Source organism: Pecten maximus, chromosome 17 (genome assembly GCF_902652985.1).
Source record: "Pecten maximus chromosome 17, xPecMax1.1, whole genome shotgun sequence".
Taxonomy (NCBI): Eukaryota; Metazoa; Mollusca; class Bivalvia; order Pectinida; family Pectinidae; genus Pecten; species Pecten maximus.
In genome coordinates, this window is record NC_047031.1 from 25782548 (window position 1) to 25843495 (window position 60948).

The 60948-nt window shown below is 38.4% G+C and overlaps 3 protein-coding genes across 4 annotated transcripts; 1 reads left to right on the top strand and 2 right to left on the bottom strand.

The window, feature by feature from the left end:
- Window positions 1-2513: 2513 nt before the first annotated feature.
- LOC117315351 lies at window positions 2514-23897 on the bottom strand. Of its 2 annotated transcripts, XM_033869502.1 has the most exons (11): window positions 23729-23897; window positions 23444-23524; window positions 19300-19515; window positions 18716-18857; window positions 17820-17864; window positions 11468-11547; window positions 9419-9599; window positions 8918-9000; window positions 8296-8500; window positions 7693-7772; window positions 2514-5816 (listed from the first exon to the last, which is right to left on the bottom strand). In XM_033869502.1, the coding sequence occupies exons 2-11, from the start codon at window positions 23508-23510 to the stop codon at window positions 5536-5538; spliced, it is 1380 nt and encodes a 459-aa protein (XP_033725393.1). In that variant the 5' UTR covers window positions 23511-23524; window positions 23729-23897; the 3' UTR covers window positions 2514-5535. The 2 variants fall into 2 exon arrangements, with proteins under 2 accessions (XP_033725393.1, XP_033725394.1); XM_033869503.1 differs by lacking the exon at window positions 23729-23897 and having other exon boundaries at window positions 23444-23622.
- Window positions 23898-28139: 4242 nt separating this feature from the next.
- Window positions 28140-45494, top strand: LOC117315352. Its single transcript, XM_033869505.1, has 7 exons — window positions 28140-28739; window positions 39624-39801; window positions 41951-42148; window positions 43167-43305; window positions 43727-43981; window positions 44200-44280; window positions 44696-45494. Exons 2-7 carry the CDS (start codon window positions 39780-39782, stop codon window positions 44757-44759), a joined length of 759 nt encoding a protein of 252 aa, XP_033725396.1. The 5' UTR covers window positions 28140-28739; window positions 39624-39779; the 3' UTR covers window positions 44760-45494.
- Window positions 45495-47242: 1748 nt separating this feature from the next.
- LOC117315065 lies at window positions 47243-59186 on the bottom strand. The gene is made up of 7 exons (XM_033869205.1): window positions 59106-59186; window positions 55289-55536; window positions 54546-54781; window positions 53554-53800; window positions 51766-51899; window positions 50240-50576; window positions 47243-49806 (listed from the first exon to the last, which is right to left on the bottom strand). Exons 2-7 carry the CDS (start codon window positions 55512-55514, stop codon window positions 49493-49495), a joined length of 1494 nt encoding a protein of 497 aa, XP_033725096.1. The 5' UTR covers window positions 55515-55536; window positions 59106-59186; the 3' UTR covers window positions 47243-49492.
- Between the last annotated feature and the right edge of the window lie 1762 nt (window positions 59187-60948).

The following is a 60948-nucleotide window of genomic DNA, read 5'->3' on the forward strand; positions in this document are numbered from 1 at the left end:
ACCCCCAACGTCACATTATACTGAAAACGGACAAACCAGTCGTCCCACTCCCAACATGCTGAGTGTTAAGCATTAGTAGTAACGACCAGTTTGAGCTCGAATGCGCCAAAGGGCCGGTGAGCTTATGACATATCGCAGCTTCCGTCGTCGTCAACACTTCCTTTGAATCCCTACTAGTCCTAAACTCCTGAACGGAATTTGATGAATTTACCAAGGAGCATATTTTGGCAAAGAAAATCCAACGGACCCTGTACGGGTGAGGTAAATCCTCTAAGTACATACTAGCCTTGAACACCTGAAAGGAACTTGATGAAATTCGTCTGCAGTATTATTGGGCAAAGGAGGCGGGGCATAATAGGGGAAATTGTGGTAAAACATTTAAATTGCTACTAGTCCTGAACGACAGATTTTTGGATTTAAATGATATTTGGTTTTGAGCATCATTTGGCAAATGAGATCTGATGTTGTGTCAACGAAGGATGTGGCGCTTTTGGGGCGGGAGAAAAGAGGCACAATAGGGTAAATATAACAATAAAAGATTTAAAACCCAATGTAGTTACAACCATTTATAGGAGGGACAGTTCAAAAGCCGAAAGATATTTGAAACATAATTCAAATGAGAGCATTTTCACATAATCACTGAAATATCTAGATGAGCGATGCAAACCTCCTGGGCCTCTTGTTATACATTCTGGGATGTCCCGGCCAGGATGACGTACCCAAAGCCTTCCTCACAGTGGCAAACACTCAACAGAATGCAAAAGCTGAATCAGTGTCAATGGAGACATTAGGGAAAAGAAAGTTGTGAAGAACGAGGAGAAAAGATAAAGATCTCACATTCAGTTGCATTTAAGATCATTGCAGGTATTGATTTCAACAGTTTCTTGACGCCAACAGACTGGCATTTAAACAATATCTCATTCAGTACGAGTTCTGGCCTGTAGACATTCAGTACGAGTTCTGGCCTGTAGACATTCAGTACGAGTTCTGGCCTGTAGACATTCAGTACGAGTTCTGGCCTGTAGACATTCAGTACGAGTTCTGGCCTGTAGACATTCAGTACGAGTTCTGGCCTGTAGACATTCAGTACGAGTTCTGGCCTGTAGACATTCAGTACGAGTTCTGGCCTGTAGACATTCAGTACGAGTTCTGGCCTGTAGACATTCAGGTCGAGTTCTGGACTGTAGACATTCAGTACGAGTTCTGGCCTGTAGACATTCAGTACGAGTTCTGGCCTGTAGACATTCAGTACGAGTTTCTGGCCTGTAGACATTCAGTACGAGTTCTGGCCTGTAGACATTCAGGTCGAGTTCTGGCCTGTAGACATTCAGTACGAGTTCTGGCCTGTAGACATTCAGTACGAGTTCTGGCCTGTAGACATTCAGTACGAGTTCTGGCCTGTAGACATTCAGTACGAGTTCTGGCCTGTAGACATTCAGGTCGAGTTCTGGCCTGTAGACATTCAGTACGAGTTCTGGCCTGTAGACATTCAGTACGAGTTCTGCATGGCCTGTAGACATTCAGTACGAGTTCTGGCCTGTAGACATTCAGTACGAGTTCTGGCCTGTAGACATTCAGTACGAGTTCTGGCCTGTAGACATTCAGTACGAGTTCTGGCCTGTAGACATTCAGTACGAGTTCTACTTTCAAAAGTTGTCTATAAAGCATCTGCTGGTTTTATCAAAATTGGCAATCGGGTTTTCATAGTATGATATTGTCTTTAATTATTGAGAATCGACTCGATACAGAAGTGTATTGCTAGTGATGTTAACGGCGGATTCAATTCGCAAATTATATTGCACAAATATGGGTTATAAGGAGACAATTAATAAAAATGTCTATATCATATACGATTTAGACAACTGAGCACAATAAAAAGAATGTTTTCGAGACAAATAGTTATACAGTGAAGTTTGGGGCTATTTTCAGAAATCTGAATTTACCTCAAAATGTGGTTGAACTATTTTTCTGAAAACTTACTTTATTTACGTATTACAGATTTTATCATAATGCATAATAAGAGCATTTTTGCGAGTTTGATGATTCAAATGCCTCTTTATGTGCCATATTTGTTTTGTATTACAGCCACCATCTGCATTTGAAGGTCAAAAGAGGATCGATATTTATGCTTTTATCAAGTCAAATCCGGTTTAACAAATGCTGGTACTAGCTGCTATATACACTTAAATGTATATACACGCATATATTAATATGTATAGGTAGCTTAAAGGTTTTAAATAATGCAGATCATTACATGTATCTAACCCGTCACTAGGCATTTGTGCAATTGCTTCCAATTATTTTCATATATTATAGTCTAAATTCATGATTCTCATGAACAAGGACTCTTATCAGCAAAGAGATGTATTGTATATTCAAGAAATATGTTTACAGAGTAGCTACTCTTTGGGGATAAATCCCACAAACACAGTCTGCTGTTACAGCCAGCTTCTGTACCGACCAGTCTGTCAAAAATGAAAATGTGCAAACTATCAACCGATCAACAATTCGTATAAAGTAATGACTTTTTTATTGACACACAACAAAATCAAGCATGTTAGTAAGTTAAACGTAAATAATATATAAGTATATATACAATGCAGATAGCGATCCTGTAGATGACGGTATAGGAGATAAATCCGACATCGTACGACATGATAACAAATGACGATAGCATTACTTCCTGGAAGTGTATCTACTGGCCTATCCTACCCACACCTATCCTAACGAAGGTGTGCCGATATCAACATATGATTCAGCTACTGGGGTCGAGTGCTACACACGTTTCTATGCCCCGGAAAGAAATATTTAACCTGAGAGCTCCCTAGACCTTGGAGGAATTTCGTTATCCTGGCCATGGTAACGGGTTTAGTCCTTGGCAACGCTATTGGTGTCTAGATAGAGAGGGTTTTCTCATTTGGCGTACATCACTCGCCTTGCCGTTCTGGACTTAATGTATGCAGTTGTGTTTTGATATTTAAATTCTCAATGACGTTCTCTATCGCTGATTAACACTGAATGATATATGGTCATCGTTATCAGTAAATAATAATCTTAAGTTTTCGGTTAAATTTCTTACAGACCCATAGGAGCGGGTCTAGTCCTTGTGGTAGCAACACTATCGGTGTTTATTTACTGAGGGCTTCCTCTCATGGCGTACATCACTCGCCTTGACGTTCTAGACCTTATTAAACACTGAAGGAAGTATTCATTATCAGGGATTATTACACTTAAACCTTCGGTTTAGTTACTAACCAAATATTGACAAATAAAACCAGACTGTCTTTGATATCTCACCGCACATCAGTGGGTTGGATAATGTATGGTAGGTGTTGGATTATGTATGTTAGGTGTTGGCTTATGTATGGTAGGTGTTGGATTATGTATGGTGGGTGTTGGATTATGTATGGTAGGTGTTGGATTATGTATGGTAGCTGTTGGATTATGTATGGTGGGTGTTGGATTATGTATGGTGGGTGTTGGATTATGTATGGTAGGTGTTGGATTATGTATGGTAGCTGTTGGATTATGTATGGTGGGTGTTGGATTATGTATGTTAGGTGTTGGATTATGTATGGTACGGTAGGTGTTGGATTATGTATGGTGGGTGTTGGATTATGTATGGTGGGTGTTGGATTATGTATGGTAGGTGTTGGATTATGTATGGTAGCTGTTGGATTATGTATGGTGGGTGTTGGATTATGTATGTTAGGTGTTGGATTATGTATGGTACGGTAGGTGTTGGATTATGTATGGTAGGTGTTGGATTATGTATGGTAGGTATTGGATTATGTATGCTAGGTATTGGATTATGTATGGTAGGTGTTGGATTATGTATGTTAGGTGTTGGATTATGTATGGTAGGTGTTGGATTATGCATGGTAGGTGTTGGATTATGTATGGTGGGTGTTGGATTATGTATGTTAGGTGTTGGATTATGTATGGTAGGTGTTGGATTATGTATGGTAGGTGTTGGATTATGTATGGTAGGTGTCGGATTATGTATGTTAGGTGTTGGATTATGAATGGTGGATGTTGGATTATGTATGGTACGGTAGGTGTTGGATTATGTATGGTAGGTGTTGGATTATGTATGGTGGGTGTTGGATTATGTATGTTAGGTGTTGGATTATGTATGGTGGGTGTTGGATTATGTATGGTGGGTGTTGGATTATGTATGGTGGGTGTTGGATTATGTATGGTGGGTGCTGGATTATGTATGGTGGGTGCTGGATTACATATGGTGGGTGTTGGATTACGTATGGTGGGTGTTGGATTATGTATGGTAGGTGTTGGATTATGTATGGTGGGTGTTGGATTATGTATAGTCGATGTTGGATTATGTATGGTGGGTGCTGGATTACGTATGTTAGGTGTTGGATTACGTATGGTGGGTGTTGGATTATGTATGTTAGGTGTTGGATTATGTATGGTACGGTAGGTGTTGGATTATGTATGGTACGGTAGGTGTTTAGATTATGTATGGTACGGTAGGTGTTGGATTATGTATGGTACGGTAGGTGTTGGATTATGTATGGTAGGTGTTGGATTATGTATGATAGGTGTTGGATTATGCATGGTAAGTGTTAGAGTAATTTTTGGTATGCGAACGATAAATGCATGACGTGTACCCATTCCAGTGCATGTTAATGGTAGAATGTGACTAAAGGTAGAGGTCTATGATGAATCGGGGATTTCCTTTGGTGTCTTCTATTATTGGACATTGAGGAGATTAAAATATAACTTCTGTCCTCACTACAACACTTGCGATCTTAAGTTTCTTTTTTCTGACTGCTCTATTTTTCTGAGCTTTGTTTGTCTCTGTAGGTGTCTCCGTGACATCATTCCTCATCAGACCCTGGCTGTTGCGAGGATTTTTAATATATAAAATTAATCAATTATCTAAAATTTCCTTTCAAAACTGTCTGTACCACAACATATGACTGACCTTTGTCACATTCAACATTTTCTGCCCCTCCCCCTTTTTTTTTTTTTTTTTTTGTTAATGTTCAGTTTTCTGGTATTTAAGCTTTAACACTTTTACCAAATCTAGCTATACTTTTTTGCGAAAAAAATCTATTCGCTGTCCAAAATGTTTCTATCAGAATAACACATCACTAAATTTTGACTGTTTAGCGCCCCCTGTCACAACCATCGGCTTCTGCGAATATTCAAAATGGCTGCGACTCGAACGAGGGTATTCCGAGATATTGTCGTGTATTGGTACAGTCTTTAAATTAGTCATCTCGTAAAAGTTATGTTTCCTTTTTGATTCATCGGACATATCACGGAGGTATCCGAAATTGTTTATTGATGTTGATCGCGGATCCTGTTCGATAAATGGACTATTTTGGCCTCGTTCATTTGCTTGTTTAGCCGGCCACATGGCGTATGCAGGGTTTTCAGTCATTCTGTTTGGAACCTGCGAGTCTTCAGGTGTCGTTAAGCCACTAGTAAATGGAATTTCTATACTTCGTCGTACGCCGTACGGGTTAATGCTGGACGACACACTTTGTTGTGAGCTATTTACTCCACTCACTTGACGTTCTCTATTGGGTCGGATCTTCTGTACCTCAGCGTAGTCATCACTCCGATCCTTTCCTGTTGGGAAATCAACCTGAAGTGAACGCACCTCCTGGACACGCCCTCAGCCATGTCATCAATGTATACATAATTGTTGTCGACAGTTTTCTTCAAAGACTTTATTATCAGAACATCATTGGCTAGAGATGTGAGCTGTGTATCTGATGTCACCACTTTACCAGTGGAAAGCTCTGAAATCTCCACAGGATTCGGAACTCCGTGAGATTTGGCAGCTGAAATACAGAATAGAGATGTTTATTCAGCGAAAGACAATACTGACTTTGTGTATACACTGTAGATATGACATACAGGTAAATATATGAAATAGACAATGCTTTGAAGAATTCGACATAATGCTGATACATTTAATTAAGTATGGTCATATAAACAAGTACGGTTATACTTAAGCATTGAACTGTTACCAAATAGTAGTATACAGTCGATATGAATACAATTTGGGTGACAGATAAATAGAATGTCGCCCGTTAGGGCGACATGAAATATTTATCTGTCACCCAAATTGTATTCATATCGAGTGTATACTACCATTTGGTAACAGTTCAATGCTTATATTTACATTCATATTTTTTTTTATTTACTGTAGCTTAAGACGCGTTGGAATTTGCCGCTTCCCTATCACTGACGTCATCACGTTCAAATACCGGAACAGCCGAAATTTCCAGAAGGATTAATATAGTCCCTCATGTCGTTATCAATACCAAACACATACAATGGTTTTGCACAAATTTGGCTTTATTTTCTATTTCATATACGTTTGTAGATATCGCCAAATCATTCACAATTGCATAATTTCTGATTGTTTAAAATCCAAGCCGTTTTTTCGGCGCAATGCTATAGGTTAACATTTAGAAGTGATGCGGCTTTGAACAGGTATTGCACAGGACAGACTCGATTCCTAGGAAATACTTCAGATTCTGTCGAATGGGTTTACATTATTTTCAGAAGAATATCAGTTCTTAAATTCTAATTGAAACTCGTCTTGACAGTAGGTGAAAACGATTCCAACGATATTTCGTTCGAAACAGATTCAAATCTAACCAGTTGCATCTTAGCAGACGATTTTCAACTTCACACGGGCTCGATTTTGTAAGGTAGGCCTTTAACATCAGTGAATAACCACAAAACTAAAATCCAATATACATACACAACCGGAAACCATGTCGATTCTCCCGATTTTTCACAAGATTTTGATTTTATTATTTTTTATAAATACTGGACTTTTGATGTCGTGTCTTACATTTCTGAAAAATTCGGAAACGAGCCCCTGTGAGTGTGACGACATTGACAATTTGATAATTCTTAGATCAAGAACGGCGCTTATAGTTATTTTGTGTTGACTACATTTTGTTTTAATTATAAAATATTACTCTCATAACTTGTGAAGTTGCTTCATTTTTTGTGTTGTGGATAATAATTGCAAGCATTCGAAATCTCTCCAGGCCGAAAATAACTGGCGGCCATTGTTTTGACCAGCAACACCTGGGGCTGTATTCCTACTCTTACCGAATCACTGTAAATTGTAATATACAGTCTCATGAATACAATTTGGTTTACTAACGATATATAGGCAAATGCAACACAGAATGTAAATATATACATATATACTGGTACGGTCATGCATACAGGTACGGTCATACATACAGGTACGGTCATACATACAGGTACGGTCATAAATACAGGTACGGTCATAAACACATATATACAGGTACAGTCATACATACAGGTACGGCCATACATACAGGTATGGTCATACATACAAGTAAGGTCATACATACAGGTACAATATAGTCATACATACAGGTACGGTCATACATACATATATACAGGTACGGACATACAGGTACGGGATACTAATGACAGATTATAATATATATATAACAATGATATTCAAGCACTATACTATAATCACACCAGGAGGCTAAATTGAGACTGTGTAAAAATTGATGAATAAATACTGTTTGCAGATTTTCACGATCGACGATTATTTTCAGATTTAATTTACAGTTAAGATCACTTCCTGCATGCACTTTAATTAGTGGGTAGTTCCGTTATGTTGACATTTCATTCGGGCAGAATAACAGCGCTTACCTTTGATATGAATGTCGGCAAGATTCTTCGCAAATACTACCAACTTCACCGAATGATCATGTGACCATACCTTGAACATCCTGCAGGTTTTAAGTTTGGTTAGTATTGTTCAACAACAGCTACTTCATGGGAAAGAGTTGCATTGTAGTATGGATGTCTCAAGACCTTACAGATTACATTAATTTTGTTTTAATTATTGGTAAAACCCTTAGATTTTGAGATATTGACATAAAATATTTATTACATCTCTTATTGATTTACAAATTAGCTTTAGCTTAATTGAAATGAATGCTTTAATTAATCAGATTTATTTTGTACTCGTTTTTCAGAAAAAGTAAGTTTAAGAGTGAAAATGGAATTTTTTGAGAATTCTTGTTTTTGCGAAATTTAATATTTGTTTTGCAATGCATCAATATTTACACATGTCTAAAATGTATACAGGAAGCTTCCATACTATGAGTTGTTTGGTAGTTTTGATACTGATATTTTAGTGAATTTTCGATTTTGCTTAAAACTTTATATACTGCCAAAGCGAGGTAGGCGAGGCACACGTGTAATGTCTGTTTTCCTGAAACCAGGTGACGTGAAAATGTAACCACTTACATGCCGTTAGTGACACTGTTGGGTGACCTTCTCCTGTCTACATCCGGTAAGGTATAGACGGAAGTGGTGACGGGAGACCACGCACCTCCTCGATCTAGAAGCATTATTGTACTTCCGGCAAAGGCAAACAGCACGTCGTGACCAATCATTGTTCCATCTGATTCTAGACAGGCACTCAAGGGGAGGTAACCGAATACCAGCTGCCCTACAAACAGGAATATACCGGATCAGATGTAAATTAGTATTATGATTTGTCTTGAATATAGGATATTGCATGGGTATTCATCTCTTAAAAGATATTATGAAACAAGTTTTAGAATTTAATCTTATTTCATGATAACCTCGGCAAAAAGATATAACAAAAGATATAACATGGGCGAATTCACTTGACACGTATGATAATTTTTTGTTGTAGTCGTGGAACATATTTGCAAACGTATATGTGTTAGCATTGGACAAAAATAAACCTCCAAACCCACTATTTTCAATTATAAACGATGTTTAAAAGCATAAAATGTATCCTACTTAATTTCCGGAAGATTTACTGTTATCAGCCATATACATCACGCTCAATAAAACGTTTGTTGTTGTCAAAACATTCACAAAATCCACACGAGGTTACCTTGCCTACAAAGGTCACGTAGGTCTGCACCAAGAACTAGTTTTCTCTTTGTTCTATCCTGGTTACAAATATCAAACGTCAGTCTGTCAGTGGTAAAAGAAAAAACAAATATCAAATTCGAAGTAATGGTGACTTTCACAATTCAAGTAACTATTGTTGTGTTGATCACATAACTGGTGCGTACTACCATGATATATAACCATGTCATAAATATCGTTAACACGTGGGTAATAACACTGCTGTTACTTCATAAATATATGATGACGTCACAATAACCATATTAGAGGTCAAACAAGTGTGACCTTGTACAAATCATATCATTAGAGCCTGTTTGGTAGAAATTAATTGGAGTTTTCACTTATGATACGAAAATGAATCGTTCAATAAACAGGATCTCACACTCTGCGGTTATATCATATGTATTTATTATGAACTAAAGGCTCGTAACATATTAATCTATTTATTTGATAAATGACTACATCAACATGTATTAAGAAATACCGTTTTTCGTCAAACCGCCCGTCATCACTGTTAACATTCCGGTCCCACCAAAGTTCTCCTTCACCTAACGCCATTAATGTCTGATCTGCGCATGCGTCAAGGATGTTATCCGTGTCAATCTCTGTTCCATCCTCCTCTAGAACGATGCGCACTACGGAAGATTTCTTCAGTATCCGTGAAGCTTTTACGGAACATAATACATACAAGTTATTACGATATGGTTACAAATTAATTAAATTTAATTGGGTCCCTTAGTGGCAAATTGGAGGCAAGGACAATCCTGTATATAATGTTTTATTCGAAACATGATATTTTTTAGAAAAACTAAATTAAGTATCTAAAAGCTGTACCAAATGATGCTTAGCCAATACCACAGCCACATTTGCATTTTTAAACTATATAAATAGTGTAACAAGATGTTTTTATAGTTCCATTTGTTTGGTGTTTCCTTTAATATCATTTTTTTTACCTTATTTAGAAGTCCTTATGACATTATCAGTGTTGATGGACCGTTAGGAATACCATAATAATAGTAATAATAATTAGTATCATAGATAATTGGGGGTTACAGTATAGGAGGTTGTAGATAGATAATCATATTAAAATTCAGTGGTATTCAATTTTACATTGATGAACATTTACCTTTTAGAGTATTCAAAATAAATATTGATATGTTTACTCAGACAAGTCCAACAGTAATAGTGCCATTCAAAGTTAACAAGAGTCAGCATTAGTGGTATATATCACTGTATACACACAGTGGTGACCGTAATATATACTACGGTCATTAAAGATGGATGCGGGCGAAATCGCTAAGTTTCGGTTTTTTACGGAAATTGTTAGTTTATGATAACATTGAAAGTTTCTGAGGCGAGTTCGTCGACATCCATTTTTGATGACCGTAGTATATATTACGGTCACCACTGTGTACACAGTGATACTTGTTGTAGATGAAGTTTAGCATTAAACACCATTATGCTTTGTCCATGAGTGAGGAATCAGACACTGTGGTATGGGTTTCTATTTCAAATAAAATCAGAAACCAACCAAAACCTTTAATTCAGTAGGAGGTTTAGACGGTTTAAAAAGTCATACTGTATTGACTGAAATCTTGTTTGATTTTAAAAGTTTGTTCCCCCTATTTTTACGTCTTGTAGATTTGGATCAGGTACATATATTCAAATGAAAACAGAAACCAACCAAACCATTAACTGCAGTAGGAGGTCAGGACATTTTACTATGCTTTAGATATTCAGTTTAAAGTGAAATGATCTATAATCCATAAGGGTTTGTCCATTTACTGTTTGTTCATGTCTGAAAATTAAGTCACTACATTGCTTTAAATTCAAAACAAAATTGCTGTGATAATGAAAGTTTTCCTCTTATTCCTGCTTCGTGTAGACTGGGACCATGCATATGTTTAGGTATCTGTGTTTCAAAGCAGCGAGTAAAAAGGAAATATTTAAGATCCCATATCGCTACAGAAGAATTATTTTAGTCTCTTCAATATTTCATTAATAGAAGACACAGATAAAATCCCCGATTCTTAAAGGGACTTTTAGTCGCCGTCTAGACGTTTACAACGGGACTCATTCTCTGGCTCTTTAAAGAAAATGTCTTAGGAATTCGTAGTTAGTGATTATATAAAGTTCGTTCATTTAATTTGATTGTATTTAGTAATAATGTAAGGAATTATCCTCCGTTCTGTATGATTATTGTATTATGTATTTGAATAACCTATATGCTGTACTGCATTTGGTGAATAAAAAACTTGAAACTTGAATGTGCCCTGATCAGGAGACATAATGAAAACAAAAAATGTTGTTCACTAAAAATACTTCAAATATAGACCTATAATGTCACAGTTCTTGTTATATCAATCAAGGGATAATACTTTTAATTACATTTGTATATGTACGTTAAAACCACCCTAAGGTTGGACAAACATTTACAATAATCCTAAAGGCATTTAATCATTAGGTCTATTTTTATCAGTTGACAACACATGGTTGTACTTGTAGGCCATATAGTCAGAATTCATTGTCTCACCTTCACGCTTCAATGCCGACAGTCCTTTCGCCTTGACAAATTGTTTTGTATTCCTTCCGCATGTCCATACTTTATAAAACCTGGTAATGATAAACAATTTGTCATTAAGTGGGAGATTCACCCTTCAATGAAATCATTAAATTACAAATGCATGCATCTTTCACACAATGGGATTGGATGTGCAAAAACCAAACACCAAACAAAAGAAGACGCCCCCTCCCTAATGGTTAGTGTGTATACTCCTATCTATCTCCATAGCTGTAGATAGGACGTTAAACAATACAACACACACGGGTGAGGCCGTCCTTAAAAACCAATACAAACCAAACAAAGCCCCACATAGGGGAGACCGTCCTTATATTAACGTAACTGTACTTTTGTTGATAGGATGCTAAACAATACAAACAAAACCATACCCACACGGGGGAGGCCGTCATTAAATGACAATGGCTGTTGATAGGATGTTAAACAGTACAAACTGAACCATACCCACACGGGGGAGGCCGTCCTTATATTAACGTAACTGTTGATAGGATGTTAAACAGTACAAACTGAACCATACCCACACGGGGGAGGCCGTCCTTATATTAACGTAACTGTTGATAGGATGTTAAACAATACAAACCATATGTCATACCCACACAGGGGAAGCCGTCCATAAATGACAATGGCTGTTGATAGGACGATACACAATACAAACCAAACCATACCCTCCCGGGAGGCCGTCCTTAGATGACCATAGTTGTTGAAAGGACCCAAATCCAGAGCTTTGACATTTTAACAGGGTTTGGCTTCGTATTGTTTAACGATATATTAACAGCTACGGAGACAAATAGGATTATTATACTTCACTTTTGTTAGAATTCTTTTCATTGGACGAAAACATATCACCTGACATTTTATAAATCAAATATCCCCCGACAAATGCCGTCGCCGGGGTATAACCTGTCGAATAACCATGTACCCATGGCAGCAGAGTATTATACCCCGGTGTATAACCCCTCCGCCCGATGAATAACCCTTCGTAATCGAACGCGCCTGCATCGGAAGTCGGGCAGTGGATCTCTTTAGCGTTTGTTGCCGTCTGGTTCCAAAAACACAAACAACAACACAGGCTTTTGAAATGGCAGTGTCATCACGATTTGGCCGACAACAGAAGTAGAAATAACAGCGATATTGGACAGCAAGGATGCTTTAAACACCAAAAAGGCCACAAAATATGCGCTTTTTTTGGTATAATAAAACTATTATGACCCTCTGTGTCGGGATATATCCAGAATTATGTCCCTGGGAAGAGTTATTTTCCCTCGGGCTACGCCCTCGGAAAAAATAACCCTTCCCAGGGACATAATTCTGGATATATCCCTCCACCGAGGGCCATAATTGTATAGTATACACTCTCACCAGGGATACCAAAGTTATTAATATAATAAAGTATAACCAAACCGTTAATATCCCTATATAAAGTCCTCATTACTAAACGTTCAGAACAGCCTGACCTCCCGTGAGAGATCAATCTTTATACTCCGTACCCACTTGAAACACACTTGAAATCTGTTATCTCAATTTTATAAATACACCTCAGCGTTGGATTTTAAAAATCGTTTCTAATACATGTACAGGTACGTCGAGTATGCCGTCAATCATTTTATATTAGATGTGTTTTTGTAAGAATAAATATTAAAACAATTTTATCGCAGGATTGAGGTACGACCATAGGACAACCTGTATCGCACACCTGGATTTTCAGTATCTTGTCCTTTGCCCTTGTGAGGAAGGGTTCGGGTCCTGTCTAACGTTCAATAATTCGGGTTTGGTTATCTTGTGTTCTTTAACATCTCACAGATAAGGTGATTTAAGGATGCTTTCACGTGTGCGAGATACATGCCTGTGATGTGTACGTGTGTTTTGTAAGGCTGTAGTATGTTAAAGTTTGTCTTCTTATGACAGCGCGGAAGTGATGCCAATATTATAGTGCTACCTTGCTGAAGCATACTGCCGACGACATCGAACAGAACACTCAAAATTACATCACGCAACCTATTGCCCCATTCTAAGAATTCTGAGCGATATTGCTATTGGGGATTATGTCACGTCCTGGGGACAAAACTCCTCACAAGGACATGAACTTCTCACGAGGATATGAACTCCTCACAAGGACATGAACTCCTCACAAAGACATGAACTTCTCACAAGGACATGAACTCCTCACAAGGACATGAACTCCTCACAAGGACATGAACTCACAAGGACATGAACTTCTCACAAGGACATGAAATTCTCACAAGGACATGAACTCCTCACAAGGACATGAACTCCTCACAAGAACATGAACTTCTCACAAGGACATGAACTTCTCACAAGGACATGAACTTCTCACAAGGATATGAACTCCTCACATGGGCATGAACTCCTCACAAGGACATGAACTCCTCACAAGGACATGAACTTCTCACAAGGACATGAACTCCTCACAAGGATATGAACTCCTCACAAGGATATGAACTTCTCACAAGGACATGAACTCATCACAAGGACATGAACTTCTAACAAGGATATGAACCCCTTACAAGGACATGAACTCCTCACAAGGACATGAACTTCTCACAAGGACATGAACTCCTCACAAGGACATGAACTCCTCACAAGGACATGAACTTCTCACAAGGACGTGAACTCCTTACAAGGACATGAACTCCTCACAAGGACATGAACTTCTCACAAGGACATGAAATTCTCACAAGGACATGAACTCCTCACAAGGACATGAACTCCTCACAAGGACATGAACTCCTCACAAGGACATGAACTTCTCACAAGGACATGAACTTCTCACAAGGACATGAACTTCTCACAAGGACATGAACTTCTCACAAGGACATGAACTTCTCACAAGGAAATGAACTTCTCACAAGGACATGAACTCCTCACAAGGGCAAAACTCCTCGCAAGGATATAAACTCGTTACAAGGACATGAACTCTTCACAAGGACATGAACTCCTCACAAGGACATGAACTTCTCACAAGGACATGAACTCCTTACAAGGACATGAACTCCTCACAAGGACATGAACTCCTCACAAGGACATGAACTCTTCACAAGGACATGAACTTCTCACAAGGACATGAACTTCTCACAAGGACATGAACTTCTCACAAGGACATGAACTCCTCACAAGGACATGAACTTCTCACAAGGAAATGAACTTCTCACAAGGACATGAACTCCTCACAAGGACATGAGCTCCTCACAAGGACATGAACTTCTCACAAGGACATGAACTTCTCACAAGGACATGAACTCCTCACAAGGACATCAACTCCTCACAAGGACATGAACTTCTCACAAGGACAAAACTCCTCACAAGGACATGAACTCCTCACAAGGACATGAACTTCTCACAAGGACATGAACTCCTCACAAGGACATGAACTCCTCACAAGGATATGAACTCCTCACAAGGGCAAAACTCCTCACAAGGACATGAACTCCTCACAAGGACATGAACTTCTCACAAGGACATGAACTCCTCACAAGGACATGAACTTCTCACAAGGACATGAACTTCTCACAAGGACATGAACTCCTCACAAGGACATGAACTCCTAACAAGGACATGGACTCCTCACAAGGGCAAAACTCCTCACAAGGATATGAACTTCTCACAAGGACATGAACTCCTCACGAGGACATGAACTTCTCACAAGGGCAAAACTCCTCACAAGGACATGAACTCCTAACAAGGACATGGACTCCTCACAAGGGCAAAACTCCTCACAAGGATATGAACTTCTCACAAGGACATGAACTCCTCACGAGGACATGAACTTCTCACAAGGGCAAAACTCCTCACAAGGACATCAACTCCTCACAAGGGTAAAACTCCTCACAAGGACATGAACCCCTTACAAGGGCAAAACTCCTCACAAGGACATGAACTTCTCACAAGGACATGAACTTTTCACAAGGACATGAACTTCTCACAAGGACAAGAACTCATCACAAGGACATGAACTTTTCACAAGGACATGAACTTCTCACAAGGACATGAACTCATCACAAGGACATGAACTCCTCACAAGGACATGAACTTCTCACAAGGACATGAATTTCTCACAAGGACATGAACTTCTCACAAGGACATGAACTTCTCACAAGGATATGAACTCCTCACAAGGACATGGACTTCTCACAAGGACATGAACTTCTCACAAGGACATGAACTTCTCACAAGGACATGAACTCCTCACAAGGACATGAACTTCTCACAAGGACATGAACTCCTCACAAGGACATGAACTCCTCACAAGGACATGAACTCCTCACAAGGACATGAACTTCTCACAAGGACATGAACTCCTCACAAAGACATGAAATTCTGACAAGGACATGAACTTCTCACAAGGACATGAACTTTTCACAAGGACATGAACTTCTCACAAGGACATGAACTCATCACAAGGACATGAACTTTTCACAAGGACATGAACTTCTCACAAGGACATGAACTCATCACAAGGACATGAACTCCTCACAAGGACATGAACTTCTCACAAGGACATGAACTTCTCACAAGGATATGAACTCCTCACAAGGACATGGACTTCTCACAAGGACATGAACTTCTCACAAGGACATGAACTTCTCACAATGACATGAACACCTCACAAGGACATGAACTCCTCACAAGGACATGAACTTCTCACAAGGACATGAACTTCTCACAAGGAAATGAACTCCTCACAAGGACATGAACTCTTCACAAGGGCAAAACTCCTCACAAGGACATAAACTCTTCACAAGGACATGAACTTCTCACAAGGACATGAACTCCTCACAAGGACATGAACTCCTCACAAGGACATGAACTTCTCACAAGGACATGAACTCCTCACAAGGACATGAACTCCTCACAAGGGCAAAACTCCTCACAAGGACATGAACTTCTCACAAGGACATGAACTCCTCACGAGGACATGAACTTCTCACAAGGGCAAAACTCCTCACAAGGACATCAACTCCTCACAAGGGTAAAACTCCTCACAAGGCCATGAACCCCTTACAAGGGCAAAACTCCTCACAAGGACATGAACTTCTCACAAGGACATGAACTCCTCACAAAGACATGAAATTCTCACAAGGACATGAACTTCTCACAAGGACATGAACTTCTCACAAGGACATGAACTCATCACAAGGACATGAACTTTTCACAAGGACATGAACTTCTCACAAGGACATGAACTCATCACAAGGACATGAACTCCTCACAAGGACATGAACTTCTCACAAGGACATGAACTCCTCACAAAGACATGAAATTCTCACAAGGACATGAACTTCTCACAAGGACATGAACTTCTCACAAGGACATGAACTCATCACAAGGACATGAACTTTTCACAAGGACATGAACTTCTCACAAGGACATGAACTCATCACAAGGACATGAACTCCTCACAAGGACATGAACTTCTCACAAGGACATGAACTCCTCACAAAGACATGAAATTCTCACAAGGACATGAACTTCTCACAAGGACATGAACTTCTCACAAGGACATGAACTCATCACAAGGACATGAACTTTTCACAAGGACATGAACTTCTCACAAGGACATGAACTCATCACAAGGACATGAACTCCTCACAAGGACATGAACTTCTCACAAGGACATGAACTCCTCACAAGGACATGAACTTCTCACAAGGACATGAACTTTTCACAAGGACATGAACTTTTCACAAGGACATGAACTCATCACAAGGACATGAACTTTTCACAAGGACATGAACTCATCACAAGGACATGAACTTCTCACAAGGACATGAATTTCTCACAAGGACATGAACTTCTCACAAGGACATGAACTTCTCACAAGGACATGAACTTCTCACAAGGACATGAACTTCTCACAAGGATATGAACTCCTCACAAGGACATGAACTCCTCACAAGGACATGAACTTCTCACAAGGACATGAACTTCTCACAAGGACATGAACTTCTCACAAGGACATGAACTTCTCACAAGGACATGAACTTTTCACAAGGATATGAACTCCTCACAAGGACATGAACTCCTCACAAGGACATGAACTTTTCACAAGGACATGAACTTCTCACAAGGACATGAACTTCTCACAAGGACATGAACTTCTCACAAGGACATGAACTCATCACAAGGACACGAACTTCTCACAAGGACATGAACTCCTCACAAGGACACGAACTCCTCACAGTAGAATATGATGGCTGCCTTCAGTAAGATTGCACTGTTAATTCCCCACCCCTGGTATCTGCAAATCTGCGATCAAAGATGATGAAAAAATGTTCAACAGCAAACTCACCTTTTAGAATTGTTCTCTTCAATAAGCGTTTCTTTTTTGTTCCTTCTGTTAAATGTAAAGGGATTGGGAAAATAATTAGTTGATGTGAATGGTATCAATGGCCCGCGATGGAATATTCGACATATTAAGGGATAATAGAAATACTTAAGAATATACTTCACCAGATTAGTTAGACTATATCAACAAAAGAATTATGATAAAAGTGATATCATGTGTAATGTACTCATTATTGTATAGATAGATATTTGCAATATATGGGCATAGAATATATATCCTCGATTGATCTCAATAGCATGTACATAAGATTACCAAACTCTGTAATACAAGTACTTGTGTCGTCAGTTCATTTCTCAACCAACCTCACATTATCTAATCAGTTTTCGTGTCTGAGGTAGGTGTTATTTGTCCTAAGTCAACAAAACACCAACAATTTTGTGTAAATAAATGAGGGCGATAAAAAGTCAGTTTACAGCGTTCCCAAATCCCAAACAAACATTTTTTTTTCTGAATTTCAGTCAGGTCAGAAAGCATCAATCCAAATGACACTGTAGTATTCTATCAGAGAATATATTTATCATGGAAATTGGAAGGGTAAATATAAATGTAAAATCAGTATAACGACAACTGTTCTCTTAGACAGACCATTGTTATTTCCTTCCATGCTTTTAATTTTTAATGGTTTTGGACAAATTGTCTTTTAAACAAGAAATGTCTTACAAAATTTCCTGATTTGTTCAAATAAGTACCAATGTCGTTGAATAATCAAATTATCCCAGAATTTTACATTTTTGTTGATTTCCCTTTTTGTGTCCATATCTGCCTTCATTTCACAATTGTTGACTCAAAATCTTAACACATACGACATTTAAATGTTGAAACAAAAACGTAAACATTACAGTCTCCACGCCTTTCCTTTCTTCACTACTTCCGGTACAGACACCAGTATCAGGAGAACAAAGCAGCCACAAAGACCTCCTACTATTATGATGTCCAGGTGTGGATTCTGGGGCTCCGGCGGTTTGGGAGGTACGGGTTTTGCTATTTGAAGGGAAAAAAAACTAAAACAATAAAACATCTTAGTGTTTGGGCTAGTATTAACTAATTCCGAGCTTTTTATAATTTACAGATCCTAATGAGAATTAGTATTGTTTGCTGTCTAGTTTAGGTACTTACCAACGGATGAGGGCGCCACCATCAGGCGCTGAATTGTCTGTTCACATTGTTAACGTGATATATGGACTGGTTTCAATGAGATACCAACAAACAACAAAGTGAGGTACTTTTATTTAGCATTCCCCCCCAAAAGTATTTTGTCAAATTTTCCATTACTATAATGCTATAATCACCTCATCCTAGGTTACCATACTTACATATTTCTATTTTTAGCAGATGTCAAATCTTGACAAAATAAATATAAAACACACATGTTGTATTTCTTGAAGCCATATCAACACAGAAAAGTATACTCTGTAAAACTCACGGACGCAGTGAGGCTGACGGGGTTTCCATGTTCCATTTATACATTGAATCACACCCTGGCCACTCAATGCCAAGGTCACATTGTCGTTACATACCAGACTGACGATTGTACCATTGGATTTCTTCGTGGTATTAGGTACCATTCCGAACTGGTTGATTTCCATGACAATAGGAGAATGTGTTGTAATGTTTTTTAACTTTTGGCAAGATTCCTCATCTGTAAAGCATAAAGGCTTAGTATCAATTAAAACCGTTATATATAACCCAAAACTTGTACCTTAATCAGTATATCTGTTCTCCACCTTCTGACCTATCTGTCTCAACTACAGTGTTTTTCAAATATTCTTTGTGAAGTTTGTATCTGTGAACGGTACTTCCCTACAGACGGAGCGTAATGATGGTGTGAAGTTTGTATCTGTGAACGGTACTTCCCTGCAGACGGAGCGTAATGATGGTGTGAAGTTTGTATCTGTGAACGGTACATCCCTGCAGACGGAGCGTAATGATAGTGTGAAGTTTGTATCTGTGAACGGTACTTCCCTACAGACGGAGCGCAATGATGGTGTGAAGTTGGTATCTGTGAACGGTACTTCCCTACAGACGGAGCGTAATGATAGTGTGAAGTTGGTATCTGTGAACAGTACTTCCCTGCAGACGGAGCGTAATGATAGTGTGAAGTTTGTATCTGTGAACGGTACTTCCCTACAGACGGAGCGTAATGATAGTGTGAAGTTGGTATCTGTGAACGGTACTTCCCTACAGACGGAGCGTAATGATAGTGTGAAGTTGGTATCTGTGAACGGTACTTCCCTACAGACGGAGCGTAATGATAGTGTGAAGTTTGTATCTGTGAACGGTACTTCCCTACAGACGGAGCGTAATGATAGTGTGAAGTTGGTATCTGTGAACGGTACTTCCCTACAGACGGAGCGTAATGATAGTGTGAAGTTGGTATCTGTGAACGGTACTTCCCTACAGACGGAGCGTAATGATAGTGTGAAGTTGGTATCTGTGAACGGTACTTCCCTGCAGACGGAGCGTAATGATAGTGTGAAGTTGGTATCTGTGAACGGTACTTCCCTACAGACGGAGCGTAATGATAGTGTGAAGTTGGTATCTGTGAACGGTACTTCCCTGCAGACGGAGCGTAATGATAGTGTGAAGTTTGTATCTGTGAACGGTACTTCCCTGCAGACGGAGCGTAATGATGGTGTGAAGTTTGTATCTGTGAACGGTACTTCCCTACAGACGGAGCGTAATGATGGTGTGAAGTTGGTATCTGTGAACGGTACTTCCCTACAGACGGAGCGTAATGATAGTGTGAAGTTGGTATCTGTGAACGGTACTTCCCTGCAGACGGAGCGTAATGATAGTGTGAAGTTGGTATCTGTGAACGGTACTTCCCTACAGACGGAGCGTAATGATAGTGTGAAGTTGGTATCTGTGAACGGTACTTCCCTGCAGACGGAGCGTAATGATAGTGTGAAGTTGGTATCTGTGAACGGTACTTCCCTGCAGACGGAGCGTAATGATAGTGTGAAGTTGGTATCTGTGAACGGTACTTCCCTGCAGACGGAGCGTAATGATAGTGTGAAGTTGGTATCTGTGAACGGTACTTCCCTGCAGACGGAGCGTAATGATGGTGTGAAGTTTGTATCTGTGAACGGTACTTCCCTGCAGACGGAGCGTAATGATGGTGTGAAGTTTGTATCTGTGAACGGTACTTCCCTACAGACGGAGCGTAATGATAGTGTGAAGTTGGTATCTGTGAACGGTACTTCCCTACAGACGGAGCGTAATGATGGTGTGAAGTTGGTATCTGTGAACGGTACTTCCCTACAGACGGAGCGTAATGATGGTGTGAAGTTGGTATCTGTGAACGGTACTTCCCTGCAGACGGAGCGTAATGATGGTGTGAAGTTTGTATCTGTGAACGGTACTTCCCTGCAGACGGAGCGTAATGATGGTGTGAAGTTGGTATCTGTGAACGGTACTTCCCTGCAGACGGAGCGTAATGATAGTGTGAAGTTGGTATCTGTGAACGGTACTTCCCTGCAGACGGAGCGTAATGATAGCATTTGCTGTCCATCATGAAAGACGATTATTGAAATATTGTTCCAAATTGTTTCGCGGTAATATTTCTGGCCTTTTAATATATGCAACTTGTTTTAGTTTTGTATTGATACAAGAAGGTCATAATGGACGATTTTCACGGATAACTAGGCCGCTGATAGACGTTTTTATAATGCCGTAACAGGTAAAGCCGAGAACAATAAGTAATACAATGTATTTACAATTGAAAATTGTGTTTTGTGTTTGTCACAAGACAATGGTCAAACTGATACTCGGGTTGGATTTATTTTGAACCATTTGTATTCAATTTTTTGACATAAAAAAATCTCAAACTCATCCGTATACAAACTATTGGTTAATGGTCGCCTTCCTATAGAGACCAGGTTTTCCTTACCCTTGTTAGGATAGGTTTGGTTTGGTTTATTTTTTTTAACGTCCTATTAACAGCTAAGGTCATTAGGTCATGCATATATATATATATATATATATATATATATACTTGAAAACGTTAGCGATATTCAACCGGAATTACCTTGTTGCGTCATTTATGTTTACATATTTAAGCGATACACAATGGCATCATCCAGTTGAACTATATATAAACATATACGTATAATATATTGAGGCATGAGGACTGACCTCAGTGTATCCCATGTAATGAACTGTTTACCGTGTACATATCTTATTGTGTCGGTCTGAAACCTTAAAATGAGAATTTCTATAGCAGTATAACATGTTAACATATAAAGGTGTCTCTGTGAGGAAAAGAGTGGAACAATGATGAAAATCATTGTATTTTTGTGGTGACAGAAAGATGACAACTGATGTCAATAAATATATCTTTGTGGGGACAAAACGATGATATTACATGTCAATAAATATATCATTGTTTGGGACAAAAAGATGACATTGGATGTAAATAAATTTCTCTATCGTGTCTTTATGAGAACTAGAAAATGGACGTTATCAAATGTATATTAGCAGCAGATAAAACACGGAGATTATACCGTTATCTCGGAGCTATAGCGGTGATGTTATTATGTTTTGTTCAGCTGAACAAAAAACAGGTGAAATGAATACTTCCGTCAGAGTGATGTAGAACAAATAGTACTCCTCACTGTCACAGAGATGGACGCTACGTAAGGCAGATGTGAGGAGACAGAAAGTTGTTTATAAAGAGAAAAAATAAGATTCCAAAGTTAAACGCCTTTTACGACCACACAATTGGAGCAGCAGGTACAATTCTTAAGCCCTACTTCCAGTTAATGATTGCATATTTTTCACTCCTTGACAATGTCACAATACACGTATGACGGTTGAGTTGTTGGAAACAAAGTTATGTGGGGTTTTTTGGGGGTTTTTTTTGTTTGTTTTTTACATTTTTACCAGTAAAATATCAAAAATTATTCATAGTATAAAAATGAAAAATATAACTTGTTCGGATATTCAAAATATCACTTTTTATATGACCAATCAGAAAACTGCTTACAAACGACAATGGGGAAAATTAGGATTTGCATGTAGCTCACCGTCAAGTTATATGACGTCATAATTCAAGATAGAATACATAACGTCATGATTTGGCGTATATTTGTGAGCCGTTGACAGAGGACCGTAATGTATTCTGTGGGAGATTGAGCTGCCTCGGTCTATTTTGCTATAAAATGTAATAAACAGAATATCTAACAGTATCTTTGGGAATACCAATATAATTCACTCGTGTAGCTGATATTTTGATGTTTTCGCTCGTGTTATGCATTCGTGAAAAATATCACAGGGTGCCACGGTGTTGGAGTGGTAAGGAATCCCGACACTTTAACACTAGCCCTCCACCTCTGGGTTGCGAGTTCGAAACCTACGTGGGGCAGTTGCCAGGTACTGACCGTAGGCCGGTGGCTTTTCTCCGGGTACTCCGGCTTTCCCCCACCTTCAAAACCTGGCACGTCCTTAAATGACCCTGGCTGTTAATAGGACGTTAAACAAAAACCAACCAAACCAAAATTAGCCACAATCGCGATATATACTTGGTATTACTGACAACACTGTAAGATATCCTCTATATAGTTACTTACCAGTACCGTATGATGGTGTGACGACATGGAATACCACAAACAAGACAAGTATCATGTTGGCTGTCATCTTATCTGTGTAGTCTGCCAAACGATACAAATGAGAGATATTCAAATGATTGCACAAAAGAATTCCAGGTGAATATCAACACGCATTCATTTCCTCACACAGGGGAGGCGGTCCTTAAATAACCACAATTGTACATGTTGATAAATAGGACGTTAAACAAAACCAGTCAATATTTCCATTACTCAATAGTTACCTGTATCAAACTATCTGTTACTCACCAAAACATTTTGTCACGTGAAAAACGCGAAAACATAATTCCCCGTAGATATCCACTGATAGTGTATTTGGAAGCTTATCTAAAACATTTGTAGTTGATGTCAGAGCGCAAGACTTCCGCGTCTATCACAACAGTGAACACCATGTGTACTGATATTTCAGATATAGAGGAGAGGAGAAAGATAAATCAAGCTTTTTGTCGAATTAACAACATAAAGTGAACCGACAACCTCGACGGAATGGTGTACAATATTTCTCTTTGTATAAAGGGCAGAGACTTATTTTCAATGCAGGAATGGCTGTTGGCGTCTCCTTGACAGCCGTCCTCATGACAGTGGCTGTTGGTGTCTCCTTGACAACCGTCCTCATGACACTGACTGTTGGTGTCTCCTTGACAACCGTCCTCATATGACACTGACTGTTGGTGTCTCCTTGACAACCGTCCTGATGACACTGACTGTTGGTGTCTTCTTGGCAACCATCCTCATGACAGTGGCTGTTGGTGTCTCCTTGACAACCGTCCTCATGACAGTGGCTGTTGGTGTCTCCTTGACAACCGTCCTCATTACACTGACTGTTGGTGTCTTCTTGGCAACCATCCTAATTGAATCCCTAAAACAAAAACAAAAACAGAAGCAATTCCAGATATGTTTTAAACAATAAAAGATAGTTTTCACACGATCCTAAAGACCAGTGGTCCTGCTATTGAATACCAGTCGACATTACAATTAACCAAAGTATCAGTGAACTGTTACATGTTTCACTATATTCATGCAACATCCCTTACATATGGAGGTCTACTTTCATCATTATTCCTTACTATGCGTGAGCAATTCAGGCCCTCTAGGCCTCTTGTCTATCTTAATCAGAAACTGCTTCGAACTCTTTGTACATGTATGTGATCCCATGGAGTGGCAATTAAATCGACCCCATAGATAACAGGGCCCTTCGTGTGATCTGACCCACTATAACTCGGTGTAAACAAATATATCATGGTTTGATCGTCTTTATCATATTTCAAGTAGGTATCCTCGCCCATCATTCAGATAATCGTAACAACTAGAAACACCCCTTGGAGAAGATAACGACCCGCCACTTCTGTGGACATTTTTCAGGTTCACAGTTATGATATGAATCTATATACCATATCAATCCTTTACAATGTGACAGGAGTACTTCCGTTTCCAATACCGCTGTAAATACCATATTAATCCTTTAGAAGTTATTCTCTCGCGTCTTCTGATTGGTCATACGTAGAGCACCCACGCGTATAATTCACGAAAGAATTACCCTCCCGCTTTTCATATTTGTATTCAACCTTGTGCTGTCAATCATTTTCTGATTAATTGCCCCGATTTCTTTCATTATGACGTCATATAACATGAAATTTTTCCCATTGTCGTTTGAAAGTAGTGTTCTGATTGGTTTAGATAAAAAAAAAAGTGATAAAAAATATCACTTTTAAAGAATGAATAATTTTCGGTATTTCACTAGTAAACATGTAATAAACTGCAACACGTTGTTGACGTGATGTGATGGAATTGTTGCCGTGACGTCGCTGAATTGCCTCCGTGACGTCATTGGATTGTTGCATGAACGTTCGATCTGTCATACCCAAGGAGATGACAGATAAAACTTGAACAAGGAAAAGAGAAAACAAATCTAGGAATGATGTGAAAAATTTGCTGTCAGAAACACAGTTTGATCAACATCCTTTCTCGGGAAAGGCAGGCATGTTTAGGAAATGTTATTTATATTACGACACTTAGGAGTTTATGTTATGATACTTAGGGAAGAGGAGGATTGTTTAGTAGACAATGGAGACAATAAGTTAACTAACATGTTTTACTAGTTACGATACTGTTTTTCTAGGGTTAAAATCAACACGCCATTCTGATGTACACACAAGTATTCACCACACTTATGCATATCGCACACGGGGAGTCCAGTCTAATTAAAATTAGACTTGTTATTTCCATTCCTCTACGATACTCTACGATACACTGCAATACAAGATCGATCTTGTATTGCAGTGTATCGTAGAGGAATGGAAATAACAAGTCTAATTTTAATTAGATTGACGGGGATTCCATCCTTAAATGACCTTAGTTATTTATAGGACGTTAAACAATACGAAGCCAAACCATTTTGATGGCCATTCTTGAATGGATAGGCGATCGTTTTGTTATACACCAGAAGCATTGAAAGGAGTATCAAAAAATCCAATATTACGTAGTGCCACAGGCCAAATGTTTTACTGCTGCCTGTTCAAGAAGACAAGAAGACAAGATTAGACCCTTGCAGATCGCCCGCTTGTATATAGAACCATTCTATTTCTTATTGCATGGCCACCTATCCTCCTAGTGAAAGTCTTCTGTTGTAACGAGGGAAAAGTGAGTATCCGTGCTCGGTATGAGTTGGCGTTCCATGAGAAAAGGTGAGTTCCCGTGTTCAAGCCCCCCAGGTAACTTATGTTATGTTTTATATAAGATATATCGATATACTATGAAAAAATGTTCAGTTTGGTTTAGTTTATTTTGTTTAGCGTCCCATTAACAACCAGGGTCATTTAAGGACATGCCTGGTTTTAGAAGTGAAACCACAGGCCTACGGTCAGTACCTGGTAACTGCCCCACGTGGGATTCGAACACGTAACCCAGATGTTGAGGGTTAGTGATAAAGTGTCGGGACACCTTAACCACTCGGCCACCGAGTTCAGTCTAGTCTATTTAACAATTTTCTTCGGAGTTTTCGTAGCCTCGCTGCAGGGTCTCAGTTTTCTGACGTTTTGATTTCAACAACAGATGTTTGGTAGATTACTAGAACTAAGGACGTCCGTGTGTATTCAGTCATTAGAAATAACAACTGACATGTAATAATGATTTTGTTTTGTTTTTGTTTGTTTTTGTTTATTTGTTTGTTTGTTGTTGTTGGTTTTTTTGTTTTTTTTGTTGGGTTTTTTTTTTTGGGGGGGGGGGGGGGGGGGTAGGGGTAATTTCTTTAAATTGCGTTTTGAAACTTAAATAATTATAATAATTGATTACGGGAAAAACTGTTTTGGGTGATTTTTGCCAAATGTTCAAGTGTACAGATATAGATGTTTAATTAAAATGTATGATTTTATTACAAGATCTGCATGTGAACCAGGCAACAAAGAAGAGCATGCAAGCTGCATTTTTTTATATTTAAGTAAAAAGATTTTTTCAGTTAGCTCGCAAAAGACATGTCCAGGGTTAAAAAATGCCCACATTGTCGTAGTTTCAAAGGAACTTGTTCAAGATTTACAGAATGCTACAACATGTGACACTTAGTTTGACGCCTTCACAACAGCAGATGGTACTTTGGTGGTCGCGTATTGGAAAGATAGTTTTTAACTAAGTTTAATAAACATTTGCATCCATCGAACAAAATTTACATATGGGTGCCATATATTAACAAAAGCACTTCTTACGTCAAAAAAATGCTGCCCTTACTTCTTAACCAGTACATATGACGTGGGATTTACAACAGCGAGCTGTCTGACATTTGAGTCACCTGCAGTAAACCCTGATTGGTGATTTGTAATTTTAAGTTAGGTTTTAAGGAAATTATAAACATATCTAGAAATACGCTTTTCCACCAACTCCTCGATTGTGCTTAGTATAAATATCGAACGGTAATGATCAGTATTGTTTCGATCGCATTATTTATGTATATGAGTGACACATTTCCAAATATCGAGGGAAATACCAGTAAATGGACATTTGTTGAACAAAATTGACAGGTGACAATTCAGTAAACGTGGATCTGGTCAACACTTTAGGGTATCTTAGCATGAAAGAACGTTCGATCTGGATGCCATCTTCAGTTGTGACGAGATCGCACAAATTATTATCAGACTGACGCTGAAGCTTCTGATATCAGAGGTCATAACCAAATATTTTTAACGGCACGTGTTGACAATGTGAAGTTACAATGTACTATTTTTGAATACCTTTTCGTTTGTTTGTTTGTTTGTTCTATTGGTGTAAACAACTACAGTATAAATAATATTTAAAGTATTCTTTAAGTCAATTCAGAAATATTTACAGGAAACGGATATATCGACATATTACATGTATATCTCGCGGGATCTCGTCACCAACGTGAATTTGTTCGATCCTTAGGTGATTTTGAGGCCGTAGATGTGCTGCTCCACTTCCTAATGTTTATAGCAGTTTGCGTGTTATCATATTTTGTGAGATGACAGCGTGTTCAGTGAACCTGATCGACCTCCATAGAGCCTGACTTAGGGATCTAAACCTGTCCCCCGTGGCTGCGCCAGGATGATTGATCACGTGACGAAATACTGCACTCCACCAAATCGTCGCCACTGGCCAGCGGAAGTAGCAAAGAGAAAAGGGATCATTTCAAAATCAAACAACGGTAAGAAAATTAGAATACCAAGATCGCAAAGTAACGCGATCTTATGCATCTTACTAACTAGGATTAAATTGTTTTAATATAGTATACTCTTTACACTGTTGTTTTATTCTTTTATTCTTCTATCTTGACTGAAGTAATCTGTATATATGATGGCGTCAATCACCGCTTCGCTACAACATGTCGACAATTCTATCACGCATTTCCTTCCGCTTATCCAAATCGATTGCAATTATAGCTTAGCATGGCGTCGTTATTTGTGCACTCGTATTTATTTTTTAGTGTTTTGAATTTTAGAGATTTTGTTAATGATACTTTTGATTCATCTTTTAGTATAAAAAGGTATTAAAACGCCTTTAACTTTACGTAAAGTGTTATCAAAGGTTGTACGTATTCGAACCTCGTAATATATCAAACTTAATAAGGATTTATTATGTCGTACACGATATTTTTTTTTGAGACGGTCCCTTATCAGATGGACTACACGTCCATGGAACTCTGACAGGACGGTACAGAGAATATCACACGGCACGAAGCGGTATTGGTAGTATGGCGATCTGACTGGATAACTGTGTTTTAGTAGGATATCAAGGATATATTGTCTTTAGAATGGTAAGTTTGTAACAATTTGTGATTATCCAAATAAGGTTCTACATTTAAGGAATCATTTTGTTCATATGCATTAATATGTAACAAACATGATTCATATGCTTGTATGGGATACTGTCTTACAACCCGGAACATAACTGCCATTCAAGAATAGTATAAGAATATACGTAGATATGTGTAAATGTTTTGAAGACAGCCTTGAGTTTCCATAAATTCACTAAAATGTATGTTTATTAACAGTTTCGGATTGCCACAAATTAACTTTAATAAATTGTATTTTTTTTCAGTATCTATTAATTCCGTAGAATATATTAAATCAAAACTTTGAGTTTCTATAATTGACGTGGAATTGACTTACGATAAGTTATTAAGGTTATACAATACTGTGCTGTCAATATTTTAAATATGTTAAGATCTTTTGTCAAATATCTGAACAAGCAACCGACCGTATGCCGTGTTACAACTGAGAAAAATAATGATTAATTGTCATGATTTCTACTAATGAAAAAAAATGATATGAATTAGACAGAATTGATATACAGCAATATATTGTCAATTAAAATGCATTTAAACACAAAGAGAATTAAAACATATGACGTTTCATCAATCTAATTAAATACCTGGTCAGATTTTCATCAATCTAATTAAATACCTGGTCACAGTTTCATCAATCTAATTAAATACCTGGTCAGAATTTCATCAATCTAATTAAATACCTGGTCAGAATTTTATCAATCTAATTAAATACCTGGTCAGAATTTTATCAATCTAATTAAATACCTGGTCACAGTTTCATCAATCTAATTAAATACCTGGTCAGAATTTCATCAATATAATTAAATACCTGGTCAGAATTTCATCAATCTAATTAAATACCTGGTCAGAATTTTATCAATCTAATTAAATACCTGGTCAGAATTTTATCAATCTAATTAAATACCTGGTCAGAATTTCATCAATCTAATTAAATGCCAGGTCACAGTTTCATCAACATGAACATTTTCCATAGGAAGGCATTTCAGACTTATTATTACTATTAATGAGTTTAGATTCCGCTATTACGGCCTTTCAGTGAACGAGATTACAGATTTTTTTTAAGATTTCGTTTTTGCAGTCCAAACGGTTAGACCACTTGGACCAGTGTTGTTTGTTAATGAAATAAAGACGGCCCTGGTGATTTTATATTGTTTTCAGACGAGCCTTGACAAAGACTTCCAAGGCCTGTATTAACATTTACAGGCCCGTCTAAATATATGTGTGAAATATTACATTTAAAAACTGACCAACCGGTTTGTCCGAATAAACGAACATCCCCCGAAAGTGTGTGGAACTAAAAACGACAGTAAAACAAGCATACTGGATATTGCTACCCATACCCCCCCATATCGATATCGGCTCCACTGAAAATAGTAACCGTGACCTTGACCTTGATCCAAAAGCCCTGTCTGAGATATTATGGACCTTTATCATGAGGCCGCATTTGAATCACTAAAAGATATTCACTTAAAGTGAATTCCTTTGATATGCCAAGGGAATTTATTAAATCAACAGAACGCGTTCTAAATAGTTATGTGCAAAATTACACCAGTCATGCATATAAACATGTAAATGTAGTTTGGAACCCCCCTCCCCTCTAACTTTTACCCCGTTATCGGTCAACAAGAGATCTAAAAGCCACGCCAATGCCTCGACATTATCTTTTCAGTGAAATTGCACTAGAATGATTATTAAATGACACGAGAAACAGCCCCCTCCTTTCCGACGCCAGGTCAAGGTAATAAGGTCAAGTAAAACTCAATATTGATATGTCCGAGGAAAGAGTTCCGAAGTCTGGGGTTGATGTTGAGGACACACCGGTTCTATTCTTAGTGAATCAGTTGAGGTATATAGAGCCGGCAACTCTGGAGAAACTGTTCAAACCGGTTTGACCACGATAAACGACAGCGACCGGACTTTTCTTTCACAATATACATATACAGTATGTTTAACAATGCGTTACGAGAACGTCTTTTCTCGTTACCAACATGGTGGGTATTATTATGATACAGTTCAGATACTGTTTTAACATAAGGCGTCTTGTTTTCTAACTCTTTTGCGAAGGAGGCGCATACTGAAGTTAGTGTAGCATACTTCCTTAACGGTATTGTTTAATAAATACGCAATGAAATGACACTCCTGTGCATGACAGTGTGACCTCCTTCTGACCTCGGGCGCGGACACTCCAGACATTGTGCACTTTGTATACAAGTACATAACAGCATGTCACAGGGATTGGTCACTTGACGTGCTAATGAGTGACGTCATTAGGTATATTTATCACGTGACATGTCGGGATAACGATCGGTGACGACAGGAATTTAATTGTTTATCTGTTGGGTTAGTTTATGTCTTGTTTTCTTGTTTACTTTCGTACACATTAACACACAGCCCATATATGTGCGATCACGCAACGAGCTATTATTTTTTCCTCATACAATGATATAAGCTTCCTGGGTACATTTTGTATATTAGCAAAATCAATGCACTATCCCCACTTTGTGGAGCCATAACAATGTGAAGTTACATGTATACAAAATGTATATAGATTATTGTAAGTATTCACAACACAGATAACAGGGTGGTTATGTAATGGTTGTTATGTCGCTAGTAACATGGTATTTACTTTGTGCGAGCTCTGACGCTGATGACAGGGTTAAGCTTGTTTTATTATTGTTTAACGGCCTATCTACAGCTAAGGTCATCAGGGTAGTTATGTAATAAATCATACGTCACTGATAACAGGGTAGACACTGATAACAGGGTAGTTTTGTGATGGGTGTTATGACACTGATAACAGGCCTAGGGTAGACACTGATAACAGGGTAGACACTGATAACAGGGTAGACACTGATAACAGGGTAGACACTGATAACAGGGTAGTTATGTGATGGGTGTTATGACACTGATAACAGGCCTAGGGTAGACACTAATAACAGGGTAGACACTGATAACAGGGTAGTTATGTGATGGGTGTTATGACACTGATAACAGGGTAGTTATGTGACGGGTGTTATGACACTGATAACAGGGTAGTTATATGATGGGTGCTATGACACTGATAACAGGGTAGTTATGTGATGGGTGTTATGACACTGATAACAGGGTAGTTATGTGATGGATGTTATGTCACTGATAACAGGGTAGTTATGTGACGGGTGTTATGGCACTGATAACAAGGTAGTTATGTGATGGGTGTTATGTCACTTATAACAAGGTAGTTATGTGATGGTGGTATTACACTTATAACAGTGTAGTTATGTGACGGGTGTTATGACACTGATAACAAGGTAGTTATATGATGGGTGTTATGACACTGATAACAAGGTAGTTATGTGATGGGTGTTATGACACTGATAACAAGGTAGTTATATGATGGGTGTTATGACACTGATAACAGTGTAGTTATGTGACGAGTGGTATGACAGTGATAACAGGGTAGTTATATGATGGGTGTTATGACACTGATAACAGTGTAGTTATGTGACGAGTGGTATGACAGTGATAACAGGGTAGTTATATGATGGGTGTTATGACACTGATAACAGTGTAGTTATGTGACGAGTGGTATGACAGTGATAACAGGGTAGTTATATGATGGGTGCTATGACACTGATAACAGGGTAGTTATATGATGGGTGTTATGACACTGATAACAGGGTAGTTATATGATGGGTGTTATGACACTGATAACAGGGTAGTTATGTGACGGGTGTTATGACACTGATAACAAGGTAGTCATATTATGGGTGCTATGTCACTGATAACAAAGTAGTTATGTGATGGGTGTTATGACACTGATAACAGGGTAGTTATGTGATGGGTGTTATGACACTGATAACAAAGTAGTTATGTGATGTGTTATGACACTGATAACAGGGTAGTTATGTTATGGGTGTTATTACACTTATAACAGGGTAGTGATGTCATGACACTGATAACAGGGTAGTTATGTGATGGTGTTATTGCACTGATAACAGCGTAGTTATGTAATTGTTGTTATAGCACTATAATAACAGGAAGTTTTGTGACGGGTGATGTAACACTGATAACCAGGTTATATGACACTGATAACAAGATAGCTATACCATGGGTGTTACGGTATAATAAACACTACACAGGACGCGGACAGGTGTACAGCTGACTCTATACGTGACCTGGGTCTGACGTCTATGTACCAGCAGACGTATAGACAATGGGGGAGTGTGTGACGCGTTTACGACCACTCGGACAGTCCCAACTGACCACAACAATGTATATACGTAACGTGGTCTTCACACCTCAACCATACACCGTGTAATATCAGACATACATAGATAGTGGGACTCTATTCCTGAACCATACATCGTGTAATATCAGACATACATAGATAGTGGGGCTGTGTTCCTGAACCATACATCGTGTAATATCAGACATAGGTAGTAGGACTCTATTCATGAACCATACATCGTGTAATATCAGACATACATAGATAGTGGGGCTGTGTTCCTGAACCATACATCGTGTAATATCAGACATACATAGATAGTGGGGCTGTGTTCCTGAACCATACATCGTGTAGTATCAGACATAGTACATAGATAGTGGGGCTCTATTCCTGAACCATACATCGTGTAATATCAAACATACATAGATAGTGGGGCTGTGTTCCTGAACCATACATCGTGTAATATCAAACATATATAGATAGTGGGGCTCTGTTCCTGAACCATACATCGTGTAATATCAGACATAGATAGATAGTGGGGCTGTGTTCCTGAACCATACATCGTGTAATATCAGACATACATAGATAGTGGGACTCTGTTCCTGAACCATACATCGAGTAATATCAGACATACATAGATAGTGGGACTCTATTACTGAACCATACACCGTGTAATATCAGACATACATAGATAGTGGGGCTGTGTTCCTGAACCATACATCGTGTAATATCAGACATAGGTAGTAGGACTCTATTCATGAACCATACATCGTGTAATATCAGACATACATAGATAGTGGGGCTGTGTTCCTGAACCATACATCGTGTAATATCAGACATAGATAGATAGTGGGGCTCTATTCCTGAACCATACATCGTGTAATATCAGACATAGATAGTGGGGCTCTGTTCCTGAACCATACATCGAGTAATATCAGACATACATAGATAGTGGGACTCTATTACTGAACCATACACCGTGTAATATCAGACATACATAGATAGTGGGGCTGTGTTCCTGAACCATACATCGTGTAATATCAGACATAGGTAGTAGGACTCTATTCATGAACCATACATCGTGTAATATCAGACATAGATAGTAGGACTCTATTCCTGAACCATACACCGTGTAATATCAGACATACATAGATAGTGGGACTCTATTACTGAACCATACACCGTGTAATATCAGACATACATAGATAGTGGGGCTCTGTTCCTGAACCATACATCGTGTAATATCAGACATAGTACATAGATAGTGGGGCTGTGTTCCTGAACCATACATCGTGTAATATCAGACATACATAGATAGTGGGGCTGTGTTCCTGAACCATACATCGTGTAATATCAGACATAGATAGTAGGACTCTATTCCTGAACCATACACCGTGTAATATCAGACAAAGATAGTAGGACTCTGTTCCTGAACCATACATCGTGTAATATCAGACATAGTACATAGATAGTGGGGCTGTGTTCCTGAACCATACATCGTGTAATATCAGACATACATAGATAGTGGGGCTGTGTTCCTGAACCATACATCGTGTAATATCAGACAAAGATAGTGGGGCTCTATTCCTGAACCATACATCGTGTAATATCAGACATACATAGATAGTGGGGCTGTGTTCCTGAACCATACATCGTGTAATATCAGACATACATAGATAGTGGGGCTGTGTTCCTGAACCATACATCGTGTAATATCAAACATACATAGATAGTGGGGCTCTGTTCCTGAACCATACATCGTGTAATATCAGACATAGATAGTGGGGCTGTGTTCCTGAACCATACACCGTGTAATATCAGACATAGATAGTGGGGCTGTGTTCCTGAACCATACACCGTGTAATATCAGACATAGATAGTGGGGCTGTGTTCCTGAACCATACATCGTGTAATATCAAACATACATAGATAGTGGGGCTGTGTTCCTGAACCATACACCGTGTAATATCAGACATAGATAGTGGGGCTGTGTTCCTGAACAATACATCGTGTAATATCAGACATAGATAGATAGTGGGGCTGTGTTCCTGAACCATACATCGTGTAATATCAGACATAGATAGATAGTGGGGCTGTGTTCCTGAACCATACATCGTGTAATATCAGACAAAGATAGTAGGACTCTATTCCTGAACAATACACCGTGTAATATCAGACATAGTACATAGATAGTGGGGCTGTGTTCCTGAACCATACATCGTGTAATATCAGACATAGATAGTAGGACTCTATTCCTGAACCATACACCGTGTAATATCAGACAAAGATAGTAGGACTCTGTTCCTGAACCATACACCGTGTAATATCAGACATAGATAGTGGGGCTGTGTTCCTGAACCATACATCGTGTAATATCAAACATACATAGATAGTGGGGCTCTGTTCCTGAACAATACATCGTGTAATATCAGACATACATAGATAGTGGGGCTGTGTTCCTGAACCATACACCGTGTAATATCAGACATAGATAGTGGGGCTGTGTTCCTGAACCATACATCGTGTAATATCAAACATACATAGATAGTGGGGCTCTGTTCCTGAACAATACACCGTGTAATATCAGACATAGTACATAGATAGTGGGGCTGTGTTCCTGAACCATACACCGTGTAATATCAGACAAAGATAGTAGGACTCTGTTCCTGAACCATACATCGTGTAATATCAGACATACATAGATAGTGGGGCTGTGTTCCTGAACCATACATCGTGTAATATCAGACATACATAGATAGTGGGGCTGTGTTCCTGAACCATACATCGTGTAATATCAGACATACATAGATAGTGGGGCTGTGTTCCTGACCCATACATCGTGTAATATCAAACATACATAGATAGTGGGGCTCTGTTCCTGAACCATACATCGTGTAATATCAGACATAGATAGTGGGGCTGTGTTCCTGAACCATACACCGTGTAATATCAGACATAGATAGTGGGGCTGTGTTCCTGAACCATACATCGTGTAATATCAGACATAGATAGATAGTGGGGCTGTGTTCCTGAACCATACATCGTGTAATATCAAACATACATAGATAGTGGGGCTCTGTTCCTGAACAATACATCGTGTAATATCAGACAAAGATAGTAGGACTCTATTCCTGAACAATACACCGTGTAATATCAGACATAGTACATAGATAGTGGGGCTGTGTTCCTGAACCATACATCGTGTAATATCAGACAAAGATAGTAGGACTCTATTACTGAACAATACACCGTGTAATATCAGACATACATAGATAGTGGGGCTGTGTTCCTGAACCATACATCGTGTAATATCAGACATACATAGATAGTGGGGCTGTGTTCCTGAACCATACATCGTGTAATATCAGACATACATAGATAGTGGGGCTGTGTTCCTGAACCATACATCGTGTAATATCAGACATAGATAGTAGGACTCTATTCCTGAACCATACACCGTGTAATATCAGACATAGATAGTGGGGCTCTGTTCCTGAACCATACAACGTGTAATATCAGACATAGATAGTGGGGCTCTGTTCCTGAACCATACACCGTGTAATATCAGACATAGTACATAGATAGTGGGGCTCTGTTCCTGAACCATACATCGTGTAATATCAGACAAAGATAGTAGGACTCTATTCCTGAACAATACACCGTGTAATATCAGACATACATAGATAGTGGGGCTGTGTTCCTGAACCATACATCGTGTAATATCAGACATAGATAGTAGGACTCTATTCCTGAACCATACACCGTGTAATATCAGACAAAGATAGTAGGACTCTATTCCTGAACAATACACCGTGTAATATCAGACATAGTACATAGATAGTGGGGCTGTGTTCCTGAACCATACATCGTGTAATATCAGACAAAGATAGTAGGACTCTATTACTGAACAATACACCGTGTAATATCAGACATACATAGATAGTGGGGCTGTGTTCCTGAACCATACATCGTGTAATATCAGACATACATAGATAGTGGGGCTGTGTTCCTGAACCATACATCGTGTAATATCAGACATACATAGATAGTGGGGCTGTGTTCCTGAACCATACATCGTGTAATATCAGACATAGATAGTAGGACTCTATTCCTGAACCATACACCGTGTAATATCAGACATAGATAGTGGGGCTCTGTTCCTGAACCATACAACGTGTAATATCAGACATAGATAGTGGGGCTCTGTTCCTGAACCATACACCGTGTAATATCAGACATAGTACATAGATAGTGGGGCTCTGTTCCTGAACCATACATCGTGTAATATCAGACAAAGATAGTAGGACTCTATTCCTGAACAATACACCGTGTAATATCAGACATACATAGATAGTGGGGCTGTGTTCCTGAACCATACATCGTGTAATATCAGACATAGATAGTAGGACTCTATTCCTGAACCATACACCGTGTAATATCAGACAAAGATAGTAGGACTCTGTTCCTGAACCATACATCGTGTAATATCAGACATAGTACATAGATAGTGGGGCTCTGTTCCTGAACCATACATCGTGTAATATCAGACATAGATAGTGGGGCTCTGTTACTGAACCATACATCGTGTAATATCAGACATACATAGATAGTGGGGCTCTGTTCCTGAACCATACATCGTGTAATATCAGACATATATAGATAGTGGGGCTCTGTTACTGAACCATACATCGTGTAATATCAGACATAGTACATAGATAGTGGGACTCTATTACTGAACCATACACCGTGTAATATCAGACATAGTACATAGATAGTGGGGCTCTGTTCCTGAACCATACAACGTGTAATATCAGACATAGATAGTGGGACTCTATTACTGAACCATACATCGTGTAATATCAGACAAAGATAGTGGGACTCTATTACTGAACCATACACCGTGTAATATCAGACATAGATAGTGGGGCTGTGTTCCTGAACCATACATCGTGTAATATCAGACATAGATAGCGGGACTCTATTACTGAACCATACATCGTGTAATATCAGACATACATAGATAGTGGGGCTCTGTTCCTGAACCATACATCGTGTAATATCAAACATATATAGATAGTGGGGCTCTGTTCCTGAACAATACATCGTGTAATATCAGACATACATAGATAGTGGGGCTCTGTTCCTGGACCATACATCGTGTAATATCAAACATATATAGATAGTGGGGCTCTGTTCCTGAACCATACATCGTGTAATATCAGACAAAGATAGTAGGACTCTATTACTGAACCATACACCGTGTAATATCAGACATAGTACATAGATAGTGGGGCTGTGTTCCTGAACCATACACCGTGTAATATCACACATACATAGATAGTAGGACTCTATTCCTGAACCATACACCGTGTAATATCAGACATACATAGATAGTGGGGCTCTATTACTGAACTGTTTTCATCAGTCACTTTCTCTTACTGGGTACTTAATTGATTACGTTCCCTAAGTATCAGCACATAAGGCCCTTACCATCACTGACGAGTCCGAGAAGGACGAAACAGCTGTAAGAAGCAGTTGAAACAAATGTATTTGGCACCCTCATTAGTCAAAGATCGATTGCTACACATCCTTGCCTGTGTATATTATATCATGGTCGATATTTGACTTATGAGCGGGCTAAACTCTTTCGGTTTAATGTTCGCTCTTCTCTATCTAACTCTCTTTTTGTACCGAGTGAGAACCACCCAGTACGTATCATCAGGCCTAGTATACAAGAGGAGTTAGATGGTGTGTTAAAGCCAGGCGTATGCTTATCGATATATTGTATCGTTGTTTCGTTTTCATCAATAGATTTTTATGGCGGGTATCGTCGATTTGACCTAGATTTGTATGGCGGGTGTCGCTGTGACCTTGATTTGTAGGACCGGTGTCGTCGTGACCTAGATTTGTAGAACCGGTGTCGTCGTGACCTAGATTTGTAGGACCGGTGTCGTCGTGACCTAGATTTATATGCTGGGCGTCGTCGTGACCTAGATTTGTATGGCGCTGTTGTCGTGACCTAGATTTGTATGACGGGTGTCGTCGTGACCTAGATTTGTATGGCGGGAATCGTCGTGACCTAGATTTGTATGGAGGATGCCGTCGATGAAGCAGAAGACGCTTACTCTTCCAGGACACCTGGTCTTATTATATTTGTATTTTTTTAATGGATCCACATGCAAACCTTCGTTAAGTTTGCTAATGTTCTGTCCTTGTTTATCGATTTTGAGTCGGAATTACGGTTTCGTCACTCAGCTGACAGAAAATGCTTCTTTGGTCAGTTGGTAGAGCTATGACGCTAGAGACATTGGTTCGATTCCTGTCGGGGGACTCTAGAGGAATGTACTTCCGTACATCGTGAATCATCTAGAAAGCAGCATTTTATAACTTAACTTAATTATACTATATTTGGGAGGATTTTGTTTTGTACTGTTTAACGTCCTAGTAACAATTAAGGTCATTTGTGGACGGCCTCCCGAGTGTGCGATTTCATACATTGGGGAAGACATTAGGAAAAAGAAAGTTGTTTTTAGAAAAGAAAAGATAAAATTCCAAATTTTATCAATAAGAGGAGACACGAAAAAGAAAGATCATAACACATTTCATTATTTCATTACTAATTATTACCCTTTCGATTTTTTCAGATGTTTATTCGCAGTGATAATTAGAATACAGAATTGTAACAGATTTGGACGTACTACAAAAATAGTGATTGCACTAGTAAACATGTTTACAATGTGACATGGACGAAAGATGATTGGAAGATTTTGAAGAGCATTAAACGTTTGACAACAGACAATATGGCCGACCCTGCTCTTCCGGGTGAGAATATCTTAATGATATGGGGCATCGGAACCCTGACCCAACATGGTGCCGGATTTTTCGGCTGTCTAAAAATAAATATTTCAATTATTATAATATCACCATAATTCTCTCGAGCGGTTTAACTGGAAAATAATTCAGCTAGGGACTAAAGTCTTACCTTAAGTTACCAATATAGTTCCTTGGTCACAACACTGAGTCCTTAATCCAGTATCTCTGAGACATGCCAGAATTGTTTCTTGATTAAGACACAAGTCCGTAGTTCCCATGATTTGTCCCCAGAGTTGTAGGTTAAGACACAAGTCCGTAGTTCCCATAATTTGTCCCCAGAGTTGTATGTTAAGACACAAGTCCGTAGTTCCCATGATTTGTCCCCAGAGTTGTAGGTTAAGACACAAGTCCGTAGTTCCCATGATTTGTCCCCGAAGTTGTAGGTTAAGACACAAATCTGTAGTTCCCATGATTTGTCCCTGGAGTTGTAGTTAAGACACAAGTCCGTAGTTTCCATGATTTGTCCCCGAAGTTGTATATTAAGACACAAGTCCGTAGTTCCCATGACTTGTCCCCGTAATTGTATATTAAGACACAAGTCCGTAGTTTCCATGATTTGTCCCCGGAGTTGTATGTTAAGACACAGGTCCGTAGTTCCCATGACTTGTCCCCGTAATTGTAGGTTAAGACACAAGTCCGTAGTTTCCATGATTTGTCCCCAGAGTTGTAGGTTAAGACACAAGTCTGTAGTTCCCATAATTTGTTCCCGGAGTTGTATATTAAGACACAAGTCCGTAGTTTCCATGATTTGTCCCCGGAGTTGTATGTTAAGACACAAGTCCGTAGTTCCCATGACTTGTCCCCGGAGTTGTAGGTTAAGACACAAGTCTGTAGTTCCCATAATTTGTTCCCGTAATTGCAGGTTAAGACACAAGTCCGTAGTTCCATGATTTGTCCCCGAAGTTGTATGTTAAGACACAGGTCCGTAGTTTCCATGATTTGTCCCTGGAGTTGTATGTTAAGACACAGGTCCGTAGTTTCCATGATTTGTCCCCGGAATTGTAGGTTAAGACACAAGTCCGTAGTTCCCATGATTTGTCCCCGGAGTTGTAGGTTAAGACACAAGTCTGTAGTTCCCATGATTTGTCCCCGTAATTGTAGGTTAAGACACAAGTCCGTAGTTTCCATGATTTGTCCCCGGAGTTGTATGTTAAGACACAAGTCCGTAGTTTCCATGATTTGTCCCCGGAGTTGTATGTTAAGACACAAGTCCGTAGTTTCCATGATTTGTCCCCGGAGTTGTATGTTAAGACACAAGTCCGTAGTTCCCATGATTTGTCCCCGGAGTTGTAGGTTAAGACACAAGTCCGTAGTTTCCATGATTTGTCCCCAGAGTTGTAGGTTAAGACACAAGTCCGTAGTTCCCATGATTTGTCCCCAGAGTTGTAGGTTAAGACACAAGTCCGTAGTTCCCATGATTTGTCCCCGGAGTTGTAGGTTAAGACACAAGTCCGTAGTTCCCATGATTTGTCCCCGGAGTTGTAGGTTAAGACACAAGTCCGTAGTTTCCATGATTTGTCCCCGGAGTTGTATGTTAAGACACAAGTCCGTAGTTCCCATGATTTGTCCCCGGAGTTGTAGGTTAAGACACAAGTCCGTAGTTTCCATGATTTGTCCCCGGAGTTGTAGGTTAAGACACAAGTCCGTAGTTTCCATGATTTGACCCCGGAATTGTGTGTTACGATACACTTGTAAACCGTATAAGCCATTATAGTGACATCTACATTAAGACTATGGTGCCAACTCCAGGAGGAGCACTAATGTATAGGGTTTTCTTATAATTGATGTAGGAGTAAAATGGCGTAAAATATTATGTAGATAATCAGATGTAATGTCCATTACTTTGTTAAATATCACGTGATATGATGTTAGGAATGCGAAATGTAGGTTCAGTGTCTAAATTTACAGCTAAATCCGGAATCTCAGATAATATACAGACACAGAATAAGAGTCCCCTTTTGTCGGTGAAATTTTGTACATTTTTTCTGCGAGGAGCTATGTCATAACAGGTGTGGTTCTGTTTCAACTGTTTCCTCAATAGTTCTTTTGATTTCATTGGATTAGAAGTATGGTAATTTACATAGTTTTATTGTTTCAGAGTGTTCCCGTATAACAGAGCTTCCGATTACAAATGCTTCTCATCCTACACCGGATATTGCATTCAGTACTGAACAAAGGATTGTGGGAACAACTGTTGATATCACGTGTCCAGAAGGTTATAATGTGATTGGACAAGATACGATCACGTGTTTAATATCGGAACAATGGGATGCGGATGCTTTACCACATTGTAGCGGTAAGTTTTCAAAGACACGAGATAATCTGTATTGAGTATAAAAAGTTTGCATGCAGTGTTGTAATGTTTTCGTAACCATATCCCTGTAAAAGAAACGGGTCATTGAGGTTTGTACATAATGTTACGGTCTCTTTAACTCTGCTGATGGAGCATGCTTCTTTGCTCTGGAGTGGAGGCGTGGCTTATTACGCCGGAGACCCGGGTTCGATTCCTGTTTGGACACTCGGCAGGGATGTGTTTTACAGTATATCTTCCTGTGACCTTCCAACCTCTGTGGATTTGTAGTTGTTGGCCATAAGAATGTTATGTGATGTGAAACATCCCAAGAAATCAATGAAGTCAATTTATTGCATAATTCACAGTAATCTAGACAAAAAAATTTCGCAATACGTAAATTTTGGTCCAATTTAAGATAAGAAAATGAAATTTTGGCTGACATGAAAACATGGCAAGTAAAATTTAAAAAAATACGCAAATGGAATTCCTTTGTTTGTGTACCATTTCCAGAACAAAATTTGATGTAAGAATTAAAACAGGTTTTGGACAAAAAAGTAGAATGTTTGTTGTCTGATATCTTTATATATATATATAAAGTCCTGCTAAAATAAAACAGAAGCACACAATTTCTAATTAACATGTTTTACCCGTTCTTTCACATCCCTATGTCGCCCTTTACTAGTTTTTGCCTACTTATGGTGCCTTCTGTCTGATAGCTTTTTGTCTGTCTAAGACGTCCTGTATTTTGTTTCTTTTCCTATGGCGCCCTCTCTGGTAATTCTACTATAACCTGCTTATAGCGCCCTCTGGTAGAGTTTACTCTGTACAGCGCCATCTGTTCGCTATTTTGGTTTTCCGTTGCAGCCTCTGTTATTGAAAGGTTCTAGTTTCTGGGGTTTCGGGTCACGGTCAAGACTCAAGGTCACTAGTTGTTACTACTTTAGCGAGACCTGGTAGTTGACATGCATTGATTTATCAATAACCTGTGTGCTTTTAGACGATATGCTTGTATTTGTTACAGATGTGGTGTATGGTATTCCTGATTCTACAAAGATATACCTAGTCGTATTTGCCCTCTGTGGCGCCCTCTGTCTGATAGTTTTTACTGTAGTGCTAACGAAGATCATCTGCTTCAAGGACAAAAACAAATACACAGAAAGGTAAGTTCTAGGAACCTACAGACGTCATTGTGTTTACAACTTTTACAGGTGGAGAGAAAAAAAGTAATTTTTCAGCACCAATGCAATCATTAAAAAACACATACATGTACTCTTTCGTAAATAATAAGCGTTTATATAATGCGATGAATTTTGTCGAAGTTTGTATTCGTATTTTACCAGGAACTCGGTACAACTTCCAACCCAACATTCCATATATGGGTATCGTTAAAATACACATAGCCAAACTGTTGGGAATTTGCGGCAAGATTTTCATTGCCACGCCTGTTAACAATGTCAAAAATGAAAATATTGTTTTTTATACTTCCATTCTTTCTTGTGCATCTTATGTACAATCCGTTATGTACCGACATCACTGAATGAAGAGCTGTGTCATGTATCCTAACTTCTTCCATTTTTGTAGTAATTTCTTGGGCAGAAGCACAGAATCTGTATCATCTATGCAGTATTTCCCTGAGGAAAAGCGATACACAGCTCCATCACAACCGGAAGTGACCATAGATGAACCTCGATCTAATTCTCCGCCACCGGATATAGATACCATAGCAACATATGTGAACCAGTCGTACCTCGGGGACGAACAAGAAAGATGGCGACAGAGACTGTCTAGTTACGATAGCTCGTTTGACGGAGACTTCGATCTTCAATGGCATCACATGTACGTATAGCAAATATAAACAGACACCCTTCCCACAAAATGAACACAAATAAAATCGAGTAAAATAGAAAAAATAATCGAAGTAAATAAAACTAGCAACACAATGCAGTGCGCGCCCCTCGGGTGTTCCAACAGTAGATGGACATCTCACTGGCGCCAAAATCATATTTGGTCATTCGATATGTGCTACATAATATACTTTTCGTATCCACTTTTAGTCAACCGGAAGTACCCCAGGATCATAATCGGAAGTGGAGTAATAACAGTATACAAGGCATTGACACGTATGATTATGATCAGTAAGTATATATAGTGTGTTTTATTTAAACAGCTGACGATATATAAAGTAAGGAACATAGCGGGTGTTGTCAATGAAGCAGAAGACGCTAATGCTTCTGAGTCACCTGGTCTTATTATCCTGGCAAGATTTCAAGGTTCGCTGTGTAAATACATATCTTTTATAATTTGTTTATTTCATTTTATTTATTTTCATTAGAGTTCGGGTTTCATTTATACATCGATCTCCTACTGTTGCCTTATAGTTCTTTCTTTGTTCTCAGTCACAGGAATGTGGTATCAATTTCCATGTCCAAATGTTTTCAGCAAAACACTCTTTATAGTTACAAGTAATCCTAATGGAAAAATCAGTCTTGGTGTGTACATCAAGTTTTTTTTATAAACATGTTCTATTACATTGACACATCGTTTTTGCAGATACGGTGGTATGCCTGTTATTGGTGAAGGAGAACCTATTGATGACGACAGAACCCCGTTTTGATGACGTCAGAACCACTTTTGTGAGAACAGCTGCCTATTTCCTGTTTCTGTGCCTGAACTCTGATACACATAACGCAGAAAGAGGCATCTTTGATTTCTAGGAGAATGGTTTTATTGAAAAAATAGTGCACATGATTTGATGACGTCATAATCAGAAGTATTAGTGAAATATTGAAGTGGTCCACGTGGTATCCAAGGTTTCGGCTTAAGAACACGTGAATCACAAACAATGTGTTTAATCGGAAACCTTTATCTTAAAATACTCGCCATCATATATGGAAACACATTCGGTCTATATGGATGCATATAATATATGGACCGTGGTTAAGGAATTAGTGTCAGGTCCCTGTGTTCGGATAAAAGACTCGCCTAGTTGATAATGTGGCCTTGTGATGACTTTCATGAAGAAGCTACATATTAACAATACGAAACTGAAATGATATGTGACGTCACAGTTCAGTATTTAATGATGTATCATCAATTACGACACTACATATTTTTAAATATTAAATATAAAAGGCTAAAAATGTATATAGTCATCAGAATTCATTGTGTTAAACCCTTATTATATTTCTCTGTTGACACTATTTATATTATTTATAAACGTGAGAGAGAGATTTATTTATATAAATGTTGTTGTTAAAATTTTGCGTTTACATACTTAATGATCAGATGAATGTTATGTCATTCCTTTGGTGTGTTCAGAAATTTATTGAATTAAAACATTCAAACTTTGGTTGGAGGTGTGACGTTGGTTTTATTCGTTTGAGTTAAGAACTCTATATTATGAGCTATCCACAAAGACGACATCTCTCATATAGGCGATGTCACCGATGTCTCTCGATATAGGCAATGTCCCTTATATCTTTCCATATAGGCTGCTGTCTCTCCATTGAGGCAAAGTAACTTAAGATACATCAATGGATATGATGAAACGAGGGGAAGGATGTTCCTAAATTGTTCTGACCAAACGTTAACATACTTTAAACATGTAAGTGCAGTAAAAATGGCCGCCTGTCAGTGCTTCATCATCTTAACATAATAACTTCATCCTGATTTCTTTGAACTAAATCAGAGTCATATTGACGAGTGCTAGGTCTTTTAAGAAAAATTCAAATAGTTTGGTCTGTACGTCATACATGTATGGTTCTTACATTAGGGGGCACAATCCAACAGAGGCAGATCCCTTCTTATTTAAGCATTGAACTGTTTTCATTTGGAAGTTATGGGCTGATGACTGCCAACTGGACACAGGCAAATTTTATGAAGCGCGCTGAATTTGCCTTTGACTAGTTGGCATTCATCAGCCCATAACTTCCAAATGAAAGCAGTAGTAGAGTTTGACTCTGCCGCTTATTACAAACAAAGTATTGGTAAAATGTAAGGGAAGTAACTCCTAAAATATCACAGGTAAAATGTTAACGATGGGTTCCAGTATAGTTTCTCCTTGTTCACATTGAAAGTTTGCAGTAATTTCTACTATTTCTGTGATTCTACAAAATATAAGCTTAGTAATAAAATCTTATTTGTAATTTAAAAGTATTTCACAGAAAAAGTATTAAACTGAGAATATTATGTCTCAGATTTAACTCCCACCAATAAAATATGCCTTCTCAATTTATTGAAAGCCGACTGGTTCTTAACAAGTGATTATAATCTGTTATGTATAGTAATGAAGCGAATATGTCAGTCAGTTAACAAATATCAAATAAATTCTTACGTTGTCAAAGGATGAATATTCAGTAATACCAAGGTTGGTATTTACCAATATAGGCAGGGAGCCGGTAAAACTCTGAATAATCAAGTCCATAGCAACATACTATTTTCACTACAAAAAAAATGTTTGCGAAGACTGAATAGAAATAAATCTGGAGTGTAATTAATATTGTAATTTGAATTCCGCCCTGTACAATATTCTACCATATGCACCACAAATTCTTAGTTAGATTGTACATTTTAAGAAAGTAAGCAGCATGTTACAAAAAAAGAAAAAAAACACGAATATGCCTTTAAAAGACAATTCTCTGAAGTAAGGTCATAGAAATATAAACCCAGAAGTGATTGATGAGTATCTAATCTCCTTTTAATAATTTAACATTACATAAAGTCACTTCATTGTTAATACTATGCTGATGTGGAAGAACAAAGTCCAAATGTACGCTGGTACCCATCTTTAAGGCAGCATATATCCAGAAATTACGAGCATGCATTGTATCTGACATTGCTGGAGTCATAAATATTCTTTACATCATAAGTTTAAAGGGCCATGGCTCTGTCTAAAAAGGACAATGAAAAACACAAATCTTCACCTCATTCTGTAATAGGTTATTCAGAAATTATGTACATTTGAGCTCAGAGAAACAAAAGCAGGCTTCCTCCAAACATAAATGAAAACTATGTCCCTAAGAGACATTAACCATGCTCCCCCCCCCCCCCCCCCCCCTCCCCTGGGCAGAATATTAAACTACATACCTATGTCCCCCACATAAACCAAGAACGACCATGCACCTACCCCTCCCTGTAACCCCCAACCCCCACCCTCAGTACTGAAAGAGATTGTAAATCAAATGTAACCCCTACCCTCAGTACTAAAAGAGATTGTAAATCAAATGTAACCCCTACCCTCAGTACTAAAAGAGATTGTAAATCAAATGTAACCCCTACCCTCAGTACTGAAAGATTGCAAATCAAATGTAACTCCCACCCTCAGTACTAAAAGAGATTGTAAATCAAATGTAACTCCCACCCTCAGTACTAAAAGAGATTGTAAATCAAATGTAACCCCTACCCTCAGTACTGAAAGATTGCAAATCAAATGTAACTCCCACCCTCAGTACTGAAAGAGATTGTAAATCAAATATAACCCCCACCCTCAGTACTGACAGAGATTGAATCAAATGTAACCCCCATCCTCAGTACTGACAGAGATTGAATCAAATGTAACCCCCACCCTCAGTACTGACAGAGATTGAATCAAATGTAACCCCCACCCTCAGTACTGAAAGAGATTGTAAATCAAATGTAACCCCTACCCTCAGTACTAAAAGAGATTGTAAATCAAATGTAACCCCTACCCTCAGTACTAAAAGAGATTGTAAATCAAATGTAACCCCTACCCTCAGTACTGAAAGATTGCAAATCAAATGTAACTCCCACCCTCAGTACTAAAAGAGATTGTAAATCAAATGTAACTCCCACCCTCAGTACTAAAAGAGATTGTAAATCAAATGTAACCCCTACCCTCAGTACTGAAAGATTGCAAATCAAATGTAACTCCCACCCTCAGTACTGAAAGAGATTGTAAATCAAATATAACCCCCACCCTCAGTACTGACAGAGATTGAATCAAATGTAACCCCCATCCTCAGTACTGACAGAGATTGAATCAAATGTAACCCCCACCCTCAGTACTGACAGAGATTGAATCAAATGTAACCCCCATCCTCAGTACTGACAGAGATTGAATCAAATGTAACCCCCACCCTCAGTACTGACAGAGATTGAATCAAATGTAGCCCCACCCTCAGTACTGATAGAGATTGAATCAAATGTAACCCCCACCCTCAGTACTGACAGAGATTGTAAATCAAATATAACCCCCACCCTCAGTACTGACAGAGATTGAATCAAATGTAACCCCCATCCTCAGTACTGACAGAGATTAAATCAAATGTAACTCCCAACCTCAGTACTGAAAGAGATTGTAAATCAAATATAACCCCCACCCTCAGTACTGACAGAGATTGAATCAAATGTAACCCCCATCCTCAGTACTGACAGAGATTGAATCAAATGTAACCCCCACCCTCAGTACTGACAGAGATTGAATCAAATGTAACTCCCACCCTCAGTACTGACAGAGATTGAATCAAATGTAGCCCCACCCTCAGTACTGATAGAGATTGAATCAAATGTAACCCCCACCCTCAGTACTGACAGAGATTGAATCAAATGTAGCCCCACCCTCAGTACTGATAGAGATTGAATCAAATGTAACCCCCACCCTCAGTACTGACAGAGATTGAATCAAATGTAACCCCCACCCTCAGTACTGACAGAGATTGAATCAAATGTAGCCCCACCCTCAGTACTGATAGAGATTGAATCAAATGTAACCCCCACCCTCAGTACTGACAGAGATTGAATCAAATGTAGCCCCACCCTCAGTACTGATAGAGATTGAATCAAATGTAACCCCCACCCTCAGTACTGACAGAGATTGAATCAAATGTAGCCCCACCCTCAGTACTGACAGAGATTGAATCAAATGTAACCCCCACCCTCAGTACTGACAGAGATTGAATCAAATGTAACCCCCACCCTCAGTACTGACAGAGATTGAATCAAATGTAGCCCCACCCTCAGTACTGACAGAGATTGAATCAAATGTAACCCCCACCCTCAGTACTGACAGAGATTGAATCAAATGTAGCCCCACCCTCAGTACTGATAGAGATTGAATCAAATGTAACCCCCACCCTCAGTACTGACAGAGATTGAATCAAATGTAGCCCCACCCTCAGTACTGACAGAGATTGAATCAAATGTAACCCCCACCCTCAGTACTGACAGAGATTGAATCAAATGTAACCCCCACCCTCAGTACTGACAGAGATTGAATCAAATGTAGCCCCACCCTCAGTACTGACAGAGATTGAATCAAATGTAGCCCCACCCTCAGTACTGACAGAGATTGAATCAAATGTAACCCCCACCCTCAGTACTGATAGACTATCATTTCAGGTCATCATTGTGAGATAAACTCTGAAACCTTCTCTTTAAGCTTTTCAACAGTCCTGTTTCCTTACCAAAACACATGACAACTTCTTTAGTGAGTCGGTGGTAGATTGTGGGCACCATCTTCATGTTTTTGAATTCAGTTTCGACTGTATTAGTCTCTTTGAGTGACACGTCCTGCGAGACTTCGATAAGGATGCTGAGAAAATCTCGTTCACTGATTTTACGGCTGCGTATGTACTGCTTAAAGACATTGTAGAGGTTTGCTAACAGCCAGCTTCCTTCTGAAGTACTTCTCCATGCGATTTTACCTGGACAATAACATGTAAAATCAGTCTAGCATTGTTCTGATAAGTATTTGAAAAAGATTCCTAGACAATGAACCCTATTTATATATAAATAAGCCCCTGGCCACATATAAGTCCTTTCTAAATTTCAGACTCTGAAATTTCAAATCCGTAACCAAAATAATAGTATGTATCGCTTCAAGGTAACACGTGTATATTTACCTGGTGGGGAAGCAAACATGTCGTCATGGTAACACATGTATATTTACCTTGTGGGGAAGCAAACATGTCGTCATGGTAACACATGTATATTTACCTGGTGGGGAAGCAAACATGTCGTCATGGTAACACATGTATGCTTAACTCGAGGGGAAGTGAACATGACGCCATGGTAAGCAGTTTATAATTACCTGGTTGGGCAAGGAACCTGTCGTCATGGTAACAAGTGTAAATTTACCTGGAGGGGAAGCGAACATGACGAGCATGTCGTCATGACAAGGAATGGCGGTAACCTCCATGGGCTCTGCCTCCTGTATATCTGAAATAACCCTGCGTTTGCCACTGGCTCCAGCATCGTCCTGGTCCAGCGGAACACCACTAGGTACCATTCTCTCGCTTTGTTGGATTTCTGTTTTCTCTTCCTCCTTGGGAACAACGTTAAGGTCTTTGTTTTGGTCTGAGGGTGTTGTAGCCTGTATGTGTCTGATTTCTATTTTCACGTCATCCTTGGAAATTACTTCTTCGTTCTCCGTGTTTACTGATCTGTCTCTCTTCTTGATTTCTTCGTGTCCTGTCTGTAAAAATCATCTCTTATAATATTTCAATCGCGGGAAGGAGATTAATAGAATCTAACATGGGTATGTTCCATGGACAGGGATATCTCAACCCGAGTGTAAGAGTTTGACCAGTCAGCACGGGGTTTGCCGAGTGCTGGCCAGCCAAACTCTTACACGAGGGTTGAGATATTCTTGTTTGTTGAACAGACCCATGTTTGATTATTTTTCTCACATACTTGCAACCAAATGTAAGTTTTTATGAAAGTTTTTCATCGCCTCATCTTCAATGCTTTTTTGAATATGTGTCAAAATTTATGATGTCATCATTTACGACTTGGTTACTCAACGTAAAATGATGACGTTACGTTATTGTGAGCAGCGTCATATAGCGTGTGCAGGCTGTCCTTATTCCCATGTGTAGGATCAATTTATCTTTTCCTTATTAACCGCCTGATAACCCTGTGAAGTATGTAAGAACTACCTATTTATTCCTGGAAACAGTGGTGATGTTGAGTTGAATGATTGGGAAAAGGGCATTGTTTGTTTGGTTGATGGATTTATCATCTCATCAAGATCATGTCAAAGTGGTTATTTTTGGTGGGTATAAGGTTGTTGATGTGGCAGGTGATGTTGCTGGGGATGATGGTGTTGGTGGTGATGGGGGTGTCATTGGGGAAGGGGATGTTGTTGGGGTGGAAGTGTTGTTAGGGATTGAGGTGTAGGTGGGGATGACAATGAAGAAGGGGTGTTGGATGGGGTAAGGATGTTGTTAGGGTAAGAAGCTGTGGTTGTTAGGGTAAGAAGCTGTGGTTGTTAGGGTAAGAAGCTGTGGTGGGGGATCGGGGTGTAGGTGGGGATAACAATGAAGAAGGGGTGTTGGATGGGGTAAGGATGTTGTTGTTGTAAGAAGCTGTGGTTGTTAGGGTAAGAAGCTGTGGTTGTTAGGGTAAGAAGCTGTGGTTGTTAGGGTAAGAAGCTGTGGTTGTTAGGGTAAGAAGCTGTGGTGGGGGATGGGGGTGTAGGTGGGGATGTTGGTGAGAATCGGGGTGGGGTTAGATTTTTGGTGGTTGTGGTGATCATGGTTTGAGTCATGTTAAAATTTGGAACTGAAGGTGTAATATTTACATTTAAGCTATTAATGGTGATAATCGGTGTTTAAATTATCAGGTTATAAGTGCCTTCTGTGATCAGTTATAGCTTGTCCTACCTCTCTGTCAGAATCCGCATCAGAGTCTTCGTCCGTGGTCGCGGTGTCATAGCCATCAGATAACTGGTCATCATCATCACTGTCACCGTTGCCAGTTGGATCAATGATATGGTCCAGTGCATCTAAAGGAACTTCTGAAATAATGATTTTATATATGTTAATGACTGCTAACAAGATAAGCAATGAAACTTTGTTTCTCATTAAAACCCCAAAATCTCAATATTTTGTATTATCACCCTGAACAACGAGTTTGCTGTGCATCAGTGGATATCTATTGAGAACAATGATGTCACAGGAACACTACATAGAGGATATTGAACAGTGTCTTCAGCAATACCAAATTTATATCACTCATCAGGCTAATATTTGGATATTTTTCACTCTTGTTATACACTCATGAAAAATATCAAAATATTTGCAACACGAGTGAAATATATTTGGTGTAACACAAGTAAAAATTATCAAAATATTTCACACGAGTAAATTATATTGGTACATTGTATTACTGAAGATACTGCTAGATATTCTGTTTATTACATTTTATAACAAAATATACAGAGGCAGCTCAGTCTCTCCCAGAATTCATTATGGCCACCTGTCAACAGCTTACAAATGTATGCCAAAATCGTGACATTATGTATTCTATCTTGAATTACGACGTCATATAACATGATGAAAAGCTATATGCAAATCTTAATTTTCACCATGGTTATTTAAAAGCAATTTTCTGATTGGTCAAATCAGAAAAAGTGATATTTTTCACTAGTGAAAAATTTCACTTTTATAGAATTAATAATTTTTTATATTTCACCAGTAAATATGTAATAAAATGATATCACATCCACGATTCATCATTACATGAATTTATCTGGTAATCCTGATGACAAGGGACAAATCATCAGTGTTAGATAGTGGAGACGATTGAGGTCACAGAGCACATATTCATTATTACATACATAAACTTTGTTGTAATTCTATATGTGGTAATGTTGAGCCTTATGACACAAGACCCTTTATCTGTGAGATACTGTTGACACATTTTTCTGATTAGATACTTACCGGCCAGGTCCAGTTTACTATCAACACTAACAATATTTTTCTGGTTAGATACTTACCGGCCTGGTCCAGTTTACTATTAACACTAACAATATTTTTCTGGTTAGATACTTACCGGCCTGGTCCAGTTTACTATCAACACTAACAATATTTTCCTGGTTAGATACTTACCGGCCTGGTCCAGTTTACTATCAACACTAACAATATTTTCCTGGTAAGATACTTACCGGCCTGGTCCAGTTTACTATCAACACTAACAACATTTTTCTGGTTAGATACTTACCGGCCTGGTCCAGTTTACTATGGACACTAACAATATTTTTCTGGTTAGATACTTACCGGCCTTGTCCAGTTTACTATCAACACTAACAATATTTTTCTGGTTAGATACTTACCGGCCTGGTCCAGTTTACTATCAACATTAACAATATTTTTCTGGTTGAGATACTTACCGGCCTGGTCCAGTTTACTATGGACACTAACAATATTTTTCTGGTTAGATACTTACCGGCCTGGTCCAGTTTACTATCAACATTAACAATATTTTTCTGGTTGAGATACTTACCGGCCTGGTCCCGTTTACTATCAACACTAACAATATTTTCTGGTTAGATACTTACCGGCCTGGTCCAGTTTACTATCAACACTAACAATATTTTTCTGGTTGAGATACTTACCGGTCAGGTGCGTTTTACTAACGACAATCTTAACATTTTTTTATCAGATATTTACCGCTTTGGTTCGGTTTACTATCGGCACTATCATATTTTGTGTTCAGCGATAATCTCTGTCTCATCCGTCGATGTTTTGTTAACTTAGCAGACACAACGTACTGGACAGCTACCCCCCTGTCAAAGGCCTCAGTACTGTAGAGAACGGCCTTACTGCGATCAGTACTGTAGAGAACGGCCTTACTGCGATCAGTACTGTAGAGAACGGCCTTACTGCCACCATTACTGTAGAATGTCTCTCTGCATGCCTGTCAAAGAAAACTACATACAATAGAGGAAAGTATATCACAATTTTTCCAACATATTCAACACAGTGTCATATATTACAGCCCACAGAAAGAAGAGTAATGTATTTTGTAAGGAAGATCCAATCAAAATTTAGAAAGATATCTATTCTATAATGAAGTGTAATGCCTTAACTATAATTGCATTCACGGATAAACTTTGACGTATCACAACCAGATGATTAAACTAACAAGAATTCCCACAGAAGTGGATGTGTCGCCTGCACCCACTTAATTGTAAGGGTGTCATGTGGAAAATTTCATGGTCGTCATGAAAAGCATCAGGTTTTTTGTTTTCTGAATAAGCTGCCTAATTTGGAAGATTCAATTTGAGGTGACAAGTTGTAGAGGAAAAGGGATGAAAAACTATTAATTGTGATAATTGCCTGTGTGCAAAGGGCCATAACTCCAGAAAAAATATCTGACGTGACAAGTTGTAGAGGAAAAGGGATGAAAAACTAAATTGTGATAATTACCTGTGCGCAAAGGGCCATAACTAAAAAACAAAATTTGACATGGTCCAAATTGATTCATAATTTAATATGATAAAGCCACTATCTAACTAACAGGTGAAAACAGGTAATTCGGAAAAAAATTCCTATCTGTAAAGGAAGTCTAGATGGTAAAATTAATGTGGGAAAAAACAGGATTTTTAACACTTTTATGTATACAAAAGATTATTATATGGTAATTAGATCGAGGTACCCACCTGAATGAAGAAAAGTTTGGGTTTTCCCACCATGTCAAAACACTTATCCTTCGAGAAGAATCCCACCAAGTCCTTTGTTAACACTCCCATGCCGTCTACGCCCACAATGACATGATCCATGACATGCTCCATGGTCTTCTTTCTCTCTTTCCTATCTAGGTCTGGCCATTGTTCTCCGTGGGAACTGATTACACAAATGAAGCAAGGCCGATCAGCAAGGTCAGGCCTCTTGGAAGCTGTGTGGCAGAAGAGAAATGTATGGGTTTATGAAGAATTTATAAAATCAGAAATTTCAGGTTCAAGATTTTAAAAAGTGCTGATTTGTATCATTTGAACACATTTAGTGACATGATGATCTTACTGCTTCATACTACAACTTAGAATTTCCCATAAAAAAAAGAAACCAACACAAAACCTTGCGTGATCTTCCATTTTTTAAGCAATTCCCTGAGGGAATAAACCTGACACCTGAAAAGTACATTAAATTTTGATAGTAATCTAATCGTCCGCAAAATAGTATTTTTTGAAAAATTTATTAATTGTGAATCACATGTCGGTATGATTCATCAGTAAACTGTATAAAGTATTAAGAGGTTGCATCAAGACAACTCTTACACTTCTCCGTTAATGAGTGTTCTATAATATATGTTTGTCCGTGTTTGTACAAACCGTTTTGTATGACATATTTGTCAGTGGTTGTAATTACTGTTTTGTAAGACATATTTGTATATGTTTGTACATACCGTTTTGTATGATATCCTTGATCTGCTTGCCAGTTTTATCGTAATATGTCATTAGTTTTAAATTGAGTGGTTTGAACAGATTCTTCATGTTTCTGTAATCAGTGTACGCTCCATGCCTGTCGGGATATCCCTCGGCAGAATATCTCTCGTTCACGATGATATAGACAAGGCCACGCTTTGGATATTTTTGTTTGGAAAAGTCGTATTGCATGTCTTCGTCTTCCATATCTGGCAATCACACATTCAATCTGAAACAAAATGTTAAATAACTTTGTTAAAAATACTTGATATCCTCAATCATGACATGACACCTCAAATATCTCACCTTATCTGCAGGTAAACTGCCCAATCCAGTGGTATTGATATTATGCATTTGACAAACTAAGACAAAGTTAAGATATTTCTCTATTCCATTATAACAAATTAATCAAAACAAGTGCAATCAATGATTGCGAAAGCTCACCGGCGGCAGCAATCACACTATGCAGTCATTTTTTATGTATGTATAAGCATGTCATTTTGAAATTGTACGTCACATAATATCGCTCCTAGACCTCTAATGGATGTATAAACTAAATAAAAAGGGCGAGGACTTACCCAAAAAATATTTAAAGAGGGTTTTTGTGCCAAATAAATTAAGTCCATTAAATGGTAAATTGCCAAAAGAAGAAGAAATCGCAATTTTTCCTGCATGATATTGCCATAACATCACTCCTGGACCCCTAATGAATGCATAATCCAAATTAGAAGTATGTGAGAGCATACTTTTGGACTTCACATTTTTTTTCTGCATGATTTTGCTATAACATCACTTCTAGACTTTAAATAGATGTATAAACCAAATAAGAAGGGTGTGAGGTTTACACTTTTTTACTTAGAAGCTTTCCAAAAACTGATCTCAAAAACTTTAAAGTCGGGTGGGACATCCGATGCGGACGCAGACGCCGGGGCTACAGCATTAGCTCACGGTCACTCGTAACCGGTGAGCTAATTAGAATGGCCATCCAAAAATGTTTATCACTAAATAGTTTCCTCACAAACAAACTTAGGGATTTTACTTTAGTTGCAGATTTACCTGTTGATAAAAGTCACCGATAAAAAATGTTGCTAATAACATGCTGTCCTTGCAAATGTCAGCATTACCTCCCTTTCAGGTGATAGATTTAGGTAGAGTTGATTTTGTTTAACGTCCTATTAACAGCCAGATTAATTTATGGACAGAGACATCAGAGGACTGATAATTAAAGTCTGTTTCATACATGTTCTGTATTTATCCGAGATAGTTTACCTGTATTGTTGTATTGGGTATCTATCTCCAAGTTTCATGCAATCTAGTAGAATGGGTTACATCACAGCTCATCATTTTTACTGATCTCGATCAGTAAAGTGAACGGTTTTTTACTTATCAACAACATTAAAGTCAGTCTTTTTGATTGGTATCAGAGAGGTGTTCAAATGAGAAAAAAAGTACCTTTTGATTAAACATGTAATTAATAACAAAGCAAAGTATATTATATACTTTTTAGTTTATTGAAATTGATATCATAAATAGTTTACAATTTTAATTTCAATTAAGTATTAATTAATATTAATTTCAGCGAATTATTTGTGCAGTATTTATTCATTGAATATTGACCATTGATTTTGATGAAAAATATAATGACATTTACATGTAACACACACATTTGCCTGACTTAACCAGAACAGACTATAATTACCGTACAAACATAGTTAGTAGGGTGTTATTTCAAAATGTAGGCGTTCAGGGAATCAGCCGTGCCAGACAACTGCCCTACATGGGTTTCGAGCTCACAACCCAGATGTGGAGGGTTAGTGATAAAGTGTCGGACACATTCCAGAGGGGGAAAGTTAGTGATAAATGTCAGAACACATGAACCACTCGGCCACCACGGGTCCTTTCAGATATAGACACTCACCTGTTAGACTGTTATTACTATACAGATACCAGTAGTTCAGTTGTCCTATGTTAAGTATTTAAATTTGAATGTTTTTTCTATTTTACTTAACACAATGTTACCTTGCGCTAATTGTATATAATTAGCCGTAAAAATCCATATTTGCAACATGAACTACTTAGAGAGTTTAAATACAAACCAATAAACAAGCAGTCTTTGTAACCAAATCATTTTGTTTTAATTGACATAAGAATGCTAAATTAGATCTGTACATGTGGTTCATTTCTCAAAAAGACGGCAACAAATTAAAGCGATGCATGTTTGTTACGATGCAACATCTTAGGAAACCCCTTGAGTTGTGTAACTTTGTACGGCAGAGGCTATTCATACCTCTTGACGTACGGAGTCATACAGACAAACGGTATGAACAGATCAAATAAAAAAAAACTCATACGATACTGAGTAAACAGGCATTTTAACAAAATTCACATGGTCAACATCTCTCATTAGTAAACATATCAAATCATATTTTTTCTGATAAAAAAAATGATATATGAGAGAACCTTGAAATACAAGTTTAAATTTCATGAGATTTATTAAACAAGTGTTAAAGAGTAAAAGTGTCTATTTCGTTTTATTTGCCTTAACAGGCATTAAGGTGTCCCGACACTTTATCACTAGCCCTCCACCTCTGGGCTGCGAGTTCGAAACCTACGTTGGACAGTTGCCAGGTACTGACCGTAGGCCGGTGGTTTTTCTCCGGGTACTCCGGCTTTCATCCATCTCCAAACCTGGCACGTCCTTAAATGACCCTGGCTGTTAATAGGACGTTAAACACACAAAACAAAAACAAAAAAACAAAACCTGAACAAGCAACAATTAAACTCTCCAGACAGGTATAAAAAAAATCTCATATTTGATGGAAACATGTTTAAGATATTTTAAATACATATCGCCCAGACAGGATTTTAAGTCAAAGTGGACGGATTATTTAAACCTAGAGAGCAATTTTTTGCACCATTGACAACTCATGATATCAAGTCATTGTCCATATTATGACATCACAATTGATTTCTAGCTTGCACAGGCAATTAATAGCATTCCAAGGTATATATTACACAAGCTATAGTGACATACTGGTACACAAAAATAATACACGGGTGAATTCACTGTATTACAGACTAAGTATGTGATAAATATTTGTATACGTGGTACTAAATGTAATATCAAACTACAACATCTATATCAACGTAATTGATACAAGTACATGTATCTGTGTAGTTAAGTGCTGCTGATCACGTGCCATTACTTTATAGATAACATTACACAGTGTCATGAATTAGACTGATTACTATGTGCCTGTAGTGCTTGAAAAGGTGCTAAAATTAGATCTCCGGTCATTCCCACAAATATGGCAGTAACACAGTGACATGAAAGGCTAACATACCCTTAGTGCCAAATCTCAATACTGTCTGCCTGCATCTCACCATCGGTATCAACTTATTAGGCTTAGGCACTTGCCAAAAATGTTTTCGCTAAATATAGCCCTTCCCGGAATTACTATTACAAAATTAACATGTTCAAATGAATTCCGTACTGTTTTATATTTCAACGGAAAACAAACGACAAAAACGAATTTCTTAAATATTCATTTCATGTCGATCATAAAAGCGTACTGTCTGCAGGAGTCTATATCCTAACTGCTTAGTAACGTCAGCGAGCAGTTTATATCTAGCTATTTGACAAGTTATGTAAACCTTTGTCAGATTGTTATATAGATTTCTATATATTAGAAAACGAAATTACACTAGCTTTCCGATCAGAGACGTCATGAACCTCCATTATATTTATCAGTAACTGGTAAAATATTCCGACAGATTCTGTTCACCGAGCCCACCTACCTTCTCTTCTCTTCCTTACTCAACTTAACGTTTTGTTTTCGAAACCGGAAGTTTACACTGTTATAATTTCGGAGTGACTGTGTAGTAGACGTGGGATTTCTGTCGAATAATTGTCAATCCCGGATATAGCGGTATGATGATGTACTTTGCGTTGTGTTTAATTTTGTGATCTCATATGTCAGACACCTATTCCTCATTATCTCTCTTCGACAATGTTCTTTCTGTCAGAGAAGGAGAAATATAAGAGAAATAAAAACCAGAGTCAGAAAAACAATTCCAGTATTTAATAACAAAACAAATCATCATCTGAAAACATAACAATTGTAAAGGTTGTTGCCATTGCAAAATATGGACAGCAGCATAGTATCAAAAAAATAAGCTTTATCACTGAGACTAGCGTCCTAAAGTTAAATTATATCTATATATAGACAAACCCGTAAATACTACCTAAATAGTTCCTATACAATAACTTCACCAAATAACTACTTCCCGACCTATATAAAATTCTACTATAACACTTTATCTAGCAATTACTGCTCCTTCCTGCATTATATCCACCCTATATATTAACCTGACATTGACAATGTTCCTATATTAAAGCCCATCAAACTACACCCTAGACACAGTGAGACGGCTGGCCCTAGTGTTAACGATCTATTACATTTCTACACAGGGGAAATATACGAACTGTACTCAGTCCTGTGTTCTCTCTATACTATAGCAACTATAGCCCCACAGTATATCTTTTCGGCATAGCCGTATAATTTTCTTTTGGCACCGGATATGATGCGAAAGGTGGCGTTACTGGTCAAGATGAAGTATGTGATTGGTCATTGTAGCGATAAATGCAAAATGCATATATGCAGTTAAAGACGAAACAAAATTAAGATTGAATGCAAGCTGAATAAGTGGATGTATCTATTCAAATGACACATTAATAAGATTATATTCCTGATTCAAATTCAGTCTTATTATCAACAAAAATGATTCAAACTGATATAATTTTGTTATCCTTGCTGAAACAGTGCATTTAATAATTAGTTCGTTAATTTATTTCACCAGCAGTTTTACATTATAGCCACCAGCATTAAAACTATGCCGTTTATCTTTTTAATAAGATATTTCTTGTTTTATATACCCCTCAATCAGCTGTCCTACTGTTAATTTGGTACTATCACTTGGCTACCAAGCTATATAACCGTGCCGGCACATTCTAATTCTACCCATGCTCCTATACCGAGTCTCTCGGGCCATCCGGCCCTATACTATAGCGGCAGCTAATCCATCCTTACCTGGACATAGGTTGTAACAAGCGAGCTGTCCAGCCCCAATCCAATTAAAATTAGACTTGCAATTTCCACTCCTCTACGATACTCTAAGATACACTGCAATACATTAAAGGGTATCGTAGAGATGTGGAAATTACAAGTCTAATTTGTAATTAGATTGGTCCAGCCCTGTCTGCCTCGCATACACGAGAACACCGGTTTATATCCAAAACACCAAATCTAACGCCAACTATGTCCTAATCACACTAAAACATGTGAAATCCTTGTAATACAAGTGCACTGGCTATTCTCACAAGAAAAACTAATTCTGAAAGATATCAGCCCTCACTATAACTCGTCAATCAAAGCAGTGGACGACAATGATCCATAATTTGCCCTTAACAAAAGGAGAGAATACGGAGGCGCTGCAATCCGTTGGCACCAAGAAATGGACCAAGCAGTTAAAGCCATGCCAAACAAGGGCAACCGAATAATTGTCTTACAAATCAACACCAACTCGAAACCCCTATGTTTAATAAATGTGTACATGCCATCCACCAGTGACATGTCGGAAT

Coding starts and splice junctions, on each gene's coding strand:
- LOC117315351 (XM_033869502.1), bottom strand. CDS start 23,510: ATGACAGCCAACATGATACTTGTCTTGTTTGTGGTATTCCATGTCGTC. Junction 9,600..11,467: donor GTCGGCATTGAAGCGTGAAG/GTGAGACAATGA, acceptor GTTCCGTAAAAG/CTTCACGGATACTGAAGAAA. Junction 8,501..8,917: donor ACGTGACCTTTGTAGGCAAG/GTAACCTCGTGT, acceptor TCCTGTTTGTAG/GGCAGCTGGTATTCGGTTAC.
- LOC117315352 (XM_033869505.1), top strand. CDS start 39,780: ATGGCCGACCCTGCTCTTCCGG. Junction 42,149..43,166: donor TGCTTTACCACATTGTAGCG/GTAAGTTTTCAA, acceptor TATTTGTTACAG/ATGTGGTGTATGGTATTCCT. Junction 43,982..44,199: donor GATCTTCAATGGCATCACAT/GTACGTATAGCA, acceptor ATCCACTTTTAG/TCAACCGGAAGTACCCCAGG.
- LOC117315065 (XM_033869205.1), bottom strand. CDS start 55,514: ATGGAAGACGAAGACATGCAATACGACTTTTCCAAACAAAAATATCCA. Junction 54,782..55,288: donor CAAGGATATCATACAAAACG/GTATGTACAAAC, acceptor TCTGCCACACAG/CTTCCAAGAGGCCTGACCTT. Junction 51,900..53,553: donor TAGTAAACCGAACCAAAGCG/GTAAATATCTGA, acceptor TCATTATTTCAG/AAGTTCCTTTAGATGCACTG.